This window comes from Bacillus rossius, chromosome 16 (assembly GCF_032445375.1).
Source record: "Bacillus rossius redtenbacheri isolate Brsri chromosome 16, Brsri_v3, whole genome shotgun sequence".
Classification (NCBI taxonomy): domain Eukaryota; kingdom Metazoa; phylum Arthropoda; class Insecta; order Phasmatodea; family Bacillidae; genus Bacillus; species Bacillus rossius.
In genome coordinates, this window is record NC_086343.1 from 13,468,522 (window position 1) to 13,540,610 (window position 72,089).

The window sequence follows — 72,089 nt, forward strand, 5'->3', positions numbered from 1 at the left end:
AAAAATTTAGCCCTGCATAGACGTGAAACGACTAATTCTTAGCTCCAACAGCTCTAACTGCTCAAAATGCTCAAAATGCTCCAAATGCTCCAACAACTCCAAATGCTACAAAGGCTCCAAATGCTCCAAATGCTCTAATATCTCCAACAGCTCCAAATGCTCCAAATGCTCCAATAGCTCCAAATGCTCCAAACGCTCCAAATGGTCCAAAGCCTTCAACATCTCCACAGATCCAAATGCTCCATATGCTCCAAATGCTCCAACAGCTCCAAATGCTCCTAGGCTCCAAACAGCTCCAAATGCTCCAAAAGCTCCATCTGTTCCAAATGCTCCAAAGGTTCTAAATGCTTCATATGCTACAAATACTCCATATGCTCCAAATGCTCCAACTGATTTCAATTACTTTTTTTTTATCGAACTTGACATGAATACATGCATGACTTTATTAGTATACATTTTGGATGTCAGTGGTGACTTTTTTACACCTTTAAGTTATAAGTTTTATTTAGAAATGAGCTTTCTAAAATGAAATATACATTTTGAAAATAAAAATAATAATTTTTCTTCAAGTTTATACACATGCATTTAATTGAAACCATTATTTTATGTAGCCAGCTTCCCTCAGTTCTTTAAGTATGAAGGATATTTCTTTGATGCTCGAATAGTTTCCTGCACAAATCGAACCATGTAGAAGTCTTAGCATGTCAAACATAATGTTAGGATCTTCCCATGAGGTATAATCAATCTCTTCTGCTGCGTTCATCTTCCTTGTATGTTTATAATAAAAATTATTATCCCTGGTGTCTTCTGTTTCAACACCAACAACAAGGTCAGTTTCGTCATCGAACCAGTATTTATCACAAACTTGATTAGGATAATTTATTTTATTACGTCGTTTCCATCGTTTTGATCTCAAGCCACCATCACTGTCTTCGCTCTTGACCGCTTTAGGTGCTTCAGCACAGTACTCAATCATGTCAGCATGACAAGCTTGATCAGGATAATTCATTTTATTACGTCGTTTCCATCGTTTTGGTCTCAAGCCACCATCACAGTCTTCGCTCTTGCATGATTTAGGTGCTTCAGCACAGTAGTCATTCATGTCAGCATCACAAGCTTGATCAGGATTATTTATTTTATTACGACTTTTCCACCGTTTTGGTCTCAGGCCGCCATCACAGTCTTCCATCTTGACCACTTTAGGTGCTTCAGCACAGTACTCAATCATGTCAGCCTTAGATTTGTCAGCATAGTCGTCGTTCATGTCAGCCTCAGATGTGTCACCACAATCTTCAATCATGTCTGCTTCAGATGTTTCATCACAGTCTTCGGTCTTGTCAGCTTCAGGTGGTTCTCCATCTTTCACATTTTCATGGAGACGACTAAATATTGATGTAAATATATTTTCATTTCTAATGAGGTTGCTAATTTCTTCGTTTGTTTTTAATTTTAAATTATTGTCTTGATCTATATCAGTATTTTTGGCATTAGCTTTTTACATTCTTCATAATAATTACTGTCGTCTAATATTCTGCCTTCGTTCCTCTTCCACGATGTTGGAGCACAGTCTTCGTTATCTTTATTTATCTTAGTTGTACAGTTCTTGCAATGTCTATCCAAGTAATATCTTCTACCAAAGGATTTATGACACTGGCTGCAATTAAATGGTTTTTGACAAGGACCCATATTACTCTCTCTTCTCTCATGTCGTTTAGCATTCTTTCTCAAGGTAAACACCTTGCTACAGTATCTACAGTGATGTTTTGATACAGCTACAGGCAACGAACCAGGGTACATGTTATATTCTGCGACTAATGGCAGATGCAAACTAAGAGTTTTAAATTAAAACCATTACTTAAATATAATTTTTTAAATATTTCGTCAGCGAGAGTTAAATTACCTCATGCAAAAGTACTGGTTGTAAGTAGTTATGCTTTTCAACAACAGATGACGCCACGTGTTGCTTGCAGGTAAATAATATTTATTTCTTTTATGCGGGATGCAGGATGCTCACTAACGATCGCAAAAGAAGGATGGCTTTGCTAGACTCCAAGGAGAAGGAAGTTTGTTCATACAGTTAATGTTTCTCAGATTTCTCAGGGCATATTATTATTTTACTGAATTTTTTTTTTAAATTTCACTTGATAAAATTATTGGAAGTGGTGATTTAGTAGCAGAAATTCACTAATTAAATTTAACCTTGAATAAAATGACATGTCTCATTAAGAGTAAAACTCCTTCATGGAGAGATCGGTTTCTCAGAAATAACCAGATGCACTTGGAGAAACCAAGGGAATGATCGCAAGCACACGGAAAAAAACCATCAAAATATTAACTAGAATAATTAATGAGCACACGGAGAAAACCACCACACTTTTTCTTTGATAAATTGAAAAAATTGAACAAAAATTAAAAAACATACATAAACTGATTCTGGCTTGGACTAGAACTCTATCTTTGCTCAACAATGAGAAGTTCACAAGCTAGTAGAATCAGTTTTTGTATGTTTTGTAATTTTTGTTTAATTTTTAATTTTTTTTGTGATCATTCAAACAAAATGTTTGGTGGTTTTCTCCGTGTGCTCCCGATTATCCATGTCAATATTATGATGGTTTTCTTTGTGTGCTCCTAATTATTCGTGTCAATATTTTGATAGTTTTTTTTTTCCGTGTGCTTGCGATCATTCCTGTGGTTTCTCCAAGTGCATCTGGTTATTTCTGAGAAACCATTATCTCCATGAAGGAGTTTTACTCTTAATGAGACATATCATTTTATTCAAGGTTAAATTTAATTAGTGAATTTCTGCTACTAAATCACCACTTCCAATATTTATATCAGGTGGAATTTAAAAAAAAATATTCAGTAAAATATTAATATGCCCTGAAAAATCTGAGAAACACTAACTGTATGAACATACTTCCTTCTCCTTGGAGTCTAGCAAAACCATCCTTCTTTTGCGATCGTTAGTGAGCATCCTGCATCCCGCATAAAAGAAATAAATATTATTTACCTGCAAGCAACACGTGGCGTCATCTGTTGTTGAAAAGCATAACTACTTACAACCAGTACTTTTGCATGAGGTAATTTAACTCTCGCTGACGAAATATTTAAAAAATTCTATTTAAGTAATGGTTTTAATTTAAAACTCTTAGTTTGCATCTGCCATTAGTCGCAGAATATAACATGTACCCTGGTTCGTTGCCTGTAGCTGTATCAAAACATCACTGTAGATACTGTAGCAAGGTGTTTACCTTGAGAAAGAATGCTAAACGACATGAGAGAAGAGAGGGTAATATGGGTCCTTGTCAAAAACCATTTAATTGCAGCCAGTGTCATAAATCCTTTGGAGGAAGATATTACTTGGATAGACATTGCAAGAACTGTACAACTAAGATAAATAAAGATAACGAAGACTGTGCTCCAACATCGTGGAAGAGGAACGAAGGCAGAATATTAGACGACAGTAATTATTATGAAGAATGTAAAAAGCTAATGCCAAAAATACTGATATAGATCAAGACAATAATTTAAAATTAAAAACAAACGAAGAAAGTAGCAACCTCATTAGAAATGAAAATATATTTACATTAATATTTAGTCGTCTCCATGAAAATGTGAAAGATGGAGAACCACCTGAAGCTGACAAGACCGAAGACTGTGATGAAACATCTGAAGCTGACATGATTGAAGATTGTGGTGACACATCTGAGGCTGACATGAACGATGACTATGCTGACAAATCTAAGGCTGACATGATTGAGTACTGTGCTGAAGCACCTAAAGTGGTCAAGATGAAAGACTGAAATGGCGGCCTGAGACCAAAACGGTGGAAACGTCGTAATAAAATAAATCATCCTGATCAAGCTTGTGATGCTGACATGAATGACTACTGTGCTGAAGCACCTAAATCATGCAAGAGCGAAGACTGTGATGGTGGCTTGAGACCAAAACGATGGAAACGACGTAATAAAATTAATTATCCTGATCAAGCTTGTGATGCTGACATGATTGAGTACTGTGCTGAAGCACCTAAAGCGGTCAAGAGCGAAGACAGTGATGGTGGCTTGAGATCAAAACGATGGAAACGATGTAATAAAATAAATTATCCTAATCAAGTTTGTGATAAATACTGGTTCGATGACGAAACTGACCTTGTTTTTGGTGTTGAAACAGAAGACACCAGGGATAATAATTTTTATTATAAACATACAAGGAAGATGAACGCAGCAGAAGAGATTGATTATACCTCATGGGAAGATCCTAACATTATGTTTGACATGCTAAAACTTCTACATGGTTCGATTTGTGCAGGAAACTATTCGAGCATCAAAGAAATATCCTTCATACTTAAAGAACTGAGGGAAGCTGGCTACATAAAATAATGGTTTCAATTAAATGCATGTGTATAAACTTGAAGAAAAATTATTATTTTTTTTTCAAAATGTATTTTATCATTTCTCGAAAGCTCATTTCTAAATAAATTTATAACTTAAAGGTGTAAAAAAGTCACCACTGACATCCAAAATGTATACTAATAAAGTCATGCATGTATTCATGTCAAGTTCGATAAAAATAAGTAATTGAAATCAGTTGGAGCATTTGGAGCATATGGAGTATTTGTAGCATATGGAGCATTTAGAACCTTTGGAGCATTTGGAACAGATGGAGCTTTTGGAGCATTTGGAGCTGTTTGGAGCCTAGGAGCATTTGGAGCTGTTGGAGCATTTGGTCATTTGGAGCATTTGGATCTGTGGAGATGTTGAAGGCTTTGGACCATTTGGAGCGTTTGGAGCATTTGGAGCTATTGGAGCATTTGGAGCATTTGGAGCTGTTGGAGCTATTAGAGCATTTGGAGCATTTGGAGCCTTTGTAGCATTTGGAGTTGTTGGAGCATTTGGAGCATTTTGAGCATTTTGAGCAGTTAGAGCTGTTGGAGCTAAGAATTAGTCGTTTCACGTCTATGCAGGGCTAAATTTTTATAAGATTGCTGTCTTTCGCAAGTGTCCTGTAGTAGGATAGAAATTATGTAATACATATTATGTTTGTAAAAGAACTTGCGGTGTTTTATTTCTCGAACCTGACACTTTTCTGGTATTTAAATTAATTTTTTTTTCAGCTTCGTCAATATATCGAAGCAAGTTTCGATTCAATATGTTAAATAATGTGTAATTTTTTCGGTGAATTTTGGAATATTTCCCGTACTAATAAGTCAATAAATACATATATCTAAAATGTCGGTCGTAATGGTTTAAAGGATGATAGTAATATATGATTTTAGTCTCTTTTAGGACTTTGACAATAATATTTATTATATTTATTATTTTTACATATAATTATTATTTTGCATCATCCAAGGATCGAACCAAGAACAGCAATTGATATAATAAATCATTACTTTAATGAGTGAATTTTTTGATGAATTTTGAAACTTTTTCCCGAATTTCTAGCTATATAATTACACGATTCCAAGATGGCGCCCAAATTTCAAGATGGCAGGCACTTCAGTAATAATAAATGATTACTGCACTCTAGCGGGTAAAACTTAGAAAAGTATGATGGTAATGTACTCTATAAAACGAGTACACACACAAGATGGTGTCCTCCAGCAGACGAAAACAAGATGGTGGCAATGACCTCTAGCAGGTGGTAGCTCCTGGTAGCATATACTGAACGCAAAATGGCGGATCCATGATTGTCATCAAGGTAAAAGTCAATAATCAACGACAAGGTCAAATTTCAAGGTCAATGTAAAAGTTCAATGCCAACAGTTGAGGACAAAGTTATGGTGAACAGAATATTATACTAACATGGTATCAGCACACTCTAGCAGACGAAAACAAGATGGTGGTTTCCAGCGGATGAAGACAAGATGGCGGACATGTCATCATTCCAGCTGACGATATATATACCTTGCTATTGGTGGCGGTAGATCAGTCTGTGGGTGGCTTCTGTGGAGGAAGGATCTGTAGTTTCTTTTGCTCTTACCAGTTTCGAACCAAGTACAGGAATCGAACTAATTAATCAGTATTCTAATAAGGAATTTTTTTTAAAATGAATTTTGGAATTTTTCTCGAATCTCTAGCATTAAAATTATGTATTTTCAAGATGGCGACCGTAACGTAAATTGTAACTTTTTTAATATTTTTATTATTTAATTCGATTGATTAATTTTTTAATGATTTTTAAATGTTTTCCCGATTTTCTAACATAAATATTACGGATATTCAAGATGGTGACCAGAACGATAATTGCAACAGTTATGTCTTAATACATGATGGTGGTTCTGTCTCGAACAGGTGGTGCTATTATTACTTCAAATAAAAAAAATTACAAGTTCGATTATGCATGTTATTTTTATATATACCTTATTTAATCCTCAGTCTGGTAAATTTCTCGATGGCCGTGCGGTTAAAGACGCATGTTTTCCAACCTAGAGATCAGAGCTGCAATGGTTCGAATCACAGTGCTTCCAATGTATTTTTTAAAAAAAAATTAATTTTATATGTCGATAAGGTTCATAATAGCTATGGTAGGTAAAGGAACATCGACCTTATGTGATATATCAGAGCGACGCTGGCGATCTCTATGGACAAACATCAGAAACAAAGTCAATGGTATTCAAATGGTGGCCTCCAGAAGTACAAAAAAAGATAAAGAGCGACGCTGGCGCTCTCTAGGAACAAACAGCAGAAACAAAGTCGACGGCATCCAATATGGTGGCCTCCAGTGGAACAGAAAAATTCGATATTGCGGTCATGACGAAAATTTCATCATAATGAGTGGGGCGCTCGATTTAAAAATGGCGGAACCAAGATGGCGAAATAAAAAACAGATTTAGGTCGTTGAAACCGTAGTCGTCCATTCCTAGATGTCTAAAAATTGTAACGATCGTAAACGCTGAATTTTTTTTACATAGAATGTAAAGTATTTCCCCAGTATATAACATTATTTTTTCAAACGTTTTCTTTTACTGTAAGTTCTCACATGCTCTGTGGTTTTCAAATAAAATAGTTTGACTCAAAGTTTTTTGTCCTAAAGTCATTTGTCCTAACTTGGTTTTTCATAATGTCGTTTGTCCTAAAATCATTTGTCCTAAAAGTCGTTTGTCCTAAAGTCGTTTGTCCTAAAGTCGTTTGTCCTAATGTCGTTTGTCCTAAAGTCGTTTGTCCTAATGTCGTTTGTCCTAAAGTCGTTTATCCTAATGTCGTTTGTCCTAAAGTCGTTTGTCCTAATGTCGTTTGTCCTAAAGTCGTTTGTCCTAAAACTCAGAGTAAGGATTTATCGATACTGGAACCGTCGTTTGTCCTAAAAGTCGTTTGTCCTAAAGTCGTTTGTCCTAAAGTCGTTTGTCCTAATGTCGTTTGTCCTAAAGTCGTTTGTCCTAAAACTCAGAGTAAAAATATTTTGAAGCTGTTCCGTCGTTTGTCCTAAAATTCGTTTGTCCTAAAGTCGTTTGTCCTAAAGTCGTTTGTCCTAACGTCGTTTGTCCTAAAGTCGTTTGTCCTAATTTTTAGGACAAACGAAATTAGGATAAACGCTTTAGGACAAACGATTTTAGGACAAACGACGTGTACCCGTTGTATTTTGTACTCTGTTAAAAACACGAAAAATTGGGAACCAGCCATGTCATGAATTTTGATCTTGTATAAAAAATAATACTCATTTAAATATATTTACTACTTAAAATAAGTTATTTGCACTACAAAACGTGAATATTTTGACCGTCAAAACTACAAAAAAAAAACTTTATTTTCAAAATTGGATGGATTTTAAAATTATTTTGTTTAAAAGTCTGCTCAAGACTATGGGTTCGTATAGGTCATTTTTCAGTTATTAACAGATCCTTCAAAATCTCTGTTAAATCTGCGGCAAACACACTCTTTTTCTTTCCAACTACATGGTTAACATGTAGACGAAGCAGATCGTTTAAAAAACATATTGAGCTATCCAGAACTACGAAGAATTCTTCGTTTGTATGAGGTGTATTTTCGTTGCGAAGTCCATAAATTTACTGTAATTTCTAATAGTGTACTTGTTTGCTATCACTTCTTTAGATAAAAACATATTTTGTTTATTTTTATTTTGTTTTAGTAAATAAATTTGATTTCCTGATCTCAATGTTTGTTCCGCGAACAAATAACATCAACACTTTTGCTGGGAACGTTGAACGTCCAATTAAATCCGTTTGTATTCATTAAGAAGCAATGGGCTAGTCTTTTATTAAAAAAAAAAAAAAACTAAATTACTTCTGTCAGAAGATGAAGGATGGTCTGTGGAGGGCTGCGGAGTAATTTTTTTTTTGCCCGGGGTTAATCGTACTCTCGTAAATTTTTGAAATATATTCGCGCGTTCCTCAGGACGTGTAAGCGGTGGCGATTTATTGCCTTCTACGGGCGCGTGGCGTGTGGCGAGCAGGAGAGAGATAGAGAGAGAGAGCGAGAGCGAGAGCGAGAGCGAGAGCGAGAGCGAGAGAGGCGATATTTAAATGTCGTATTTTCTCGTTCGCGGAAGGGGAGAAAAAAAATCTCGTTCCAATAACTCACGCACTTGAATACATTGATGTCGTATTTGACCCCCTTTCTCCGTCGGTAATTTTTTTTTCTGACCCCCATAATTTCTACATACATGTGTTTTATATACATACTGTATGTGTGTGTCGCATCAGAGGACGTTATACACACACACACACACACGCAGTCTCTCAGAACTCAATGTCAAGTCGAGAACAGTTGGTAGGGCCAATTAATGGCACTTCTAAATTTAAAAAAAAATTACAACTTCGTAGTTTCCGAGCAATGTGAATTTTTCCCAACGTTTTCAGATCCCCAACTAACACAAAACTATTAGTTATTGTAACTAAAAAAAATCATGTGCAATCAAAAATAACACTACTATTGATAACAACTCAAAATAAAAGTCAAACATATTATACTTTTAGGGTAAAAAAATTATTTGGAAGACTTACGAGGCAAATAAAAATTAAATCTTGTAAACTAGACCAGTCATAGTGTAAAAAAAAAATTTGCTAACCTAGCAAGTTATTTGAAAAGATGGCTATTTGAAGCAAATTATTTGCTAAGTTATCAAAGTATTTTTTTACAGTGTGAATAGTCAAACTTCAGCTGGTTAAAATAATTTATTTTTTCCCCCACAAGCATAGAATGTTTGATAGTAGGGCTATTCACGATATTTTTTTTTTTTGCCACGGTAGTAAATACTAAGTTGGGTGCAGGTTGGAGATTTTAAAATGTTTTGAAAATAAAATGACTATAACTCGAATAATAAGACACACTTTAAATTTTTTTTTAAATTCCAAAATCCGTGATTTACTGGCCTATCAGCAGTTCATCGCTTGACGTACATTTATGGGTAGGGACCTGAAAAATTCGCGGTTTCGATGACCTACAGGATAGTCTACACAGTCCTCTGTACACTGGGGCAAATGACGCCAGTTCGTTGGCTGCTGACTTGTGAGTCGCCTCAACTGGTATTGCCCGAGATTCGTCACTTCTTTGGTTGAGGGTTTCTCATTGGCCCTGAGTCGCCCAGACGAACAGTGAGCCAATAGCAAGAGCAGCTTAAAGGTATAATGTGTGTATGAATTTCAGACTATCGCGAAATGAATCTGCGAATTTTTCCGGTCTGTAGTTATGGGACACTGTATATACATATACCGTGCTCTGGCGGCAGCGTTTTGGCTAAACGTGGGAAAGCGACCGTCACGTGTTGTGTGTGTGTGTGTGCGTGCGTGTGTGTCTTTGGCAACGTGGGCGTCGACCGGGCCACGGCTAATTGAATTCTTTCCCATCCGCCGCGGCGCTCTGTAATTGCATTACAAAGTCCTCTCTTTCCGAGGGGCCTTCACCACCACCACCACCACCACCTGTCTCCCCTACTCACCCCCCCCCCCCCCCAATTCCACATCCCAACTACCCATTTCCATCACCCCCTCTCTACAACAAGCCTCTTTTTCCCAACCCTCTCCGAAATTCCCTTACCCCGACCCTACGACCGTCCCTCAAGGTCTCAATTTCTCATTTCTCTCCATCTCCATCTCTCTCCCCTCTCCACACAATTATTCCACAACCAACCCTTAAAAAAAAAACTTCCACTAACGCATATTTAAAGGACGCATACAACACTCCGGGGAGGAAAAAAAAACCTCCCTTCTCCGACGTTTGTGAACTTAATTTAGGCTACCGGACAGTACGTGGTCTTTGGAGAGCTCGTTTCAGGTAGAAGTTGATGAAGCGGCGGATATATATCTCGGGCGCCGTAATTTATCGAAGAAGCTATTAAATAAAAATATATATATATATATTAATTATTTCAGACTGACCTTCTGAAGTTTGTCAGCTTTTGAATGTTTCAATTAAATAAAATAATTTAATTGTTAAACGCACAAACCACGGGATTTTGAAATGGGAAAAATGCACACTCGCCGTTCACGGACTCCCGGAGAGAAGTTATTCGGGTATGTTAGGTTGAAATATGGGGTAGTTGTTCCATATCACGTGTCCAATTCAACCCCTTTTTGATCCCGATGGCATGATCGTATTTTGTGTTGATCCAGTGGTTTACGGTGCTCGCTGTGTTAGTTTAGTAAGTCGAAAGATCCTGCATTGTATATCCGGTTTGTATGAAAGTTTTGTAGTTAGTGTTTTCGAAATCAAATATATTAAGGCTATGGTACAGTTTCAAATCGTAAACACATTCTTATGCTTAGCTTATTTAAAAAAAAAATTACGTTTTAATATATTTTAATATGTTACTCCTGAGAGCCGGAAACAAATTCCCTCTAAGTTTTGTAGATATTTTTGAAATCAATTATATTTTGATAATTATACAGCTTTGTATCACAAGACACTTGAAATTTCCTTTCTATATTTTGATATATTATGTTACAATACAACTTGACGTGGAATAAGGAACAGTTTTCCGAACTGAAGGTCGGCATACTCCACCACTCCTCCCAAACATGCGCCCTTTAGGGTAGATTGGTAGTCGGCTTGCAGCACAGTTTATAACTTCCAGAGCAAGTAAAGCTTCGACCACCCCCCTTTGATCGGAAAGCTGTTAGAGCCTTAGCCCCCCTGCCTCACTCAGCTAACCAGACAGTTGGCTGTGTACTTAGCCCTTAGACTTTGTTAGCACTGCTGGCGCCTACCCCAGGGCTGAAATTTTATTCACAAAAGTAGACTTGTGTTGACAAACGTCAATTGAATTGCCAAAACAAAATGAACGCTGACAAAAAGTGAAGCCGAGATAAAAAAAAAAATGGTTGTCTGTAAAGTCGGTTTACGGAGGATAGTTTAACGTGACGTCATAACAAAACATTGATGAAATGATTGCATACTTTTATGAATAAAATTGAATTATTTTTATTGAATTATCACTATTTTGTATGGATACAAAGAAGGAGTGAAATGGAATCTACAATTTAATTGATAAATCTACTATTATTTGCACTCATTAGTTCAAATATGTTTATTACTTTAACGAAGAGATTATTTTAACTATAACTTTTATACATGTTTGCTATTTAACTTCTTCCAATCTGTGTTATTCTGTTAAGGATAGGACGATGATAGGAAAAGTAGTAAACGAATGGGAGTGTTTCAAGTTTAATGTGCCTCGAAAAAGTCAAATCGATGGTTGTTCCAATCGAGTGGAAGAGAGATAGATGCGGCGCAAGCGTACAATGAGCGTAACGGGAAACAGCGTAACGGGACACTTTTTCGTGCGTGCAGCCGGCGTTCGTCGATTTATTAGACGTTGCCACGTCAAAAAATATATTCCGTGTCTTGTGTAGCACGTGCCGTCTGCAGAGCGCGACTGTCACCAGGGGTCCCGTCTTGCGCGCAGATGTCTCGGCGCTCATAAAGCTGGGACGAAGGAACGCGACCGACTGCGCCGCCTTTATGGATACGGAACGCGCTCTCTTATCGCGCCGCCAGCTACAAAGAGACGCCGGGCTCGGCGGAGCGCTGGCGGAGAACCAGGCAAAGAGAGAGGGTAGAGGGACAGAGAGAACATTACACACGCAATATTCATTACCCTGGCGTTTGGCAGCGCAGGGAAAAAGTTGATGCACGCTGACAACAACGTTTTATCTTCTCCTGTTTGTATTCATGATGTATTACACAAGGAAAAAAATATTATATGGCGAAAGAAATACCTTCGAAACGATTTGACGTTGTGCCCACTTTAAAAGTGATGATATTTTCTATTCTTCACCCTGTATTCCTTTTCCCCACCTCCTCCCTACCCAATTTTTTTATAACGAGTGTTTTTTTTTTTTTTTACATTGTTTCAGACAAATATTTTGGAACGTTATTATTTATAATTTGTGGTAACTTCAAACGGATTCAATAATGCTTTCTAAAACCTGATTTTTTATACCCCTTGTAGTAATGTTAGATCTACCAAAAATTAATGACATAAAATCTGAAGATAGTATTTATAATGTTTCGGATGAATTCGAACAGATTTTACATTGTGACTATTAATAGAGTTGTTATTGATTATTCTAACATCCGACATCACTAAATTGCATGGAACATTTTTTTTTGGCGAGTGTTTATTAGAAAATCCACCAGTAATCCACCGTAATTTCTTGCGAGAGTAAATTATGTTTGGTGAGGATATGTTTTGAAATTTCTCAATTATATTTTAGGCGTGGTTGCAGTTTGACGTTAAATTGTATAAATCGGTACCCGTCCGTGTTAGATCGAGTCCCAATTTTCTCGAATATGAATCTCAAATTCCTTTTTCCTTCTTATCTGGATCTAGTTCTCAAGGAAAATATATCAAATTTTATACAAAAAAAAAATAACCGTGGGCTTAAAAAATCCAACTCTTTTAATGTTCGTTTCGCGAACTAACATTCTACTATATTTATACACACACGATAACATTCTAAATTACGGGCATTAGAATAGGTTGGAGAACAACACAAACCGACCTAGTTAACTTCAAAGTTAACAACGTTGCATTTTGTATTTTTCATTTACGACTTTTCTTCCAGAATTTTTATTCGGAACTTTTTTTTTTTACCTCGAATCTTAGGTCTTCGGTGATATTCGAAGGTTCGAGAATTCAAACGGTTTTGCGCCAGGTTAAAAAGTATATACCTATTCTCAACATTTGTAAAATAAAATAAAATGTGTTTCAAAGTTATTCCGTGAATCTAATCTTAAGGCACGGTTCTTGGCGCGATCTTTTGACGTCATTCGAGACAGCCAGTCAAGTTTACGATCCCGAAAGGAGGGGAGGGGGGGGGGGGGGGAAATAAGTTTATTTTATATGACGACAGACGCGAGCGGAACATTAGACGCGCGCTCGTCTCGAAAGATGTCCCCACAACTCCCTCCCCTTCCAACCCCCGAACTCCTCTTTTCTTAACAAACAACCCGGTTTATGGCGGCGGGGTCGTTGCGCATTTGCGCGACAGCGGAGACAGAGACCTTCCTGCATGCTCACAACAACTAGGTGCAGGGGAGGGAGGGTAAAGTTCAGCGCTGTCATGTTGCCTCCCCACCGTCGCAGGGGGAATCCGCCGTCTGTTAGGTTGGCGGCGCGCAGTTCGCCTGCCATGCGGGCAGAACGGCGATGACGGATAAAAACAACTAATATTCACTTGTCCCGAGTCAGACATCCCCCCCCCCCCCAACCGAATAACCAGCGTATGTGCATCCTGACCCTTTTTTTTTTTAATGTAAAATTTTTGTTACATTGCGTTACATAAATGAAATGCTTGGAAAAATTCGTTATTTCGTCCCCCGTCCCCCCCCTGGAGTTAAGGTTTTCGCATGTTACGTAAGATACAGAAAAATATACCGTAAATTGTTGTTAAATTATTAAATTTCTTGCAAAAATTATTTTTTTATTTTTTTCGGGAGAGTAGGTTTTTTGTACTTCTATTTGATCATAACTAAATTCAAAGAATAGTTAAATTAGTTACATAACGATTACGTAAAATTATTAAAATTGTTGCTGATTTTTTTTAGGGAAGGTAGGTTAGGCCAGAGAAATTAAAACTTTTTTAAGACTTAACAAATATGGTTATAATTTATATTTTTCCGATTTTTTAAATATTTTTCCCCTGTCGGAGCACATTAGAATGTGCTGTTAGCGCAAATTAATGATTCCTCCGTGAAAAAAGGTTACGATATAGTACAAAAATTAGTAGGAAATAAGGAATCATTATTATCATTATTTTACTAAACAAATAGATTATTTCAAGAATTTTGCAAAAAAAAATTAAAAAAGCTCTGAACTAAAACTTTTTTTAATTTCGGGAACTATTATTTTGATTTTTCTGGTTACTTTTTGCTATTGTACAAGTATATGAAAATTTATTCATATTCCAGGACTCGGACTTTTTTGAGGATTAAAACGGGAGATTTTTTTCCTCAAACCGGTAATTTTCCCCTCAAAATAGGAAAATTGTATTTTTCAGATTTTTTTTAAAACTTTCTGGCAGAATTTTTTCCCGTAAAAACTGGACATTTTGGCGAATTTTGGTGAATTTTTGGCAAATTTAATAGTAATTATTGGCAAACGTTGAAGGTCAAGTTCAAGGTATTCCAATAGGGCGGCCGACAATCCAACCCTCACTCCTGACTTCAGTAGCAAGACATACATTAATACTTTCTGGCTCTCAGACTTAATTAAAGTAATTTATATGTGGTCCTCGAAGATAGTGAAGTTGGCTTTGAGGAGGTATTCGGCAATAGCCGAGAGCTTGCATCGCCTTCTGGGAAGGAAGATGACAGGGCAGCTCCGACCTCAGCATCTGGATAGCAAAGTGGATGCAAATCACGTCTCTTGTCTGATCTTAGCCAATAGAGAGAGAGAGAGAGAGAGAGAGAGAGAGAGAGAGAGAGAGAGAGAGAGAGAGAGAGAGAGAGAGAGGCGGTGGTGCAGCATCACATGCACGCTCGCATAATGAATAAGTCATTTCGGTGGTTGCTGCTGTCTACACCGAGCTGCCCGTAAACACAGACAGCTGAGCTTTCCGAATGCGAAGCCTCGTACACTCCGTTCGAGTTTCTGCAGAGAAATTTTTAAGATCATCAGTTTCGGAACGCATCCCAGGCTGTAAAAAAAAAATATAGACGTTAAACTTGGTTATAGTTCAACCTGACCTGTTGCCGAACTTCTAGCGCAATTGTGTGCACGCGGCTTTCGGGTTTCTGGGTTCAAATCACGGTTAAATAATGGATATGAATTTGTACTAGATTAACAAAACAAAAAGTTTTTTTAATAAGTTTATTTTTTTAAATTTGTTTCATAATAATTGAATTTTTCAAAGTATACTTAACATTAGACGTGACACAAACCAGCAGCTAATGACAGGTTGTATTTTTCCCACCTATAACCCATGCTAGAAGTCACGAACCCCCATGAAAATTTGTAGTCCTTAATTTTAAGTCCGTATACAATTATTCAAGAGGTTAAGTCGTATAGTTGCTTCGCATACTTCATAAGCCTGTTTTAATTTTATGTTATTATAGCCTAACAGTTTTATTTTTAAAAATCTCAACACTCACTATACTTGCAATAAATACCAACTCAAAGACGAATTCCAGCCTTGAGTAGTGCTTTAGACAAATATTTTTTGTATGTTTTCAACTTTTTTTCCCCCCGTGATTAACCTGCAACCAAAAAGTGTCGGTAGAATTCATATTTATCCTATATACGAATTTTTTTAAATTTTATAATGTTTGTATGTCGCTCAGTTATGCGGCGCACCTCGTCAGGAGTGTATGTGTGTCAGCGAGGCGGGATGATAAGCGCGACGCTCGCTGGTGCTTCTAGCGCGGTGTCTCCTCTGGACTGGCGCGCAGTCTTCTCGTCGTCACAGGATAACTGTGGAATCTGAGCAATAACCTTAACATTACATAGCGGGGAAATTAATACAAAGATGTAATGCCAGGAGTTTCATACCTAAAAATTATTACGAAAACAAGCTTTTCAGCCACTTTCAGTATTCTAAAAACACAAGTGAAAAAACTAAATACGGAAACAGGACATCTCAACCACCCTCGCCGCATTCCTAAATGATTTTCGTAAACTGACACACTGGGATATTTCTAGCAGTTTTCCAATAGCGTTTGTGCCCGGGTATACGGGGGCAGTAGTTTCCCCGGACTTTGCGGGACCTTGGGATATTTTTACATTTTTCTGGGTTCTTCCCTCAAAAATTTGCTTTTTCATAAAAATGTTTGACACAACCTGGAAAATAAATATCGAAGGTGGTTTTGCTCGTTTATCTGAGTATGTATTGATATTATTTCTTGATAAATTATCCTCGGGTATGCTTAAGAGTAGGATAAATAGCTACTAGAAATTCCAGCTGCTTGAAGCGTAACATGTGCGCCTGATATTGTACGTTAGACCGATATTGCTCTGAGTCCCTCGAGATAGGCGACACTTCTCAGTCCCACGATAAGGACCGAAAGGGGTCGGGTGGCACTGCGAGGCAGTCGGATTTAGTTTTCCTTGCTGTCGCTGTGTTAGCTTGGGATAATTATATGAATGGATGTTCATTTATAAATAGCGAAAACAAACACACGTTTTGTAAAAGGTAATGCTCGTGGTAAATTGCATTTGTCTGTGCGAAGAAAACGGCATAGAGGTAAAAATCTAGCAAATTGGAGATAAAATAAAAACATATGTTTTTTTACCTTGATTTAATGTTAAAGAAAAGCACAAAGACTGAAGAAAGTACGCCAATTGCAGAAACTACATCTGAGAGTGCTAAAAGCAAGAATAAATTACGTTATGAATAGGTAGTTTATATTGTGTATTTTATTTTGTAATAAAGGAAAAACATTTTTAATTCAGTATCTACTATTCATGAAATATACATGTGTTATATATGTGATACATTATATATAAAATACATTTTAGTGTTAAATGGGATACAAACAAGAGATACTTTTATATGCTACGTAATGAAACAACGTGATAGCTTTGAAAACTTGTAATATTTTTATGTATATTATCAATTTGTATGTTACCGCGAGGTAAACTATTGTAACTAATGTATTTTGTTTACAAATCAGCTTTACAGTTTTGTGTAATTATTCGTATTTTGTGCTGTGCTTATAGTGTTGGAACTGCAAAATCTGTAAAACTTATCCCCCAATAAATGCCTGGCAAAGTAATATCCCACGGTATATTTAGTTCATTTAATTTTTATACAACTATTATCATTTGGTTGAAAATAAGATGTATGCCAAGTAACCTAAAAGTAAATAAAAATTATTAATTGTATATCCACAATCCAGTTAAATATTTGTGAATAAATGGTACTATAAAATATATATGTGCAAAGAATACTCTAAGAGTAATGTAAATGAGGTGGACGCGAATGCGATGACAAGAGAAATGCAGAGTAACCCGACAAGACATGTGTTATCGAAAACCAGACTTTCCTCTACACCCCTTCCCCACATTCCTAAACAAGGTGAAGATAACAGCCGGAACCCAACCACACTAATGGCGAGGATTATCTACAGCGCTCGGGTATTGCTGAAGGGATGGAATAAAAGTATTCTATCTCCAAACAGTGAAGTGGCAAATTTTCGGCTCAAACATGAATGTGCAGTGACTTACGCGTGTGCAAGTAATTCGCAGTTGTATGAAGATAATTGTTTCCAAAAATCATATACTTTAAAAGAATGTTACATGTAAATCGTTCAGTTTTTACGTTTTTGTTATTCCGATTACTTTATTTTCTGCAAGTTGTCAAATTTGCGCTAGTATAAACCTTTTTACTAATTAATTTTGCTTATTAATAACAACATTAACCGCATTCTGACAACTGGGATCAGTCATTATACCTTTCCTCAATGATGTGTAAAAATCTCATTCATCTGCATTAACTGGTTTGACCTCTACTTGCCGTCGCATTGACCACTAAAACAGCTCTAAATGTAGCCCTTTATCGCCCTCTTAAGAACGAAATTTAGTTGTAATCACATCAATATACGTGGAAATAAAATCTTTTAAGGATTTTCTAATAAGAAATCATGAATCGAAATATGTGTTGACAAGCACATTAAGTAGCAAACTAATTAAACACGTGTGTGCTTGAAACTTCTTATGATATTATTAGTTATAGTAAACATAATTCTATTTAGCTGAAGTCGCAGATCAAAATAATTTTCATGCAAGTATGCGAGCGCTAAATTATGCTATTGCGGAAGTATAAAAGTTGAAGGTACGCAAGTAAGCAAATGTGCAAGTATGCAAGGGTTCGAAATGTACAAGTATGAAAGTGTGTAAGTATGCTGCATTAAATCTACCTATCCCCTTTCGTCTCCTCCTTTATCGGTTCCCCCACCACGTACTGAACTATTCCCCTCATGCGATCGGAATATTCGTAACGTTCGAAAATTGTAGGCCCCTCATCAAAAATGTTTCACTAAAAAAATTCATTTTCTTTTTTCCCATTAATGTCCACAATTTTAAAAAGAATAATGGACAAAAATAAAAGCATTAAAAATCACCGGCAAGGGGTCCCGGGGGACTGCCCGATTGGTCCGAGGCCCTGAAGCCGCCCCTGAGGACCTTAAGGACCACGAACCACGTGGACGCACGACTCAGTGTTCTTAAATATGAACCATACTGGTGTGTCGGGATTAAACCCACGACCTTCGCCACATGAGCGTGACTCGTTCGCGATTTCGGCCACCGTTTGAATCTGCCATTTTTATCAATTCGACCCCTAAAGCAGTTAAATATGGGGTACATTCGATTTAATAGTAATTTATCGTATATCCAAGCAAATTAAGCTGGAGGTAATCAACTGAGCAATAATTACGTACATAATGATTCGATAGAATTTTTTTTTACCTGTAACATTTTGCTATATTTGACCGCAAAAAGGTGTGTGTAAAGACGGTCAGTTTTGTTTTATAATAAAAGTCTTATTTTTAAGCTTATCAAGAGGGATTTAAGTTACGTTGTATGATTTATAAACATGTTAATTCCACCTATTACCTTTTTACTACTTAAGGGTAGGAGGATTTTTACATTAATATATTTATATATAACTGCATATGAACTATATTGTAAAGTTCTATAAACTGTTTAGTTATATCTAAAATATTTAATGATAAGGGTGCTCTATTACTAATAAAAAAATTAATGAAAAAAAAACGGCACAGCTTGAATGGGTTGTGAAAACTTACATGGCAGACGGTTTTTTTTTTTTTGGCTGCTATTAATGTAACTAATTGTTACGTATTTTATTTTTCTATGAATTATGTTTGGCAGTGGAGAATTTCAATTGGTTAAGCGTGAACCACTTTTTTTTATTAAATTCTTATTCAAGAATATTGTAAGAATAAGCAATAAGGAAAAGTTGCTTAGCTACAAAAATTTTAAAATTTAAAAATTATTTAAATCATACAGTTATTTAAATATTATTCTCCTCACCTGATCAGCAAGTATTTGAAGTGTTGGACTTTTTGGTGCATTTTTTCTTGGTGGTTATGTTTTGTTAAAATTTTCTCTAGAGATGACGTAACAGTTTTAGTTAAAAATTTTATGATATAGTGAACAGTACATACGAAGATTAATATATCTAATCAATCAAATGGAAGTCAGTCATAGATGAAACTGATGTAAACTTGAAGTTAAAGAAACTTAAAGAAAGAATAAAATGGTAAACGCAGTATATAGGTCTGAGCATGGTTTTAGGTGTTTGCGTTTACTAATAAATAGAGACCTGCAAAATTCGCTTATTCATTTCGTGATATGCTACAATTCAAATAATTATACCTTAGCGCTGCTTCTACCACTGGTTCACTGTTAATCTGGAGGACTGAGGGCCAATTAGAGACCCTCACTCATAGAAGTGTCGAATCACAGACACTCAGTCGAGACGACACACAAGTCAGCAGCCAATGAACAGGTGGCATTTGCCCGAGTGTGTAGAGTGTAGTTGAGTCTATCCTGGAGGTCATTGAATCCGCGAATTTTGCAGGTCTCTACTAATAAATTTAAAGCTTTGGCAAGAGCGAGTTGGCTTAGTTAGAATAAATATGACTATAAATTATAACGGCAGCACTTGTTTCGTTATGATTAAATGCGTGCAATCAATCTACGGTTAGTTTTTTAAAATTAATTCTTAACTCTAATTCTCTTCCTTATTTATGTATTTATATTTAATGTTACAGTTTTCAAAACAAAGTTTTTTTGCTCAAAACGTTAAGAGTGAATGATGATTACTGTATGTGTAAGGCGATACCATGACGACTTCGACTCAATTAAAGAGTCGAGAGCATAGTTTACAAATAGATGTTCCTGAAAGGAACGAGTAAAGATTTTAGTATCCAATTAAAACTTCTCAGCTTAAACTTTAATTCGTAGCTACTCCGGAAACAATAATTTGGAGAGTTCTGTGAGTACGCCCAATAAATGTAAAACTATGTGCGGTACCTTCTTAGTAGGTTTAGAAATAGCGTAAAATACTTGAAATCGGGAAAGCGATCATAAATGCTGAGTATAGTAAACGTCAAATAAAATAATAATGTTGGAAATAAATCATTTGTGAACAGTTAAGCAATTAAATTGAAGAAAACCTTGCTTAAAAGGACGGTATCTAATTTTTTGTTTTTAATTTTTATGTTCCTGCACTTGATATAATTTGTTCATAATGATACGTTTTTTAATTATTCATTAAAAATTTTTATGATTCAAAAATTCATGGCAACGCTAATCATTTTGAATTATGAATGAAAACTAGAATCTTCAGATGAATTTAGATATCTTTAGCTCAGCTAAATGTACTTATATTTTGTATCGTTCAACCACATTTGATGTAAACAGAATAATGTTAGAGATATAATACAGATTTTGTTTAAAAAAAACTGATTTTATAGACTTTCTCATAATTTTATTTATTATTTATATTAATTTATTTTACATTTTATTTTACATTTTATTTTATAAGATTATAATTAAATTAATAATATCTTTATTACATAATTTATGTTCATATTAATCATTTATAATTTAATTTGTGGAATTAAATCTCTTAGATCCTGGCTCACTAAACTGCTAGTGTACTTGGCGATACATACAGCTCATTCACTCTGACGCAATGTTTCTATGCGCTTGACAAATTATCAGATTAAAAACGTAATAAAAACTGGTATGAAATGAACATGTTCATGTTCTAAAACGCAAACAGGTTGGTAAAACTCAAGAAATGTAGTTGCCCGACTGAACGTCTCATAAAAGATTGCTATATTTTAGGTTGGTGGCCAGTATATGTTTTCCTTCTCGCTGTTTGCTGCAGTGTTTAACGCCTTGCTCGCCGTATGCTTACAAACCACTAGGCCTACCATAACTGCCATATTTTGGCATATGGTCTAAGGATAATTAAATAATTTCATAAGCAGGATTTAAATATCATCCCTTGAACAAGAGTAATATATTCATTGATTCATTCGCATTCAAACGTCAGGAATAAATTTAAAGGTTGATGTTAGAGTAACTTACTGAATTACACAATATTATTAAGTGTAATAAAATTCCCTAGGTCTAAACTAGATTACCTAAAAATTGGCTTTGTTTCATTAAGTTTTTCCAGCTGCTACCTTGAGGATTGCGGCTGCATTTTCAACGGAAACGTAAATTTGACGTGACTTAGAAACTTTTATTTTAGCCTGTCAAATTTTATGATCACGGAAGTCTGTGAACTTTGGCTTTATTCGCGTGGACAGTACTTTTACTGACTTCTGCACACAAACTGTGCCAAACAGTAACCACGCGTTCTTGTTATCGGAGCTAGAAACCCCAAGTTACTAAAACCATGTAATTCTACTGGTGGGCGTAAGTACAACTTCTGCGCTTGGATGATACATCTTCTACGTCCACTCAAGAGGTGGTGTAAAAAGTTCAGATTGTGGGCGGGAATCATGAATGTGAATACCGGGTATTTTTAATGTTACATGTTGACTTATGTTGTGCAAAAAGAAATTTTATTTGCAAATAACTACGATAAAATTGTTATATGGAATAACTTTATGTTATTACAATTTATCAAATTTAACAAAAAACAAAGCAATAAAACAATTTTTTTCACATTGAAAAAAAGTTCTAGTAAGGTTTTTGAATACACGTGTTCAGATATAAATTTTTTTCTACTTTTTATTTTTCAAAATCCCTCTCCCCTACTCCAACTTTACCTTTCTGAAAATAATTATTGTATCCGCCACTGATACTCGCCATTGTATGACCAAAATTTAGCCCGATGTACCCAGTCCTAAATATTTGTCGGTTGACCCATTTTTACATAACACCGTCCAACTATACACTGCTCTACGAGGTAATTTTTTTTTTCTTCATATTTCTGTTTTAAGTCCGCCCTTTTTTGCTGTGTTAACATCTTAGCTCTCGGTATACGGCATTTGGTAGGAGTGATTTCGTAAATTGAACGGAAGTCACATGGAACGAAAATGTGTAACCACGGTACTGCCATCTGTGGCGAATAGCGTGAAACAAAATTCACAAAGCCAAAGGGAAACTTTATAGTATTAAATTTTTAATGAATTTTAACAAAATGGGCAGTATTGTAATACGATTCCTTGTGGAAAATCGGATTCAAAGTCGAGGGTTTTTTTTCAAGTCTTTTTCGCTTTTATCGGAGCAGTTTTATTATATAGTTTCAAATTTCGCTCTGCCAATCCAATGATTCGATAGTATACGTAGCAGATCCGACAGCGAATTCTAGCGGCGGGTGCGGAAACTACGTGTGAGTCGGGTACATAAATGTAGTTGAAAACACAATTCGCATATATTCATCACTCTCGGCGTTGTTTTTAAATTTCGAGTCCCGAGTTTCGTATTATAAAGTGTGTTTGCAACATGAGAACACATATTTTAATTTTTTTTTTTTTTCGTTACCGAGGTAAGATGTCACACGTATCTGGCAAGTATTAAAAACAACTCGCTCGCATATTTGACGTGACAACGTCTAATAAATCGATGAACGCCGGCTGCACGCACGAAAAAGTGTCCCGTTACGCACATTGTTCCGTTACGCTGTGTCCCTTTACGCTCATTGTACGCTTGCGCCGCATCTATCTCTCTTCCACTCGATTGGCCTATGCGTCCGAGGAGAAGAAAGACAGCGGCAGCACACAACTTACATCTACACGTGAACTGTTTCGTCGACTGTTTTTTATAAAGTGAAGTGAAAAAAGTTAATGTGGTTTTCATTGCTTATTACAACAAGAATTTCGGCCATAAAGGTTCATTATTCTTGCATTTTAAAAATCTGATTACTAGTATAATTTCAAGTATTTATTCATTTATTATTAAAATAAAAATGATTCAATTTTATTCATAAAAGTATGCAATCATTTCATCAATGATTTGTTATGACGTCACGTTAAACTTTCGTCCGTAAACCGACTTTACAGACAACAGTTTTTTTTTATTATTATCATCATCTCATGGCGTACGAAACAATGATTTCTAAGAACGGCCTGAGAGAGCGGATAACGTCGACGCCCGCTTGAGTCGCATGTCCCGTAATCGAGAGGCCTGTCAGCGGCAGGTTTGCCAACTTGCTCTTTTTTTTTCCTTCTCTCCTACTCTCTTTTTCCCCCCATAAAGGAAGATATCCCCGTGAGTGATGCGCGGGACCTTACAGACGTTATCCTCCGCGATCCACGTCCTTATCAACAGGGTTGCCGAACTTAACCTCTTGTCATAACCAGATAAGATGATTCATCACGAAAAAAAAATTTAAGATCGTACTTTTTTTGACAAACACTGTTGCTAGTTACACTGCGTCCTGTGTGTCATGGAAAAAAAAAAAACTTCAAAAACACACAAAATGTTAATATACGCGAAAAATTTCCAGTTTTTTTTTTTAATTTGACGATATACCTACACGCGCGTATCCTTTCAAAACAAATTATTCAGTTCATCTGCCTTCCAACATTGTTTTGTGTACTAACAGAACGATATTCAAGTGAATAGCCATAGTAAAACTTCCTCTCCTAGTTTACTCCCCCCCCCCCCCCCCCAAAAAAAAATGCAGCGCCCGGAGCACGAGCACCATCTACCCCCCCCCCCCCCCCAATATTTTCGTCTCTGGATGAGGATGGTGTCGGTCTCTCCAAGAGCGGCTCCAGAAAGGGGGGGGGGGCGGTGGGGGCGATAGCCCCTCCCGAGACCAATTTTATTGATTAGTGTATATTTATGTTTACTTAAATGTTTAATTTCGTATGTTAAACTTTTATCTCATCAAAAGTTGCATGGAGCTACTAAGGTTCTGTATTTGAAACCTGTAATTTGTAAATAATATTCCAAGGCCAATATCTGACCACTTTCATTTTTTTTGCAACTACCACCTTTCTTTGTGCGATAGCCCCTCCCGAAAAGTCATCCTGATGCCGCCATTGTGTCTCTCCAGCCATCACCGTGGAGATAATCGACCACAGTAGGGAGAGATGGGTGGTTCTGGAACAAAGTGGCCTTGGGTAGAAAGGGGGATAATCAGGGGTAGTAGCTGTGAAGTAAACGCCCCAGTGAGCTGAGATCAAGGCCAATCAAGCAGCAGGTGTTCGAAATTACTCGGTAGAAGAAGGATGTGTCTTTCTCTTTTAAGTTGTCGGCGGCCGTACTGGATTTTTTTATCGGGAGTGTACGCAGAATTTCCTTTCTGGGAAAGAGTGTGATAAGGGGATAAAACCACTATGCCCGCTATTTTCTTTCAAATTCGTTCCATTTGTTTATAGCAATAATATAAGTATGTATATATATTATTTAGGATTTCGAGGGTATAGATGTATCCCACATTCCCCCCCCCCCCTTTTTGTGTACGTTTGTGTTTGTGATGTATGCTAATCACGTTGACTAAATATTCTTTTACGTCAGCCTCTTCCATCATTTTTTACTTAAGTTATTCAATTAATTTATTGTATTTTTTTATGGAGACACACTTAAAAACTCGCACGGACAGTCTTTTGAAGTTCTCCCCCCCCCCCTCCCCCCTCCTCTAGTAGCGTGGCGAAATGCGCGAAGAAATGCACCAAGGTGCACAAGCGCACGCGCGTGTGTGGAAATATCGTTCCGTTTCTCCCTCTCGATAGCGAGACTCTGCAGATACAGACAAGATTTTATGGTTTAATTTTAAGGCCGATTTCTTTTTTTTTTTTTTAAACAGGAGATTTCGGCGTTATTGTTTTATTTCATGACGTCTGTTCATTCATAATATTGACCACATATGACTCATAAATGTTTTATGATTCTTATTTCGCCGAAACAGTGTCATCTTGACTGATAGATGATACACTCGGAACAATAAAAATAAACCAACATGTACTTGTTTCAAAAAATGTACCAACCTCATAATGTAAAAATTAAGTTATTAAAAACACTTGTAAAATCATAAAAGAGTATTTTTTTTACAATCTAGAGAGAATTAGAGAGATATAAAGATATGTTTTGTATATGTTCCTACTTCAAACAAATTTAAAAAAAAAAATTGATTGAGGCATTGCAACGCTGATGGGCATTGTTAGTTGAGAATAAAACTTGAAATATTAGAACGTTGTTTTTTTAAAAAATATTTTTTTTATTTAGGTTTTACGTCTTATTCGAATCCAGGTCATATTAAACGGTAAGACAAGATTATAGAGAACAGGAATATTGGGGAAGAGATAGACCATGGGTTCGTAGAAAGAGACCATCCCAAAATTTTCCTGCAGGTGATTTCGGGAAACAAATAGGAAACCGTCATCAATGCGGTTGAACAGGAATTCAAACCCGGGTCCTCTGGAATGCGAGTCCACTACCTTACCACTTTTTATTTATTTATTTATTTTTAATTTAAAAGGTGAGCGGCACACTAGCAAGTTTGACAGTTAACAGTGAGCCAACAATCCACTATTTGTTACATACAATCCCGAGTTGTATAGTTGTGGAAGTTGTAGTTGATGGTGTGTGGGCAGGCGCCAAAGAAACGTTCAGGACAACACAAACCACATCCATGTCTTGCCCAGGATTCGAACCCAGATTCCCCGCACAGAAACCTGGTGCGTGGCATACTGCGCTACGGAGGCCCAATGTCCGCTTGCGCCATCGAAAATCGATGTGCAAGTCAGGTGTGGTGAAAGAAAGTGAGTTCAGTTCAGCTTGCAGGCAACTGTTGGGAAATTTTCGCACGCACGGGACTTCGCCTAACCAAGGCGTTATTATTTTTAAAGTTTCGCGGCTCAAATCGTCTTGACATTTGAACACTAAAAGAACCCTCATAAGACTCTGTCTCACATGATAGATCTTTGAATGGTTTTTGCATTGGGGAAGATGGAATTAAAACATTTTGACGTGACAACGTCTAATAAATCGATGAACGCCGGCTGCACGCAAGAAAAAGTGTCCCGTAACGCACATTGTCCCGTTACGATATGTCCCATTACGCTCATTGTACGCTTGCGCCGCATCTATCTCTCTTCCACTCGATTGGAACAACCATCGATTTGACTTTTTCGAGGCACATTAAACTTGAAACACTCCCATTCGTTTCATACTTTTTCCTATCATCGTCCTATCCTTAACAGAATAACACAAGACTGGAAGAAGTTAAATAGCAAACATGTATAAATGTTATATTTAAAATAATCTCTTCTTTAAAGTAATAAACATATTTGAATTAATGAGTGCAAATAAAAGTAAATTTATCAATTAAATTGTAAATTTCATTTCACTCCTTCTTTGCATCCTTACAAAAGTGATAATTCAATAAAAATGATTCAATTTATTCATAAAAGTATGCAATCATTTCATCAATGTTTTGTTATGACGTTGTCACGTTAAACTATCGTCCGTAAACCGACTTTACAGACAACCTTTTTTTTTTTTTTTTTTTTTTTTTTTTTTTTAAAGTTTCGCGGCTCAAATCGTCTTGACATTCAAACACTAAAAGAATCCTCATAAGACTCTGTCTCACATGATATATCTTTGAATGGTTTTTGCATTGGGGAAGATGGAATTAAAACATTTTTTATGTACATAACGCCACTGCTGGTTTTCTCCGTACACAGCTAATTTTGTTTTGTTTTAAAATGGACCAAAAATATTCATGTAAAATTACGGATATTTTTAAATCTGTACATTTACATTAAAACAACTGTATCACTACAAAATAGTGTACGCAGTAATACTGGATTCGGATTCTTACCCGGGCATTTGTGATTTGTGTTGTCCCATTACCTCCAATAGTTAAAAGTTATTTGTAAACCGTTCACTGAATGTCTTTACAGTATTAACTGCGCACATAAAAAGCACGATACGATAAAATTAAGTCCAATTGTTGGATATTATATTATCTTTTCATTGTTTAAAAAATTATGTTTTAATGAAACATGAATTAAAATAAAAAATTATAAGCCAATTTTTGTAGGAAATGCTCTGTTGTGTTTCAAAAAACGTATTTCATATATGCAAAAATAACCATAGCCATGTGTTGAACAAAGTGTCAATATATTTTTATAGTATTACAACTTATTATCCAAAAAATATCTTCTTTAAAAGTACAGATAACTATTTTCTCTGTACCTCATAGATAAACCACGATAATTTACAAGAAAGATAAATGACTGACTGATGCATACCGGGTACATACCGGGTATTATTACGTTATTTGAATGATTCTTTGCATTGGAGAAGATTAATTAAAAACGTTGTCTATTCTTGTGATTTCTCTATAATATACAGTGAAAACACGCATTTGTGTATGTCTGCATTAATTTTTTCAACTTATGTTTACTAATTTAAGTATTCTGGGTTTAAAAAAGAGCACGCAAGTATTTTTAATTAATTACTATCACTTGCGCGGAGTTTTGCAACTCGCAAAAAACGTTAAGTCGATACCTGATGGAAAAAAAATGCTACGGGAAAAAGAGCCCTTGGGGCAAAGTAATGCCACATAAATGAAATGATCACGTTTTCCGTGAAAAAAAGCTGGGTCTCACATAACAAGTAGATTTTTCTGTATTTTTTCTGTAGTTATTTTAAAGGCTCTTTTTTTTTTTTTTAATTTTAACTCCATGCCTCATTTGTGTGTGTTTTTCTGCTTCATATATTTTGAACAGATATTCACTCAGTGTAAATACCATGGGTTTGCAGGAAATCTCAAACATTTGCGCACCTTTTGATGTGTAACATCTCATCTCTCGGTATACAGCGATCGGTAGGAGTAAATATCGCGGATGGAACGGAAGTCACGTGGAACGGAAATGTGTAACAACGGATGCCAGAATCTGTATCGGATGGAGCGAACCAAAAAAAAAAAAAAATTCACAAAAACCAAAGGTGGAATTTTTTGTAACTATAAACTTATTAAATGAGTGTTTAGTCAGGTTCAAAGAACAGGTTTTTAGTGTTCTTTCGAAGTATTTCTTTGCGTACATTTATCATTATTTTGAATAATTATACGTTAGATTTCGTGTCCTAGGCCCCGAGTTTCGTATCGTTAAGTGTCTTTGCAAACATTAGAACATAGTGAACTTGCTCGTTGCCGAGATTCGAGATGTTACACATCTCTGGCGTGGACTGAAAGACACGCCTAGGGGCCATTGCATATTCCGCGGGAAGATTCCGAGATTAGTTATTAAGTTAAAACACCGTGACATCGTCTGTGTTTCGTGATTGGGCTGAATTTCTTTCAGGCGCATGTCAATCAATTGTCACGACACCAATCATAGTTAAGTTAGTGGGTAAGTTAAACGCGTCCTGAGTGGCCCGGTCGAACAAGGCTACGACTTCTCTCGCAGACGGCCCGCCAATCAGATAAGAAGAAACCGCTGATGCGGGTGTACCTTGTTGCAGTCTAACGGGCGTTCAGATTCATTCGCAAAAAAATGCCTAGCCCTAGACATGTCCGTTGAATGATGTGGGAAGAACAACCAGATTCATGGGACGTGTGTTGAGTTGAACTCTGATGAATGGCCGTTACTACACTCTAAAAAAAATTTGTACTTTTACAAGGGAAATTCTTGGAAACCCTGTTGCCAAGGACATTTCTTGCAAAACTACAAGGCAGAGCCTTGCAAAATCGCACATGGTACAAAGCTCTGCCTTGTAGTTTTACAAGTAATATCCTTGGCAACAGGGTTTCCAAGGATTTTCCTTGTAAAATATACAAAAATTTCTTTCAGTGTACTGGCTCGCCGTAGGAAAGGTTTTGATGGAGATTAAAAACTGACGAAAACTAGCTTCTACTGCGCAGCTTAGGTTTCTCCCCCTTCCTTCTTTGCGACAGAGAGGGGAGTGGCGGAAATTCTCTGTCGTAAAAGAAGGGAAAGGGGGAACCTATAAGCTGCACAGTAGAAGCTAGTTTTCGTCAGTTTTTAATCTCCATAAAAAAAAAAAAACCTTTCCTACGGTGAGCTAGTAAGTACGAGAGTAAATGACCTTGGCGTGTGTTGGGAGAGAAGCACTTGGACTCACCGGCCATCAGGCAGCACAGCAGGGCGGCGAGGCCCGCCCCGCGCATCGCTATGCTTCTTCTCTGCAAGAGGCGCCGGTCACGTGGTGCCCCTCCCCCACCCCCACCCCCTTACCCCTCCCTCCCTTCCCCCCGCGGATCCTCGGCGCGAGGACACGTGGTCCCGCCCGCCTCGCACACGCACATTTTATTTATTTATTTTTATTTTTTTTCTCAATAAATCAACTCCCGAGAGAAATTACTCGCGTTTAAACTTCGGGTTGGTAGACGTGGGTTAAACGTTCCGGAAAAAAAAATTTCGAATCACTTAAAGATCGGGATAATTTTTTTTTAAACAAAAAATCTGTCGAGGGATTTATGAACGTGTTCGAAAAAAAAAAAAAGACTCTATCCCGCGAGGAATTTTGCTATCGATAGGAAAAAAAAAATTTCCCCCGGGTATTTCATTTGAAGCCGCCGTCGTCGTCGCCTGTGGTTGTTTCGCCGGAGTGTTCGGCGGCTGTGCGGTCTCTCCGGGAAGTACGCCGCTGCCGCCTGCACCGCTCCGCCGGGCGTAACTGCCGGTCCGGGGTTGAGCGGCGTCGTGGGTCGCCACGGAGAAGGGGTGGGGGGGTGGGGGGAAGACGGCCAACCCCGCGTCTGCGCATGCGCCCGTTTCGAATTATACCCCCGCCCGCCCGTCGTTCCGGGCACGAGGGTGTCAGGTCTGCGGGGAGCTGAATGCGCTCTGCTTAGCAACCGGACAGACGAACAAGGCTGTATCCGAATACTGGCCTAATGGATCCCTTAGCTAAGGGATCCACTAAAAGTGCATCGTAGTGGACGCGGCCATCTTTGTGTTGAATCCGAATTCTCACAAGGGATGCCGATGCATCCCTTCACGCATCCACTAATTCGAGATTTCTAGGGATGCGACACTCGCATCCACTAACGCGTCCCTACATCCATTAGCTTCGGAATCGGGTTTTATTTTGTTTGTGTATAATATTACTTCAGATTTTCAGCATAATATTTGTTTAAAACATTATAAGCGAAAGTGATAACTTAAACAGAGACAAATGAAGACGTTAATAAATATAATAAAAATACGAATTTAAACTTAAGGATAATTCAAAACTCAAAAGTATTTTTAAAGTTTACAATTCATAAAATGTATTTTATTTGGATCGCTAACATGTATAACATACATGTTACATAATTTTTTAATTGGTAGGTATTTATTATTTACGTTTTGCTGAATATTCGTAGATATCCCTACACAAAAAGGCTGCGTGAACATTAGTACGACTGACAGTTAACAGGTGGTGCTAGCAGTAAAAGTATTCGGATACTATCCATCCATTAGAAATGCTAACTCTACATTGTGGCTGCATTTGCTAAGGGATGTAGGGATGTGTGTGCTAAGGACGCATCCCTATGTATTCGGATACAGCCCAAGTCTAACTCTCGAGACATCATTGTGTAAAAAAAATTGGTTAGTTTAACGTGACAACGTCATAACAAAACATTGATGAAATGATTGCATACTTTTATGAATAAAATTGAATATATTTTATTGAATTATCACTATTTTGTATGGATACAAAGAATGAGTGAAATTAAATCTACAATTTAATTGATATATTTACTTTTATTTGCGCTCATTAATTCAAATATATTTATTACTTTAAAGAACAGATTATTTTAACTATAACTTTTATACATGTTTGCTATTTAACTTCTTACAATCTGTGTTATTCTGTTAAGGATAGGACGATGATAGGAAAAGTAGGAAACGAATGGGAGTGTTTCAAGTTTAATGTGCCTCGAAAAAGTCAAATCGATGGTTGTTCCAATCGAGTGGAAGAGATATAGATGCGGCGCAAGCGTACAATGAGCGTAACGGGACACAGCGCAACGGGACAATGTGCCTTATGGGACACTTTTTCGTGCGTGCAGCCGGCGTTCATCGATTTATTAGACGTTGTCACGTCAAAAAAATAAAATATATATATGTGAGCTAGTCTTTCAGTTCTCGCCAGAGATGTGTAACATCTCCAGCCTCGGTAACAAGCAAATTTACGTGTTCTCAAGTTAATAATTCGAAACTCGGGCCTAGGACACGAAATTTAACGTTATAATTATTCTCGAAAATAATGCGCAGGCGAAGGATGCCACCCGCAACACCGTATTGGTCGGCGGGAAGCCTATATCTTCCACCGCAGGCAACGCCCGGCGTGCACCGGGTTATGTGAATCTTTAAGGGGCCCCGACTAGTCAACGATGTGTGTCTGTTGAGGCGGGAGTATAAGTGCGACGCTCGCTGGTGCTTCTAGCGCGGTGTCGCCTCTAGGAGCAAGGCTGTGGACTGGCGCACAGTCTTCTCAACGTGCATAGGACAACTATGAATTCTGAGCGGTAACTACAACATTATATGACGGAGAAATAAAGGTATAGGTGTCATGCAATGCTCTTTGGATGCTTCCAAAAATCTTTACAGGGCTTTTCATGCCTGAAAATGATTCTGAAAACAAAAGTTTGTTATTTCAACAATAATAAAAATACAGTTTAAAAACGAAATCTGCAAACAAATCCTCGGATATCTTTAGCAGTTTTTTAATTGTGTGGTTTGTTTTGAAGCTCTGCACACTGTGTGTGTACCCAGGTAGGTGGGCCCCCTTAAAGATCGATTATTCGGGTAGAGTAAATGAGATAGCAACTACGGAAAGTGAACTCTCTTGACTACTCTACTATCTTATACATGGTAGAGCAGCTGTTCACACACAGAACTTTAAAATGGGATAGTTTAGTACCGATGTGGTTTCCAGCATGCAACGTGCAATCGTTTTCTATGTCGTGCTCTAAGAAAATGTTTGAAAAATTGTGCAAAAGTATTTTTGCCTGCTCGATGTCCCTGTTTGTGTCATTCACACTGTTCCACACACACACTTGTTTTCGTGGTGCAACTCTACAAATATAGCAGTTTCTGCTTCTGACCACCACGTGTTTATGAACCAGCTCGCCATCAATCTGAGCTTCATCAATCTGAGGTTCTTACATTATTTTAAGCATTTTCATGCAGAGCACTCTATTGTAACAGTATTGGAACATATTATATTACTCAAAAGTTACACTACTTGTATTACTAACCATAGTCAAGAGCATTAAATGCTATGAGTAATGTAGTAGTTCCTATCAGATACAAAAAAAAATTCAAACTCAGAATTTATACTAAATGTTTATTTGTGTGTAACAAATAACATACAGGATACAAATACAAACAACATCAAAACAGCATGTATATATGCAACACTAATACATTTTTTACATCTATTCTATTAGACATCTTAATTTTTTTATACCTTAAGTAGTACCTACATAATTAATATTACAAAAATCAAAGTTAAAAAAAAATTACAAAACAATTTATGCTACACAAGAACTGGCTGACAAAGGAAAAAACTAAAACATTTCATCAGAATCTGAGAGTGTGAAGTCTTGATTCTGAGAACAGCTGCAAAAAAAAAAAAATAATATTATCAAAGACTCTTTAATATTTACTTAGATATTAAATTTTAAACACTTAAAAGTTTTTTTTGTTGTAAAATATGAATTAATAGTTTTTTCTCTTATACAATACAGCATAAATATTAAAAAAAAATAAAAAATAAAAAAATAAGCAGAAAATAAAAATGAGGAGGAATTAATTACATAAATAAAATAACTAACAACAATAAGTTTTGAAGAAATGGTGAGCACTACAACCTTAAAACAGTTAAATAAGATGTGTAGTGCATTCCAGTTTATACACCCACTTTGGAAATCTTACGTAAAAATATTCTTTCAATCTAGAAGAGGTTAAAATGTGAAAAAACTTTTGTAATATGGATCAGTGAAAACAAATTTAAGTAACTGTTTACATCAAAATTTAAGCAGATGTCAGCAAAGACAAGTTTATTCCTGGATGATCATGTATCTGAAATGCATTGTATCTATTCTACTAAGAAATCAAGCAAAACAGAAGTAAAGTTTTTTGGTAGCATAATGCAACCAAAATTGTTGTCTTAAACTAGAAACTTTCAGCCTGTGCAATTCTAAAATCAACTGCACTCACTTATAATCATCTCCAGATTCTGACAGTTAACTGAACTGCTATAATTTGACTGTAATTTTTAAATAAGTGTGGTTAAAATTATAGAGCCAAATTTTAATAGGCTATGTTGAAATTAAAATGTGCAAATACTGACATAAAAACTGAGCTGAACAAAGGAATACAGCAGCTAAAAAAATTACTGAACCACTGACATAAATTTTCTGAACCCATCAATTTTAACGACTTACCCCTCTCATCAATAATAAAGAGAGACAAGGTTTTATGGTTTTATTTATACACAAATTTCATTTTTAAACATAAGATTTTCATATTGTGGTTTTTGTTTTTATAACAAATTTGACTACGAAATGTTTTTCAATACGTCACCAAAATAGCGTAACTTTGACTTGATAAATGATGCATTTTCAAAATAATTGTGATAAGCATATCTGGGAGAGAGTTAGTTATTCAGAACAATAAAATTTGGCAATAACGTGTGTATGTTTGAGAAAAGTACCAAACCGTTAGTAATGTAAAAAAAAATGGGTAATAAAGGATTAAAGATTTAAAAAAAAATTACTTTTTTTCCTGTTTATTTGGTCCATGCATTTAGATACAATATGTATTCATGCTAAAATTGTTGAATTTAATACATTAAAAAATTATATACTTGTGATATCAACTAAGTTTGGTTAAAATGATGATTAATATATGGAAGATTTCATTTACAATTTGGTGTTACAGTAGAACCCTGTTATAATGTTCCTGGATATAGTTTTCCTGCTTATAATGTCATATTTTTAAAGTCCCAATATTTCCCCCATAAGGACAATGTATTTATTTCCTGCATATAACGTTCATAAATAGTGTAATTTCCTGCTTATAATGTTTTCTTTCTAACATTCAATAAATGGGGAAAAAATGTTTTGAAACCAAATTATTCCAACACTTACTATAAAAAGTTTCCTTTATGTATGTTTATGTTTACAATCACTGCCATACAATACATGAAGTTTGTTAAAATACAATTTTATGCAATATACTGAAGGTACACAATGTTCATAGTTACGTGTCAGTTGGCACCCTTAGTCAACTCTTCTCTTCCTTGCCATTCCAGTGGGTATTCACGTATTCAGATGCACGTACATAGTCCTACGATATTTAAGTTGCCAACCATTGAGCGAGGGCATAACTAAAAGTGTTTTCTATTGCTTACAAATTATTTTTTTTTTCATTCATACGTAGGAATCCCAAAATTAAACATTTTCAGGTGGCGAAGGAGTAGACATTCTCACTCTTAATGTTGTCATCATGAATCGTGAGACAATTTTACAAACTATGTGGCAGTGTATCTTTAAAACAAAAAAAATTTAACCAGGGAAGACGAAGTTGGATAATTGTTGGCTTGTTTCAGAAAATTCATGTATCTAGAGTATACTATCTTTGGTTTTAACATTAAAGTTGTTTACATAGCTTGGTGAGTCCATTGGTACAAAGCTCGAACATTGTTAAGTGCTAAATGAGATTTCCTGGTTATAATGTTTTCCTGCTTATAATGTTTTTTTCTTGTGCTCCCTTGAAAAATATTATAACAGGGTTCTACTGTATAAGGTGCACTACCTTGCATTTCAGTGTTATTTCGGCTTTACAACTACTCGCCACGAAACCTTGTCGCTTGTAATAAAATCTGACAGCGCACCACCCAAGAAGATAGCTGCAGGGACTTGAAAATTTTAAGGCCTTAAATATGGTGCAAGGGAAACTTACCTCTGTTCAAGACCTACGCATTCAATAAGGGTCTTAAACCCACAACAGTCCTGCAAGTGATTGCTGTCTGTATTGGTGACGTGGCTGGCAACAGCGAGTCGCCATTTGAGACTGCAAGTGAGAAAAAAAAAAAAACATTAACAGACACACGATTACAATTACCGTTACTCCAGGACCGGGACAGCCGGAAGGCCCCGTGGCTAGCAGTCAGTTGTATAAGGTTACAGCGGCAAATGAACTACACTTGCAGTAATGACCAAATATGTACGAAATGCATATAAAGTTTATTTGCACAGAATTCTAAGAAATGTGCTCTGAGGTCCCATGCCTATACCAGATATTTTTTTTTTTTTTTTTTTTTTTTTTCCAGTCCCATAAAGCAAGAAACCCTACACAATAGAGGTTAGCTGTTGGCCACTTCCACAAATAAAATAATTGCAAAATTTTCAACAAAAAAATTTAAGTTTAAATAATTGTGAAAATTGTATTATTGCACAAATACCTACTTCATCTAACTCTATTCTAATACATATTTTTAAGACCCTTCAGAATCAAAAACTCTACAAAGTAATTCAAAATACAGTTTTGCCTAATTCCTATCCAATCATTTAAACTAACAAAAAAAAATTCTCAAATATATTCTGCTACTCAATTAGAGGAGAGTTTTTTTTTTACAGCATATCTTGAAGTGATGTATATTTTAAGTAAAATGCTGCAAGAAAAATATGTACTGATGATACAGTAGAAAGCTGCAGGATAAATTTAATACACCATACTGGTACATACCAGTTCATAAGGAATAGTGCAGTAGATAAAAAAAATTTACAAATGAAAACATAGAATTTATATAACTTTATTCCATATTATATTAGTTTTATGTGTGTGTGCGTGTGCGCGTGTGTGCGTGCATGTGCGTGTGTGTGTTTGTGTAAGAAAACCATCTGCTCGGAATTGCTTTAAATAACTATTAAACTATGATGATGGTTGAGTACTGACTGTATCCACGTGTCACCTCAACAGGATTGAAATCCCATTCCCAGAACACTAAATTCATAAAAACTCAAACCCACATACAATCAAACACTCACTTTTCTTGGTTCTGCAGGTATATTGTATGTTTCTTGGACATTTTAATGGGTTGCCATTTCCTCACTGGGAATTTATTTGCGCACATTATTCCTGTTACCGCCACACCAACGCCCAGTTCTTGAAGCACTTCTTGGTCCTGAAAAAGTACAGTACACGACAGGAGTTAATTTAACGTTGGATACAGCAACTTCAATTTCTCATTATTCCTTTTTTCAAGCTGTGGAAACTGCTATGTAGATGTAGACAGGGGCGTAGCCAGGGGGGGGTTTTAGGGGTTCAAACCCCCCCCTTAGCACCAAATCTTTAATTAATTTCTTATTCATCACTCAAACAAATTTCATATTAAATTAATAAAAACAAATTTACCGTTACAATATTTAAATTTAAGTACCGAAAACTGCTAAAATAGCACTATTTTACACCTTAAATTCCATTTTACACCTTAAATTCCAAATTTTCCCGGGGGAGGACCCCCGGACCCCCCGCTTTAATACGGGGGGGGGGGGGGGGGGGGTGAGGCCATGCTTCTTAACACCCCCCATACACAAATCCTGGCTACGCCACTGGATGTAGAGGATGGTTAAATGTTACTGAGACTGAGAATTTCATTTGTTTGTTTAATGTCATCTTTAGTATTTTGTGTGCGTGCTATGCATGGAATCAGAACTTATCAGGAGACAGCATGCTATGACGTAGTTGAAGTCACTTTTTCTTTACCTTGCCATTGCAGTATTGCAACAATCATTACATTGCGGAAATAGTGCTCAACTAAATCTAATGATGGTTATTTTTATTTTTATTTATTTATTTATAAATTGTGACATGCACACCAACACTCTGAGAAGAGATTACAGGGGTGTGCACGGTACAAAAAACAAACACAATACACAAGAGACACAACAGACAAAGGACACAAAACAAAAAAATTAATAAACAAAAAAAAATCACAAATTCTTAAATACAGAAAATTAGTGAATTTAGAATACACAGTTAATTGAATTGACTGCAAGTGCTACTAAAATAATTTACTAATTGGTTAAGCTTGTTACTGTTGGGTCTAATCTATTATAATTGCTTATTAATCTAAAAATAATATCATTTTTTCTCTTGATTGCACAGAAAGTAGATGTAAGTCGACTATCAAAGTATTGTTACGAAAGCGAGAGACCAGACCGATATGCCCGGTTTGGAGCAGACTGGTGGCAGCCCTGTACGATCACGTGCGGCCTGCTGACGTAAGGCATGCCACGCGTGCCTGACCGCATTACAAGGGTCTAAACAGTTCATTTAGATGTACCTTACTATATCTTGAATTTTTTTTTTTTTTTTTCAGAAAATTTAAAATGTTCCAAAATTCCAGGTTTTTCTAGTTTTTCCTTGATGCTGGACACCATGTTATCATTACCACCTACTAGGGATGATAAGTTTTCCAGAAAAGTGTTTTTGGGAAAATATTTTGGTGATTTACCAAAAATATTTTTCTGCATGAACTTGCCCAAAAAAAAATACATTTTTTTTATTCAAACAGAACCAAATAAAATATACATATGGTCTCTGCCTACAACATAAAGACTCATTTAACATTTGAGAGTTGGATAGTACCCTCTACCAATTTATAGAACAAAAAATTGTTGTTTAAACAGTACCTATCAATCTGCAGAAAATAAATAATTATATAAAATAAATCCACCTCTCTTAAATTATTTAAATCTAAGTTGGTAATAGAAAAAAGAAAAAAATTCTTCAGAAAAACATGTTGTTACGTATTCTTTTCCTTGGAAAATTTTCCTAATCACATTGTAAAAAGTCACAATCATTGCTCAGCTAAGACAACTGTTCCTTGCACACACAGAAAAACATAAATCATCTTGAATGTTGCATGTAGTATGGTGTAAAGATCTGTCTATGACCGTTAAATGACTCGAAATGTCAATTGTGATTTTCAAATAAGAGTTAGAATTTAATTTTGAAATTTTTTTCTTTTTCCGACGAAAGTACAGTTGATGAGCTGCCGAACGGCGCGACCTCTCAGCACAGCACTCACAAAGAGACTGACAAGACTACGCGTAAACACCCCGAAGGGAAGCGGCATATGCATGGCCTAACCAATCAATCACAATACAACTGTGTACAAACAAACATCAGTACATAAATTTCCTAACCCTGGAAACAAAGCTTCCCTGCAAACAATGAAACATGGAAAGAAAAAAAAACATTCTTTCTGATTGGCTGGTGCAGACACGTAAGAATTTTACCATCTCCCGTGCGAGCGTACCTCTACGATTTTCCCATCCTAGAAAAAGACACACAGAAAATGCCAGAAAGCCTCGGTATTGAAAAAAAAGTCCGGTAACTTGGCGTCATCGAGTCGTGCACCTGCCCCAGTGGCGTAGCTAAGGTGACTGGCGCCCCCTCTTGGATTAAAACACAGAAGGGGGGGGGGGGGAGGGGGGTTCAGTAATCAGTAATCGCGAAACCATCGCGGCAGCGCCCCCCCCCCCCCCCCCCTGCTCCAGCGCCCCTGGCGGGGACCTGCCACCCGCCTGCTACGCCACTGACCTGCCCATCACCCTTCCCTGTACAAACACGATAAAAAATGTTTCAGAATCCTAATTATAGCTTCCAAATAAACCTTAATATAAAATACAGGCATAAACACAATACATACTGAAATATCAATGCATAAAATATTGAAATAGACATTCACACGTACTAACCTAGCAAACAAAAGTGAAAAAACCAGTAAAAAAAATATATTAAAATGGCTTTTCTGGGGAAAAAAAAATTAATTACCTACAAGAATATTATGAATAATAAAATGCTAGTACGAAAAACTAGGTCACTATTAATTTGACCAACTGATTCATCTGAATAAGAAAATATAATATTTATTCCTCTGAAAAAATACTACTACAAGCTGAGGAGGGCAGTGGCGTAGCCAGGATTTGTGTATGGGGGGTGTTAAGAAGTATGCCATGCCCCTCCCCCCCCCCCTGTATTAAAGCGGGGGGTCTGGGGGTCCTCCCCCGGGAAAATTTGGATTTTAAGGTGTAAAGTAGTGCTATTTTAGCAGTTTTCGGTTTTTAAATTTAAATATTGTAATGGTAAAATTTTTATTAATTTTAATATGAAATTCGTTTGAGTGATGAATAAGAAATTAATTAAAGATTTGGTGCTATGGGGGGGGGGGGGGGTTGAACCCCTAACCCCCTCCCCCCTGGCTACGCCCCTGGAGGAGGGTAGGGTCCTGCAATGCTACATCTTCCACGCAAGGTAACCCCTGAACTCGACGCAGCCCAGACGCGACGCCGCGACACTCACGGGCAGGGAGGCGAGCAGAATGTCGGCGTCACTGATGCGCTCCGAGGCGGCCTCGACGTCCGACAGCCTCGAGAACATGTGCACGTAGTTCTCCTGCAGCAGGTCCACGAACCTGCCGGCCTCGCAAGCGAACTGCTCCGCTATTTTGTACGGGTCATGCTCGAACTCACCGGTTGTCGAGTCACCTGCACACGAAAGAACTAAACCTTGTTTTAGTGTTTCAGATTTAATTCTCAACTTCACGTGCAAAGTTGAGTTAACTGCATTTTCATGCCATCACTTTCCATCCGGGATTTTTTTTTCTCTCTACTGTATAAGCATTGCATTATGAATCGTAAACTTGTCTACAGATACCTAACAAATCAGTTTCAGGACTCTGACAAACCTTTTACAATTTTTCTTTTATCACAGTATCATTTTATAATATGTACATAATAAGCAAAATTAAACATAATATGATAGAGGTGGATCTCCTATTGGCAGAAACTTACTGATTTTTATATTGTTATACGCTAAAACATTTTCAGAGATAATTTTCACATAATTTTTTAGTGGATAGTCTACAACTGTTTATATGTATATTTAACGTATTGCTATAAACTAAGCGGGGCATCAAAGAACAAAGCGCAAGGGACTTGATGTTTCGTGGCTTCAATACTATTAATGTTAATAATGTTGAGACATTTTTGTGATTTTATGACCAGTCCTTAAGTTTGGTTACTTTTCATTGCTTCTTTGTGGCTCTCGAGACTTGTAGACAACATGGTTCAATAGGAAATTTTGTCACCAAATATATACAAGCAGCGATCTGCTATTTGTTAAAAGTCAGGCAAATAATATTCATAGTTAAGGTTTTTGCCTGTCATTGTGTCATGGTCACTCACATAAAAAAAATTCCTTTTCGGTGCATCCACAACTGGGTGACACACAAAACCATAGCTTCTGTAATTAAATTTTCAAAATATTTCTTAATAAAAATCTGAAATTAGTAAAAAACAAAAAAAAAAATTACAATATTGGAGTGAAAATGAGCCTTCAAGGAGGGATTAGACCACATCTGCTTTGATCTTCCAGATATTCAGCCAGAGCTTGTAGCGTCACTTAAGTAGAGTAGACTTCTGATAGTTTGACATTCAACGGTCCGGAATGCTCGATGGTACAGCACCAGCGAGGAATGTACGGACTTAAGCCAACTAAGAGGGCTTAAGCTAAAACATATGACTTTTATCCCAAGTCAAAAATACTTTTACAGTATGCACGTTAGTGGTAGTCGGAAGCCTCTGTGTGGTTCCGAATCTCTTGGAAGAGTACATACGACCCTTTAAAACGTGCAATAAAAATTAGATTATGGGCCTGTGTTTGTGTTGAAATGTTTAGCCTTATGAGTTTGCTAAAGAATATTTGCTGCCTAACACCATCTTACAGATGTATGTATTTGTTCTACAATATGGCGTTTAGCGATTGCAGGAGATACTGCCCGATAATCCAGCACCTGCAAAGTCCCAAACGTACTGGATTATCGGAAGTCTACTCTATCGTACTTTCTGGTTGGACAAAGCACAGAACCAAGCACTAGAAGTAATATCTTTCAGGTGGTTGAAGACTGGAGCATGTAATTACTATAGACTAACGAAAGCTTTGGAATATCTAATCAAAGACATGCGTGTCAAGCCAGACATTTGGATTAATAGACAAAAATTAAACTATACCAAAAAATTAAAAAAACGTCCAAGGCGCTCTTGGAGGTTCTGGGAGTACTTACGGTTAGCATAAACCACACGGCCGACATTTCTCAGAGACCCAAGAAAAATATCTGAGCCTTCGAACCCCTCCAATGAATGCTGCTTTTTCGACGCCTGTTTTTGCCTGCCTAATCTCTTCGTTTCCTTGACACATTTAACTGAAAAAGATAAATAAACAATTAAATGAGTATGTACAATGTTAATGAGTTGACCTTGTACGTGTGCATGCAACTGGTTAGCATCATCACTGATAAAAGCCATTCCCGTGTAAAAAAATTATGGAAAATATGTATGCTATAGGATAATGTGTAGAAGTCCAAACATAGAAGAGTACAAATTGAGTATAGAAAATTTTGCACCATGTTCTTATAATCATTTTTTTTTGTTTATACTTAGATATTGGGTGTTTCCAATTACCTTCTTAAAGAACCCTCTAGCCTATGGATCCTTGAAAAATTCATCCTGGAGGATCTCACACAATTTAGTTGACCTAAAAAGTGGAAAATAAATCCTTACAGAATCACCAATACCGTATTTTGTGAAAGGACGAGTCACTCACAAAAATACATTTCAAAGAATTTCGGCCAAATTTGTTGACCTAAAAAATAGCAAAAAAAAACAAACCTTATGCCTGTTTCCTAAGGATTGACTGTATTTGTGATTCTCAATGCAGTCTTTAGAGACAGGACAAGTCACTCACAATGTAACGTTGCAAGATCCCTGCCCTCCTAGCTAAATATTTTTCTTTTAAACTATTTTCATGCATGTAAACATGTCTTAAAAAGTCTTGCTAAGAATATTTTTACAGTTTTTATGTATTTTAGGGTGGATATTTGCACGTGCTACGTGTTTTAAGAATTTACGATGTATTTTTACAGACATTTTAAATCATTATTATTTTTTATGTAATTATTCACAAATAAGCCGTTGTACTGGATTTTTGCCTGTTTTGGCCTACTTTTTCAGGTTTTTCTAAATAAGTTTATTTTTGTAAAGTAATTTGTATTGTGATTGCTGTTACATAAGGTTCTAGAACAATGGATTTGGTGCGGGACGTATTAGAGAGAGGCATAAGAGGCCTGTAAGTGCGAGTGAGAACGAAACAGTGATTTCCCCGTAACGGAGACAAAAGCTGGGATTCCCCACTGGTCGTGGGAACTAAGTGATAACTACTGTCTCACGATGTGGGAGAGAGAGAGAATGTAAAGTCCCTGGCTCTGTGTGTAGAAAACTGTTTTCAAGGTGTGTCGTGTATTCCTATTGGTTTGTGATGTGTAGTGTGAATGAAGCGGGTGTGTGATTTGGTCGGTGAGGTCATGTGACTTGTCCTCCCTGCGTGAAAGACACAGTGCCATGATCTCATCAGTCGTCTGTCAATCGCTGCACCAGGAGGGCGCGTTCGGTGGCTTCTCATAAATTATGTAGCAATTGTGGAAGAGAAAATTTAACGTCGGTAGCTCGAGCCATGCCATTTAATCATTTGTTGTTTTGAAACTTTTTGGACATTTTTTTTTATTGAAATTGCGGTTACCGACGTCGGCATTTTGGCTCATGGTGAAATTCATTTTCGTTGGGTGCTGCCATGTTTGAGGCCGCACTGATTTCGTGTACTTACAGTAAAATGTTACTGAAGGACTTAACCTAAGCTATTTTTCGTTAATTCTCATCGCCCAAGCTGCGAGCAATTTCGACAGGCGGATGTAGGAGTGAAATGAGAGTGAAAAAGATTTTGAAAGTGATTGAATTTGTCAGTACAGCATTCTACTTTGAAAAATAAAACAAAAACTACAATTGGCGATTTGCAGCGTGGTGTGAACAAACTACTAGTTTACAAAACACCAAACTATTCACACCAAGCTACAAACGGCGCTCGACAGGTCCCTACAACTCCAAAATATCAGTATTGTACTGTATAATTTCACCCTTTCTATTAAGGGTACCTAGCAGAGCGTGTCTTGTAAAAACAACATATAAGATTAATATAAATTGGAAGAATAAGAATAATAGGTACGTTTAATCTAATTTTGTTCTTTGTAATAATTTTTTCCATAAACGTTCACAAAATACATGCAAAATACAAAATGAGATTATGCCGGCCCACAAGGACACAAAAAGAGGACAATAATTCAGATAATTTATTCACCAACATATGCTCCATTAAGGTCGAAGCCAAAGTTCATTTAGTATGTAACAAATTCGTGATGCAACCTCAATTCTCATGAGCTTAAACGGTCATACATTTTACACAACTATTTTCGTTAAATAAGTTAAATAACATGTTTTTGAATAAATACAAAGAACGTGTGCGTTGCCCAATAATGAATACTACCTCTAAAATGATACAAGCTACGTGCATATAAAGCACCCATACATGATACCGGAATTTAGGTTTACTTTAGAAATTATACGAGCCTCTAACAAAATATAGTACATAGAGTACCAATGTGCTCCGCGCGGAGCTACAACAAGCAAGTTACAAAAGAAAATATTTAAAAACAATAAAAGAATCGTAGCATGTAGATTAGATATCAAGGCCGGCATGGCTATTTTCAGGTTCCTACGAACCACGAGCTCTCCATACGTAACAAGTGCACGGCCCGAGGGAGGACTTACCCTAGACGTGGCGAGAAACAAATAGGAAAGACAAAAGCATAGCAAAGTCACTCAGGCAGGCAACTCGTGACACCGGCACTTATGGTGCTTAAAAAAATAAGGGACAACGACATCAGGAGACAATAGGCATGAACGGACGGCAATGCAAACCGCGGCATGAAAAGAGGAACAAGAACCTGGAATGGGCGAACCATCGAGGTCCCAGCAGCCATTCAAAGACAAACCTGCATGATGGCAAGCAATTACCTTACTTTAAACGCTGGGATCCTCGGAGCAAACTGTAGCTACTTTACCACACGGCCATCTCGTGCGAGCAAAAAACATTTCGATGAAAATAAGCCACAGCAGTCTCTCCCTCAGCGCCGTCACTGCCTAACAAACTGACTGATCACATGCTTATTACAGCTTAAAGTATGGTAAGCTAAAGAGGCCGAGGCACAGCCGACGGCTGCTTATAAAGCCTCGCATAGAGCGCGCTGCGGTCGGAGAGCTTCGGCGGGGAAGCTAATAAGAGAAGGAGGGGGGAAACAAACTCACAGGTAAAGGAGGAGAGAGGAGAGAGGGGTGGGAAGGCTGTGACGTAGCGACATATGAGGCGGCGGGCCGCTTGAGATTAACATCTTTTTATTTTTGTATATAACGAATCGTCATAACATCCTTATATGCCTTATATTCATCTTTTTAGCCTTATGGTATAACCTTTAAAAGAAATGTGAGGATAGTTCTTAGTTGAAAACAACGGTAATGATAAACTCTGAGTGGACAAAAGAGGCAGGCAGTGCAGTATAACAACTGGCAACCAACGCCCACAGCTGGAATCCACCTGAAAAATCTAAACACAAGCAACTTGATTGGTCTGGATTACAGAATATGCCAAACCATAGGATACTGCATTAAAAAACTTTTCATTGTACTTACTAATTTATTATACCTAAATAACCATGGCTATTTCAGTTACATTACCCTACTTAAGTTATACTCAAAATATTTTTTTTTGTCAACTTAAGTTATTTGGAAAGTCATTCCACAGTTTGCTGCCTGAGTACATAAAGGATTGTTTTTGTGAAATGTTCTTCTATGCACTTGAAACGCCCCTCGTGCCCAATTTTTATATTATTTTACATTAATCAAAAAGTCCTTGGAAACTGCTGGGCAAAATATTTAGAAAATTTTAAGTTAATTACCAGAGGGGGCACGAGACGGTGAACAAGACAAAATTTACACTCCCTGCACACTAGTAACTTGGGAGTTCGTGGATCGTTACAATGAAGAAGGTATTTGATAAATAAATACACAACATCGGTAGCTCATGAGCCAGATTGAGAGTGCTTGGTGAAATGGCAGAGATAAGGTATCAGTTGTAAGAGCTTAGTGAATTATTAGTATTTAGGCTTCTTATGAATTTAAATTTTTACTCCATGCCTTGCAGCTGACATTATTTGAGTGTTAGATGAACTAGTTAGCTGTAGTATGATAAAAAAATTTGGCTTGTGCAGATTGGTATAGTCAAGTAGCCATGTAATGTACACAAAATGCTATAATATTTATAAAACTACTTTTGAAAGAATTTCTAGCAATTACGTTTCCGTATTGTTGTTTTATCAAGTCAACATTAACTCTTGAATATATAAATGTCTTGAAATAACATAAAATCGAGCAATAGCCTACCTAAGAAAACCATTCGTAATAATTTGTTTAGTTTGCACAAAACGATAATGACTTGCCTACAGGTGTTGCATACGAACTCCCAACTCATTCCACAGGCAGATGACAGAGAAAATTCTATGACATAAAGAAAGGTTGTTTCTACAGATTACGTTACTGCATCAAGCGTATGTTACCTACCGAGAAATGTTCAATATGTTTGAAAATGTTATTGCTTTCAAAAGTGCACAGGAATTTCATTGTGTCTTGACAGTTGTATCCAGAGTACAGGCCTCACATGAGATCATGGGAAAAAGCAAGAAGAGATGGGTATGGCCATGTGCAGAGAATGGGGGAAAGAGAGGGCTTACTAGGAAAATTATGGAGTTGAAGTACACAGTAAGAATGTCACGAGAAATAGTTAAAGGAGTGTGGGAGAGAGGAGAAGAGTGGAACAGAGTGAAGGAGGAGGAATGGTGGAGGGTCAGAGAAAGATGAGGGCATTTTACTTTGCTGACCCGGCAGCATGCTGAAAGCAGTTGAGGATGATGATGATGATGGTGATGTTGATGATGGTAATGACATGCATCAACTCTACTTCCATTTTTGACTGTGACGGTGTGCTGTAAAGAAGGTGCACCTACCCCCAGTTAAAGCACACTGCAGCATAAGCACAGCGTTCCTGACATCCCCCCTCGCTACGTCACATATGTCCTTGAGACTCTTCTGGTCCAGCGGAAACCTGGCCAAGCTCACGATGCGCTTCACTGCCTTCTGCATCCCGGTCGTCGACACCGGGTTGAAACTGGAATGGGAAGAACATCTCAATTCTGCAGCCTCTCGTAAAAAGAACACTGGAAATCAAAGACCATTAATAGAGACCTGCAAAATTCCTGGATTCATTAGGTGATAGGCTAGATTTCAAACACATATACCTCTAAGATAATTTTGCTATTGGCTTACTGTTCATCTGGACGAATCTCAACCAGTTATAAACCCTCAACCAAAGAAGGATAGAATCACAGACAAACCAGCTGAGACGACTTACAAGTCCGCAGCCAATGAACTTGTGTTATTTTCCCGAGTGTACAGGGGTATGTGCAGTTTATCCTGAAAGCCATCAAAACCACAAATTTTGCAGGTCTCTAACCAGAAAAAATTAGAATAATAAAAATATGTACATAAATTTAATATATATACCAGTGCGCTGCAGGAGTAGTTTTAAGTAGTTTTAAGAACAAAAACAATACTTGTGTATATATATATATATATATATATATATATATATATATATATATATATATATATATATATATATATATATATATTATATACACACACATATATATACATAGTACCTAGTTATATATAATCATGCTAATTATAATATTTTTACGGGACATGTTAAAGTGTATTATATTCTTCATAACCAAACATATGTAACAAGAGACAAATTCTATAATGTTGTAAGGGACATTGAGCTGATGCTCCAACAAACTTATAATTCTATGGTTTTTAAAAAATTTTCCTTAAATGAAACAATAATTGTAACTGTAAATAATCTGAGTGTATATGTAACTGAAATGAAAAATATGTAATTATCTGGAAAAAGAGCACTAAGTGCTGGTATGTCAATGCAACTGTCTTTGTAAATAACTTGAAAAGACAAAGTAAAGAGACTTTGAAATTGAATTGATTAAACCATTAACTATGAATAGGAGCGTACGCAGGTTTTAATATCAGGGAGGTAAGAGGGGATAGAATTTCTTTGCCCGCTATTTGCTTTCAAATTCTTTCTTTCAGTTGCTGGGATTTTTTAGAATTTCGGGGGAAAGGGTTACCCATTTCCCTGACTAGAAAAGAATATAGAATATAAATTTTTTTTTTTTAAAACATCGACTTCAAACTAATTAGGTTTTTTTTCAAAACGGACAAAACTTACCATTCAATTTTAACTCAACCACACAGACCATGCTTTAAAATTAATGCAAAAAACTAAAGATGGGTTGGTAGGATCCTCAAAACCCTCAAGTACAATTGAATCTCTGGTGTTTGAAAGAGTTGATGTTCGAGGAAAAATATTTGTAGAAAAAATGGAGGAAATATAATAAGTCAACCCTGCAATAAACTAGATTATTTTTGTGTCATTTTTTATCATATTCTATTACCATTCCCCAAGATATTGTATTTTTAATATATAATTATGTAAATAAAATTACAATATGTATTAATTTGGTAAACTTGGTAAATGAAAAAATCATTTAAATGATTTAATATTTTAACATCATACTTGATATTTTCTATTATAACTAGTACATTATTTTATTTTTGCCTTTCAAAACTAAATTTAAATTCAAGGGGTCAATTTGAGTACTTTTTCCCATTTGAATTTGCGATACGGATTCTAAAAAAATTGGATTTCACACTTCACTAGCCAACCCCCTACTCTGATTTGCAAAACAAAACGAGGATTAAAAATACTTTTACAACAAAAAGATTTTATACAATTATCATATGTTTTGAACTGGTTTCATCCAGACACACTTGCTCACCTGGTCATTGTATTTGCTGAATACTTTTCAAGTGTTTATGTGTCCTCTAATGTCAATTACCAATTTCCCACCTTAAATTCATTCCTTGATACAATATCTGTTCCCTCTGTTTCTGACAGCCTTGTGCTTTGGGGCATAAGGGCTCTAAAACCCTCAATGTCTACAGGACCCGACGGGATTCCTAATTTTATTCTGAAAGGCTGTTCAAATTTATAAGTACCCCTATTAAAACATTTATTTAATACTAGTTTAAGAACCCAAGTTTTTCCAAATAAATGGAAAATTGCAAAAGTCATTCCAATTCATAAAAACGGAAGCAAATTAAAATGGTTAACTATAGACCAATATCACTATTAAATGGTCTCTCTAAAATTTTTGAAAAATAGTTTTTAAAATCACTAATTTCCAACTAAAAAATCGTTTATCTAGTAATCAACATGGCTTTAGATCAGGAATGATCACAGCCACCAATCTAATTACTTTCCTCAATTCTATTTTTAATGAAGTCATTAGCAGGGGTCAGGTAGATGCCTGCTATTTTTATCTTGCTAAAGCTTTCGATACTGTAAATCATTCATTACTATTAGGCAAGTTACATAATTTCGATCTTAGTGACAATTATGTTAATTGGTTTTCTAGCTACCTTAAAAATCGAACTTTTTTTTGTATCTATCAACAACTCCAATTCTTCAAACTTTATAGCTAGTTCTGGAGTTCCTCAAGGTGGTACCTTATCTCCTTTACTTTTTAACATATTTATTGATGATATTACTCAAATTCTGAATCATTCTTCTGGCACTCTATTCGCAGATGATCTAAAAATAAGTAGAAAAATTTTCTCTTTTAATGACTGTTTATTATTACAAACTGACATTAATGAAATTAATAACTGGTGTAAAGCAAATTTTGTGACCCTCAACAAAAGCAAAACAAAAATAATCCTTTACTAGAAAATACCTTCCTATCAAATATGATTATAAATTAGGCAACACCTTAATTCAGAAATCCTCTTCTCTCAAAGATTTAGGTATCATTCTAGATTATAAATTGTTCTTTCACCAACATGTTCAACATTTAATTTCTAGTTCCCGAAGAACATTAGCTTTAATTAAATATGTCACATGTTATGCTACAAAAACTGATTCTATCCTCTCACTTTATTTAGCAATAATTAGGTCAAAACTAGAATACTGCTCAGTAATTTGGAACGTCAATATGTGCGATAATATGAAAATCGAAAATATACAGAATAAATTAATAAATATTATTAATCAAAAACATCTTCCTCTACCCAATCTGATATCTCTCTCAAGTCGAAGAGAATTACTTGACTCTATTTTCATTAAAAACTGTTATACTAACAAATTGAACTGTAAATATATACTTGACAACACCGGTTTAAGAGTACCTCCTTTTAACAGTCGTTTAACTTCCACTTTATGTACAGTTAATAGAAATAATGATCTTATCTTTAGGCTAATAAACAATTTTAATAAATTTGATAAAGACTTCAATTATTTTCCTTAGTTCTAAATTATCATGTGTGTTTTAGTTCCGTATTGTCTAAATTGTAACGTTTTAATTTTGTTTTATTGTCTTCATTATGTGTGTTTTGTTTTTATATGTATTATATTGTATTGTTTTTTGTTTTTCATTTATGTTAACTATTGTGAGTGCATTTTTGTCTAATTGTGTGCCAACCATTAAAGGCTTTGTCCTGTTAGTTGGCATGTTACAATTACAAATAAATAAATAAATAAATAAATAAATTAGTTTTCTACTGCAGTCCTTAAGAGTCCATTAAAATTTACTCCCTTGTATACCTCACGCATAGGCCTTTATAGAAAAGTATGATCTTAACTTCAAAAATTACTCAAATGTATGGTATTACATTTGACCTAATGTATTGATAAATTATAAAAGTTACAAATGCCACACCTAACTATATAACCATAATTTCAAAGGATTATTTTTTTTGTACTTAATATGAACTGAAATTTTAAAAAAATGTAAAAAAAAAAAGCAGTCACATATTGTTTTTTTTTCTATTTATGAACTGAAACCTAAAACTGGCTTCAGGCTGATAGTTTCTTATGCATTACTACGTAATTGAAAGTTATGCATCTACTGAAGTTCAGAAACACTTACAGAACAATAAACTACTAACATGCAACATTGCAAAAATCATTTTAAAGAAAAAATAGAGTAGTCCAGCAAAATTACAATTAAAAATTTTTAGCACACGCTACCTTATTTTTGTAACCATGCACAGCTCAGAGAAGAGTTGTGGGAACAGAATGTTCGACAGATATGTTCCCGACGAGGTGACTCCATCAGTCAAAATGAAAACCAATGGCACACGGCAAGATAGACAATACTCGCTAGAAAAAAATATATATATTATATCACTTTAATCTAACACAACTTCACAAGTGTAAGCATAAAAATTTTTCCAGTTAAATAATTTATTTACAAGAAACTATATAACAGTTTCAAGGGGACCACATGGTCATGTGTGTCCTTATGTTTGTGAGGTATGATAAATGCGATGCTCACTGGTGCTTCTAGTGCAGATTCGCTTCTAAGAGCAAGGCTGTGACTGGCACGCATGCATAGAACAACATTGACATTCTATGGCGGAGAAACGAAGACCAAGGTGTAATGAATGTCCCTAGAGTGCTTTGAAGAATCTCTACTGTATGTTTCATGCCTAAAGAAATATTCTTAAACAAAGTGATTTGGGCATTGAACATTGAACATCCAGTACAGATTTTTGTAAGCACTCAAGCAACTTGTATTGTACCTTTATCTCATTTCTCCACTATAAAATGTATTGGTTACCACTCAAATCTCACAGTTCTCCTATGCATACGCCAGTTCACAGCCTAGCGCTTAAAAGCAGATCCGCACTAGAACACTAGAAGCACAAGTGTTTTATAGCCATTCCAAAAAAACAAGTGTTTTAGCTCTTTCCACTCTTCTAGAAATATGGTTTAAAAACTAAAAATGGAAACAGAACCGCTCATCGCCCTCAGCGTATTCTTAATCGCTTTTCATAAACAGACACCACTCGGATATCTTGAGTAGCTAACAAATTAGGAGTTCTGACACATTAAAAAAAGTATTTTTTTTTTTCAATGCATAAGACCTTTTTTTAGTGCTAAGAATGCCCAGTCACTTTTTTTCTTCTCTATTACTTCTACTATGCGAGTCTGTACTCACAGGGCTAAAGGATTTTAGCCAATTGAAGTCATAGAACACACACACAATTTGGTCCACTGTCGTTAAAATTATAGCAGGGTAGCTCATGTGTAGTTTCAGTTTGAAGTCAGTAAAGCATTTCACAAAAAAATGTGAACATAGCAGCTGTACAAACACAGCTTGATAGCCTGAATTAAATTCAATGCAATAAACTCTGACAATAATTGGTCTATGAAGATAATATAAAACAATTTTACATGCTGGAAAAATTTTCAAGCAGAAAACCAATTTTCAGGATCTTATTTTATTTTTAATTTTTTAATAATTATGTAGACAAATAAAATCGTAATATCACAGTGTTAAGTCTCACAGAAGAAAACAGAATGGCCGCACATCAGTTCAGTGCCTTGCCTATAAGAGTGATGGGACACTTAAAACATGTGCCAGTACAGTCCTTATAGCTTCACTTCTCCTGGCCTTTAAATGCTCAAATAGTGTAATGATAACTATAATATTATGTGGTGTAGTAAAATGATAGGGGGAACAAGTGATATGTGAAAATACATGTATTAACTAGTGGTTCCATTTCCCATGTGAGAAAAAGACGATTGTGCTACTGGGCTAGGCCGGTCAGATTACAGAAAATCAGGCCCCCCCCCCCCCCCCCAAAAAAAACAATAATAATAATAATTCTTGAAATTATACAGTTCTGCAACATAGCTAAAAGTATGCAGACATCTATATGCACATTACCCAATTTGTAATGAAAATGTCTTTGTTGAACTATAAAACTTCAGTTCGTTGAACTGTGTTGATTATATTATTCATGAACGAGCATTCTGCATTAACAATGTTTGTATCAACAAAATTACTAAGTTGCAACGAGATCATGGTCTTATTTTTTAAAATTAGGATTTCTGGAGGTATCTTTCCCACCCATCATAGCAGCAGAACTTAAAATCACCCACCACAAAATGTCGTGAAATTTTTCGCAAGCAGACGTGAAAACGTTTGGAACATCCTGGACCAAAATCAATTTTTTCTTGTCTTCGGGGTCCAACAGTCCTGCCATTCTGCCTGTCTCCATGAGGTACTTCTTGAATCCTTCGGCCTGAGTCAGTCTCACGGGCATGTCTGAACCTGCACAAGTCACACACTCTGTGCAAGTTGAAGGAAAAAATAAATATAAAATCAAAACATTCTGATTTTTCCTCACACAAAAGAAACAATACTGTGCAAATACTTAATATGAAATAACTTTTAAAAATTAATACACAATAAAATGTAAATAAAATTTCCCTGTTACAGCATAAAATTGCTTTGTCAAAAAAATTATAAGCCTTTGTACCTTATTGCTCATGGTCTACCTGTATGCATACTTTTTATATTAATAGGCATGTGGCATGCAACAAACTAAAGTTACTTAAGTACTTTTTATTTTATGTGTAACACCGTAACTCTCTGTATATGGCATTTGGTGGGAGTAATTTTGTGAATGCTACGGAAGTCAAGGAACGGAAATGTGTAATAACCATGTTGCTGCCATCTGTAGTGGATAGCGTGAACCAAAGGTCACAAAGCCAAAGTGAAACTTTATACTTTAACTACCTCGTAAACCCAGACCCCTTTAACTCGGACGCCCAGTTTTAGGAAAAAAATGTTGTTAGTAAATGTAAGACTTGTTTTACAGACGATAAATCGCTATTCTCAGTGGGTACGTTACTGGAATCCACTCGCTAGCAAGCGAGATCATTGCGCTCACCTGCCTACTGTTGCTCCGCAACAAACAGGTGATCCAACCCTCTCCTTCCCATCACCGCACCTCACACTTGACACTGACCTAGACACAACATTCCTCAGTAGCACTGCAATCTCAGTAGTGTTCCCATGTCGTCCTTGTATCGTTGCGCTGTTTCATCAGCGCGTTGTTCGCGATGGCGACGATGGAAAAAAGTTGGAAGAACTGATAAGGGAGAACCGTTAAAGAACTTTGCTGCTGAGTTTGGAGTAGGAACATAAATTGACTTGGTTTATTCCAAGGATCATTCCGAAACATCGCCAAAAAAGCTTCTAGTGCTGAAGAGGATGAGATATCAAGCTGCTCATAAGCGATGCACAAAACTGAGGCAGAAAAAGCTCACTGCCTTTTCTACTACTAAATAGTTTGTACCTTTATTGTGTACAGTGTAAATATATAATACGTGTTTTTAGGTGAAAGTGTGCCAATAATAATTTTTTTTTACTCCATTAGAAATATTTTTGGTAAGTACACACATTCTTTTTTATCATTTTCCCCTCGTTATCTGAAGCCAGTTGATCCGGGTTAACAAAGTTCTACTGTAGTATTAACTGTTTAATGAATTTAAAAATTTTGTTTTGTAAAATTCCCTGTTGAATATCAGGTATCAGGTCCAAAGCCGGGGTTTGATATTTTTTCAAATCTTTTTTGCTGTTGATGGAGCAATTTCATTATATAGTTTTAAATTTAGCTCTGCAAATTGAATGACTCAATAATCGACATAGCTACTCTGGCAGCGAATACTAGCGGCGGGTGAGGAAACTATGTGCGATTCGTGTCCAGAAATGTAGTTGAACACAATTTGCATATATTTATCATGCTCAGCATTATTTTAAAGTATTCTATGTTGAATTTTGTGTCCAAAGTTTTGTATTATTAGTGTAGTTGCAGCTTGAAAACGCATGAATTTGCTTGCTACAGAGGTTAGATGTTACACATCACTGGCGAATACTAAATGACTAGCTTACATTTTGTTATTAAAAGATAGCCCTGACCAGTTTTACTTCTGTGCAGCTCCTGGAGTGAACTGACAATAAGGTTGTATTTTAAGATCATACTACCACAATTCTAATTGGCTACTATGGGCATTCACGTGACTTATGAGTTTTGGCCATGTTAAGCAAGAGATAGGAAGGCGTTGGACACCAGCAAGAAACTACCTTCAATATGACCACTGTGCACATGTGCATTTTGCAGTTTTCACAAACCTATGTAGCCGTTTGACACTCAACTTGCATTTCCAAATCCACAGGTAACAATCCTGGTTTTGATGTTCCATGGTTTCTCTGAAATCACTTGCAGGCAAGCGCTGGGATAGTTACTTTCTACGGGCCATTGTCGAGTCCTTCCAGCTATATCCTTCGCCAGTGTTGCCAAGTGTTACCGTCTCAGGGTGTCCACACATAAGTAATAGTGATTAAATTTCCCTGACTTTCCTCACTTTTCATATGACCAAAATTTCAAATTTCAGTTTTTTTTTTAAATAAATATACCTATTCTGCAATTTTCTTAAAGAAACAAAGACAATACAGCCTTCACCATTCCCACAGCTGACATACAATTATATAATAAAAATTAAAATTCAAACAGAACCTTGCATGTCATTTTATAGTGTATATGAATATGCACTAAAACATCAGTCAGGTTGAAATTATTATCACTGATTTAATTTTCATGACGTTTCTAGGATTTCAAGTGAATTCAATTATTTCTCTGACTTTCGATAACGTGGATATCCTTAATTTATAATGACCTCACTGTCCACAAGACATTACGTTCCATTAAACCATAACTGAATTATACAAGCCTGAAAAAATTCAGACAATGGTTTTAAAGCCTGCATATTTATCAATTATGTACCATAGTAACTCTCTTAGGGAATCACAAATATTTGCATGGTGCCAAATTAATACACTTCCTCTTTAAAAAAAAAAAGACAACATGTATAATAGCTTAATTTTTTCTTTTAGGTACCGCATGAAGCTACTAATGACCACAGAAATCTGTATGATCAGTTCGTAAACAGTCAGTCACCTTCTTCGTCTGTGTAAGTGACTGGGTTGATCCATTCCTTAACGAGAACGTTCATGCTGTCTGCAAGGCACTGCAAAGTGACTGTCTTGCCACAGCCCGCAGGACCCGTGATGAGCAACACCATCGGCTGCAATAAAAAAAAACACATAGCTGCTGCTATCGAACCCACCACCCTCACTAAATGAGCGCAACGATTTAGCGATAACAGCCACCAAGAACTCTGCAGCCTCCCAAAGAATTACAAGTCGGTTAGGTAATTCTACAGAAGAGCGGCTTCTGGGAAATAAGGCCAATAATAAATAAATTGAAAGATTGGTTAGGTTATGTCTGATACATTAATTCCATATTATGTATAAATTACATAATTACATATTAACTATATATTATTAGTATAGCTAACCTAAACTAACCAAACTTTTTACTTAAGTTATTATTCACCTTAATTACCAGAAGTCACCCTTCTGTGGCGTTACAGCTAGTCGTTTTACATATTCCTCTTCCTTCCTCCTCGCCATTCCATTGTTGGGCTTAAAAGTTTGAACATCACGAACAAATGAACTGTGAGCAGCTATGAGAATATTTCAACCCTTGCCCAAAGTTGTCATATTGCTACTGTATTTGTAGTATCGGTTTTATTATTGATACTTCTGGAGTAGAATAATTTTCTGTAAAAATTATTCTAACTGCATTTATCTACTTCCTTAACATTTTTTCCAATCATTCTCTTTAAGGGTGTTATGACATTTCAAGTAGTTTACCATTAGTTTATTGTTTAACCAATTTGTTATGTTAATTTAAGTTCATTACATAAAACATAATATCATGAGATCAGTTGGTTAAGTTTGGTCAGCTAAATTAAAAATTCTGTGATAGGCCTACAGTATAAATGGTTTTAACGTTAGGTTCACTAGATTAAAAATATTATAAAATAAAAGTGGATGGTTGGTTTGGTCTAGTACGCTACATTTAAAAATCTGTAAAATGGTGTGAAAGGTTGGTTAAATTAGGTGCGCTACTTTACAACTGCTGTTAACCTAATCATCCAAACTCTTCACACGAGTTAACAGAATTTTCAAAGTAGTTAACCTAACCCTATTTAGACAGATTTGACGGTATTTACACTATAGCTAACCTAAAAAAAACTAACAAGTTAAAACGGTAAACTATTTTAGCATCTCAAAGCCCTATTACAGAATTTTTGGAAACATGTCAGGAAGTTAAAACAATCCATTTTAAAAATCTTTTTATATAAAAGTGACTTTGCTCCAGAGTTTCAAAGGGTTCTCATTTTAATGCATATGCAAATAGCAAGCTGGCTTGGCTCTCCTATTAATTAGGAATTGTATCGAGCGCTCAATTTAAACTAATTTGCTTGCAGCATTGAGCAGTTCAATGAACTTACAAAATCAGAAGCATTGTTTACAGCTTTATTGAGCCACTCTGACAGCTCCTCTATTTTCTTCTTGTGCACAGCTAGGTCCGTTACAGTTGCTGGTGCATACGCGTCCAGCCAACTGACAGTTCTTTGAGGTGACTCGGTCTGTGGATTACATGACGAGAAGAAACTATTTGCAATCATTTTTTTGTATAACTCTAGTCCAAACTAGTCTTCATGACGAGTTTTGACAACCGGCTTCATGTTATTGTTTATGTGTAAAACTTATACAACCATAGAAACATAGAGCATATAAGAGATACGTTACTCTCACTATACAAAAAGTTCTTGACTCGATGAGCAGAGCATAGAGATAATATGAGTTAAAATAGAGATACAGACTTCGATCAGATATATATGCTCAAAGTGATACAGAGGCCCTGTCTGAATAATTCTGCTGGAGGAATGACGTCAGTCCGAAAGAAAATTCCTTAAACCCTATTCTTGAACACTCACTAGAGGAATTAGGTATCGTAATTACGTCACAAACTGTCGGAATTTTTCCTCTACCTACTTTGCTAGCAGAATCTCAATTTATCTGGAGAGTTGGGATCTTTGTAACTTCGATTTGTTGATAGTTTATGCTGCATTGGGGTTTCAAAATAATTTAAAATTATGTGAATGGTGGGTTATGTCAAGTTAACCACATTTAAAATCAAATGGAAGAATTGTTAGGTTATGTTAGCTACTGACGACAACTGTCAGTACTCCCTCGGCTCACAGGCTGTTATGTCCCATTGCCATTCCTCCCAGAGCATGTGCAGGTGTACATGACCCGAACGAGTGCAACTGATGCCTCGAGGCCAGAAACCAACTTGGGAAGTCTCGAGTACTAGTGCATGTAAACCCCAGGCTAGTTAGCATCAGGATAAAAATCACCATTACATTAGATGAGGTAGGCAGAATAACATCACTCTATTTAAAAACTGTAAAGTAGCAAAGACAGTTTAGTTAGTTTAGGTAAGTTCCATTTTAAACATGGTAAATTTATGTAAATGGTTTGTTTGGTTTGTTTGGTGACACTAGGGGCCATTTTACATAACAATGAAGGAATATAACCTCAAAAAAATAATTTTCTGAATTTTATCATACTAAAGAATATCTGCACATATTTTTTTTTAATTCAGGAAGAATCACAAAGCATCATTTTTTATCGTGAATGTCAATATAATTTCCCATTGTTCGGGTATAGCTTTAAAACTATTTTTTAGGTGTTACTTAACACCTAGCTACCTTGTGGAAAAGGAGGGGGAGGGTTGTCGACCTGCTGCCTTCTGCTGCTGAAATTATGATCGAGGTGACGTTTGCCATAGGCACCAGCTAGCTGTTATTCCTGTGTACTATTTCACAGACCGTTGGAGACTACTTTTTCAGGGTGTGATATCACCGCATGACTAGTGGGCAGCAGGCGTTTGCCCAACAGAAATACTCCCGGTGTTGTAGCCACCAGGGATGCTGTGCTAAATGCTGGCCTAGTCCATTACGAAATCAGATGCTTGGCATAATGGTAAAGATGACTTTATTGAACAGAGGCACTCTTAGGCCTACTGCGCTGTTCATTGCATGATACACAGAGTTATATGTTAATCAGTGAATGTTTATTTACAGTCTCTCTAGCCTTCGTCTACAAATTGATAGGACAGGCACGCTCGGCATTCTGCATTGACTTGAAACATAAATGTCCAAGCACATGGTGCTCCTTCACAACACTACACATAACTAACAAGACAATTAAAACAGACACTATGAGTTACATGTAGAACATCCCCCCCCCCAACGCGCAATAGCCATGCTACATATGACGCCAACCATTAGTGCTCCTCGAATCCGCACAGACAGCTATGGTGCATCACCGCCTCGCTCTGAGCGTATGCGATGTGAACACGCCTGGGTGCAGGGTGATGCAACGCTTCGAACATAAGCTGCCCCACCTAATCGACTGTCGCCATGCGATAGTCGACCATAGGGGTACTGTGAGGTGACCTGATTATCTGGACTTTGTTATTAACTTTCAGCGCTCTTAAAACAATCTTAACTGAGTAATGGCTATGATTAAATGTTATTTGTAATTCTGGACTTTAGCGAGATCAGGCGACGTACATGGCCCGGGATTACTTTTGCACACGACAAGTTTTCGCGGGTGTGAGGCTGGGGAGTCGTGCGAACGTTACAGCCATCGCCATTTGATCATCGCCCTCCAAGGAGACGAGTCGCGAGTCGCCCGCGGAGCCTCTCGACCTCCGCCCTTGCCATCTCTACCGAAATTGTGTGAGTTTTAAACCCGTCAGCTCCAAGCCTCACGGACAGTCTGGCTAGTCGAGCTGAGTTCACCCCTTACTTAATTCGTGATCATCACCGGAACTCCCAGTGTTACTTAAATACTGTTTAAGGTTAGTGGAGTGTGAAGTGTGCACGGATCATTAGGGTAGCGCGGCACAAGCGCATCAGAAACGTGGCCTGTAGAGTGAAGCTCCCAGTAAGTGGGCCATGCACGACGCAGCGCATGTATAGCGTGCCTTATAATAAAACTTTAAATTGAGCCTCCGCTTATCTTTTACAACGCCCGTAGCATAGCATCCCTGGTGGCTAAAACAGCCGGGGGTAACTCTGACGGAACGACGCTTATTGCCTGACGGCCATGTGGCGACGTCACACCCTGAGTCAAGAGTCTCGGCTACGCACTAGCATGTAGTTAATATTGCTAGTTGGCGCCCAAAAGCAACTCCACACCCTTAACATCACCCCGGCAGAAGGCATAAGGCGTAAAATGGCGCCCATCGTGGGGCAACATAACAACGCGCAAAGGCCATCCGAATCGCAGAAAATCCTGCAGAGTTACGCGTAGGAACAGCACAAAGGGGAGAGAAACCGCGCGCAGACGTGCAGGCACCGCGGAACGGGACATGCCGGGGTAATCAGGCCACACCACCCCCCCTCCCGCCCTCAGATCGTTCGCTCACTCCCACCCGCATTCCACGGTTCCATACCACCCCCCTTCCATGTGCAGATCGTTCGCTCACCCTCTCCCGCCAAACCCCTTGTGGGAGAGTGGACTGCCCCGACCGATCGCACGCCGAGGACAAACGAGGGCGCCCAAAGATCACAGAGACGCCAGAGTACGTTACCAGCCGCGGCCGCATAAACAACCGCAAGGCGCATGCGTCCGAGCAAGATCGCTCGGTCGTAAGCGCAAGAGGGCGCACCCCCATATTTGTCCACGCCCGCCACCGATGCTTCAACACAATGCTCGGGTCGGACAGTCGCAGATCGCCCATGGACAAGAGGCTGGACATAGCCATCACCATGGAGAGCTATTGCGCCGGGTGCGGCAAGCCGCACACCACCAGTCACAGCACCGGTGAGTACCCCCACCTGTACTGCACCTGCGAAACGGTACGCGTCAAGATGGAAGGGCAGCCTAGAACCCAAGTGGGTCCCCAGTGCACCGCTGTCCACTGTCCTGGTTACCGAGGCGAGATAGCGAAATGCCAGCAGTGCGGAACAATTAAACACCGCGCATGCGCAGATGCGCTGGAATTCGTAAATTTCCGGGACAGACTTTTTCTGTGTGGGGGGTGGTAGCGACGCGCACGAGGGCACCCAGGGGTCAGCCAGCTACCACGTCCCGCTCCCCCACCGAGCCTATTACCCTCCCGGAGTTAGCGGGCCTCAGCCACGAGTATCAGAGCGTGTTTTAGCGAGCATGTGAGGCGAGGCTCGTGCGGAACCAGATACCGCGGGAAGAGCGGGCGGAATGCGTGAGCGCACAGCTGCGCGGGGAGGCGCGAGAGTGGTGGGCCCAGGCGGGCAGCTATGACTCAGACTGGGAGGACATCACCCGCCAGCTGGAGGTCTTCACCCACCAGCTGGAGGTGCGCTTCAATGACACCCGAGCCCTGAACACATGTCGGAGTGAGATGTTCAGCCGTTGCCAAGGGGAAGGGGAGGCGGTGGAGACGTTTGTTTATAACAAGCTCAGACTATACCGCCGCCTAACACCCGGGGGACAAACTAGCGACATACTTCCCTTCATAGTGGAGCTAGTGTCCCCCGAACTTCGCCTATTCTTGCGCGAAGCAGTGACTCGCGGGCTGGAGGTTTTTCTCGCACGAGCACGAGCTGTAGAGAATGACCTCAAATCAGCTCGCAATGCCAAGGGCATCGCGATGCCTCGGTCAGCCCCGTCCACCATGAGGACAAACGTGCCGTACACGGACCCGCCGTCGCCGAGGGCAACTACCGGCCCACCGACCCGTCCAAGATGGGGGAGAGGATGCCCCTACCGGGCCCTCCTCACTGTGGCACGGTACAAATGCGTCGCGATGACCACCGCGGGGGAACACAGGGCGCCCAGGACAGCCAGCCACCCCGCTGCCGCTACTGCGCGACAGAGCAGTACCACTGGCACACGGTGTGCCCGACCTGCGAGGCAGTCTGGCGAACGCGAGGGGGCGAGGTGAAGCTCCCGGGAAACTTCGTCTAGGGGGCGGTGACGCAGCTGGCCACCACCCCCTAATTAGCCGCCAAGCTCCGCCGAGAGATCCAACCCGGCGCCGCGGAACCACCAAGCCGGCGCACCGCCCACCTATCACAGCTGGGGGGGCTGTCTACCCTGTTCGCGATGTTCGCGGCCAGGCCCAGGTTGCTGGTGAGCGTAGCCACCCACCTGTTGTAGGCGCCGCCCCCGCAAGCTACTGCAGGGGCCACCCAGCCGTCACCCTACCCAAATGTTGCTGGTGGGGGCTGCTCGCCTCACCCGTTCGCAGTCTGCCCCAGGTCGCCGACGACCGTCACCGCCCACCTGGGGTTGGCGCCGCCCCCTAATGCTGCTGAGGGGGCCATGCAGCTGCTGCCTCAACCACCTGGCGCGGGTGGGTATGGCTCGCCTCTCCCGTTCACGGCCTGTCCCAGGTCGCCGACGACCGTCACCGCTCACCTGGTGTCGGCGCCGCCCACTCACGCTGCTGCGGGGCCCGCCTCACCCGTTCGCAGTCGATTCCAAGTCGCCGGCGAGCGACACCGCACACCTGGCGTTGGCACCGCTCCCGCATGCTACTGCAGGGGCCACCCAGCCGTCGACCTACCCACTTGGTGTTGGTGGGGGCGGCTCACCTCACCCGTTCGCGGCCTGCCCCAGGTCGCCGTCGAGCGACGCCGCATACCTGGTGTAGGCGCCGCCCCCACATGCTGCTGCGGGGGCCACGCAGCTGCCAGCTCACCCACCTGGCGCGGAAGGGAGCGGCCCGCCTCACCCGTTCGCAGTCGATTCCAAGTCGCCGGCGAGCGACGCCGCACACCTGGCATCGGCACCGCCCCCGCAGAGGCCTCGCAGCTGCAGTCTCACCCATCTGGCATGGGTGGGAGCGGCCCGCCTAACCAGTTCGCGGCCTGCCCCAGGTCGCCTTAGAGCGACGCCGGCCACCTGGCGTTGGCGCCGCCCCCCCACGCTACTTCAGGGGCCATCCAGCCATCGACCTACCCACTTGGTTGGTTCGCGACTTGCCCCAGGTCGTCGGCGAGCGGATGCCGCCCACCTGGCGTCGGCGCCGCCCCCGCACGCTGCTGCGATAGCCACGCAGCTGCCATCTCACCCACCTGGCGCGAATGGGGGCGGCCCACCTCACCCATTCGAGGCCGGCCCCAAGTCAACGGCGAGCGATGCCGCCTACCTGGTGTCGGCACTGCCCCCGAACGCTGCTGCGGAGGCCTGCAGCTGCCGTCTCACCCATCTGGCGTGGGTGGTGGCGGCTCGCCTCACCTGTTTGCGGCTTCCCATAGGTCGCCGGGGAGCGACCGTCGCCCACCTGGCGATGGCGCCGCCCCCGCACGCTGCTGCAGAGGCCACCCAGGGGTGTCGGCCCAGGCTTAGCCGAGTGGAGCCCGAGGCTGTTGCGCTGATCCGCATCCCAGTGGAGCTGAACGGCCAGCCCATCACCGCACTGGTGGAAACCGCGGCCACGCATACCTACGTCGCTTCCCACCTCATCCCTGAGGCGGACCTGGTGCGGGAGGTCGACATTGTCCAGCTGGCCACGACTGGGGCCAGCACTTTCATGACGGGGCGTGCCCATGTAAGGGTCAGCATAAGGGATTTTGTGAGTAGCACCAGTGCCCTAGTGGTGCACGACCTCCGCGACGACCTGATCCTGGGGCTGCCCTGGTTGGAGCAGGAGGACGCCACGGTCGAGTTCCGGGGGAAGCGGGTCCATGTAGGGACCAGGGGCCGACAGACAGTATATGGACTCAACTATAGGACCCCGCCAATGCGGGGCGAGCCCTTCCACCTGGTGGACCTCCGCCATGGTGTTCCCCCTGTATATGTGCACATGTTTGAAGCGTTCTTGGGGCAGCAGCTCCAGGTGTTTGCTGCCGCGGACCTACTGCGCCGCACCACTATCACAGAACATTGCATACTAACCATGCCACACCGGCCCCCTTTCGAGAAGCCATTTGGGTTTGGACCTCGCGAGCGGCTCGCTATCAGGGATCTAATCACAGAGATGTTAGAGGATGGCATCATCGAGCCAACAGAATCCCTTTACAACTGCTGGATCGTCATGGCTAGCAAAAAGGACGGATCTCTCCGTTTTTGCATTAACTTCAAGCCCGTCAACGACATCACCATCCCAGCACCACTACTCCTCATTAACATCACTGAGGCACTCACCGGACTGGGGGACGCCCGCATCTTTTCGTCTCTCGACCTCAAGTCGGGGTACTGGCAAGTCCCAGTATGTCCCAAGGACCGCCCCAAGACAGCGTTCACGGCCCCCGATGGGCGGCGCTTCCAGTTCTGTGCGATGCCGTTCGGGCTGATGGACGCCCCCGCGACGTTCCGGACCATGATGGCCCGCATCCTGGACGGGTACATCGGCGAGTTTGCCACCGCGTACCTGGATGACGTGATCATCTGGTCACGGACGTGGGAGGACCATGCCCACCATCTCGCGCTGGTCCTCGAACGGCTCGCCACACACGGACTCACGTGCTCGCCACCCAAGTGTCACATCGGTGCCACTGAGCTGGAATTCTTGGGGCATGTTGTCAGCGCTGAGGGATGCCGGCCCATTCCCGCCCAGCTGGACCTCATCGACAGCAAACAGGCACCCCGCACCAGAAAGCAGCTCCAGAAACTGATGGGGCTGCTCAACTGGTTGCGGTCGTTCATACCCCATTTCGCCACTATCACAGCACCCATGACCGACCTCCTATCGCCCAAGTCAAAGTTCCGGTGGACGACCGCCGCCGAGCAGGCCCTGACCGCGGTCAAGCAGCGATTCAGAGAGTGCCACACCCTATCGCGCCTGGACCCAGAGAACCCATCTTCGTCCAGACGGACGCCAGCCAAGAGGGCATGGGGGCGGTGCTCTACCAGGAAGGGGGAGACGGGGAGCGGCGATTGGCCGAGAATACCAGCACCAAGTTCGGCCCCTCAGAACGCCGCTATCATGGAAACGAGCAGGAGTGCCTTGCGGTGGTGTGGGCCCTAGGGCGCTATCGGCACCACCTCGAGGGGAGGCCGTTCACCCTGCGCACTGATAGCCAGTGTCTGCGGTGGCTGGACTACGCCCTAGGGCGGAAGTCAAAATTTACCCGCTGGGCGCTCATGCTCCAGGGCTTCGCATTCCATGTAGAACACGTCCCTGGGCGGGAGAACCAGCTGGCAGACGAGCTGTCCCGTCACCCTGACCCCACTACTGTCTTCCAGGACCCCCAGGGCTGGGAGAAACTCCTGCCACCACCTCACCTGCCAATCAGTGGCACCATGGCACCTGCGCCAGCGGCCCTCTACGCCATCCAGCAGGCAAACCCTGCCACCCAGGCAGACACTCCAGCCACCCTACTCGCCCTAATGGAGCATGTGAGGCAGGCCCAGGTCGACGACCCTGACACGCAGTGCGACCTGGCCACGTGTGGGGAAGGGATTCAGCCCCATCAGCGTAGTCTGGATGGGGTTTTGCAGAATCGGGCCCCAGGTGATATGGACAGCTGGCAGATCGATGTGCCCCTTGCTGCGAGGCAATGGGTCTTTCAATTTTTTCATGACCATGATCTGGCTGGCCACCCAGGGGCTGAACATACCCAACATGCACTCCAAAAGCTGTTCCACTGGTCAGGGATAGCACGGGATGTCCGCATGCACGTGTGCAGCTGCCAACAATGTCAGCAACGCAAGGCACGCTGTGCGGATGGGGTAAAACAGCAGCGCCCCCGACAACCGGAGGAGCCCTTACATACTGTGGCCCTCAACGTCATGGGGCCCTACCCCCGCACGACCCAGGGAAAGCGCTTTCTCATTGTGACCACCGACATATTGACGCAATGGTCAAAGTCGTTCGCCGTGTCCAACGCACACACAGGGACGATAGTGGCCCTCATGAACAGCGTGGTGTTCCCCTGCTATGGGTACCCAAAGACGCTACTCACAGACAACGGTACCCAGTTCACAGGGAGACGTTGGGCGGCAGACTGCCGACGCTGGGGAGTTGAGCATCACACTACCCCGACGTACCACCCGAGGGCGAACCCGACGGAGCGACGCAACCAGGACATCAAAGTTCAGTTGCGCCTCCACCTGGGGGATGATCACTCGAAATGGGACGTACACCTGCCCAAGTTGCTCTACTGCCTGCGCCGGTGAGTCAATGCCGTTACCGGACATTCCCCCGCGGAACTGCTCCACGGTCAGAACCTTGCCCTACCGGGCGAGCTGCGGGTCGCCGAGGCAGCAGGGGTAGTCACCCGCCCACCAGCCATTGACCTAAGGGAAGAGGCACGACGGCACCAGGCCCAGTTTCTGGCCACCCGAACCCCACAGTCAGCCACTCCCCCAACACCACTGGAGCCAGGGCAGATGGTCTTTGCCTGGTGGCACCACCTGTCGTCCGGCGGGAAGAACTACTGCGCAGGGCTGAGCCCCAAGTGGGCGGCCCCCCTGGAGGTCTTGCGACGCCTAGGCCCCACCACATACCTCATCAGACTCCCAAATGGTAGGGCCACAAAACTCCACAGAGACGACCTGCATCTCGTTTCCACCGCCGAGGATCCCTCTGAGGTTAGGGAGTGCCCAAGGGCCTCCACCCCAAGCGCACCAGCCTCACGTACCACGTCACCAGTCGGCCAGTCACCCTACCACCAACCCACCACCATGGACACCACATCGCCGACATCACCACCCCCGTCACCAGCTCCCCATCCTATGCCACCAGCCACGCCACCAGCCACACCACCACCCACCACCTCACCTGCCGACACGCAGGACGTGTGCTGGCCCACCATCATAGCTGACGCACCATCACCGATGTCACCGTTCGCATCACCAGTCACACGCCCCACATCACCCACCATGTCACCTGTCACGACTTCCCGCCATCTTAGCCGAAGTGCGAGGAGCGAGCTAAGGGGACTTGGGTGGCTGATTGACAGGTTGGACCCAGGGGGCGAATGCCCCAGTGGGCCAACTACCACGACCACTCAGCCATGCCCTGAGAAATTTTACCCCCCGACCAGCCAGAGGTCAGGCAGTCCCACCGAGCGCGCAGGGCACCGACAAGAGGATGCTGCACGGGCAGCAGCCAAGAGGTACCCATTGCTCCTCCCGGCAGGGGGGAGGGTGGTGACCAGACAGCCCCCTGAGTGGGAGGGGGGACGTTAGTGCCGAGGGACCACGACAGTCCACCCGAGTCCGCCAAAATCCGGGGCACCTTAGGGAGTTCATTTGGCACCCACTACGACCACCAGTAGACCGGAAAATACACCCCGACGTACCCCGCCTCAGTGTCATGTCTCTGCTTTCCACGTTCACCCATAACCCAGCAGCCCCGGGACCAATCCCCCAAGGCAGTGTCGGCCTCAGTGCAACGAGGCAATGCGTGTGATCGGGGCGTCGATGACCATAGCGGCCTCACGAAAAGAGGGGCATTTGACGCCAACCATTAGTGCTCCTCGAATCCGCACAGACCGCTATGGCGCATCGCCGCCTCGCCCCGAGCGTGTGTGACGTGAACGCATCTGGGTGCAGGGTGATGCAACGCCTCGAACATAAGCTCCCCGCCTAATCGATTGTCGCCCGCGCGATAGTCGACCACAGGGGTACTGTGAGGTGACCTGATTATCTGGACTTTGTAAATACCTTTCAGTGCTCTTAACACAATCTTAACTGAGTAATGGCTATGATTAAATGTTATTTGTAATTCTGGACTTTAGCGCGATCAGGCGACGTACATGGCCCGGGATTACTTTTGCACACGACACGTTTTCGCGGTAGCGAGGCTGGGGAGTCGTGCGGACGTCACAGCCATTGCCATTTGATCACCGCCTTCCAAGGAGACGAGTCGCGAGTCGCCCGCGGAGCCTCTCGACCTCCGCCCTTGCCATCTCTACCGGAATTGCGTGAGTTTTAAACCCGTCAGCTCCAAGCCTCACGGACAGTCCGGCTAGTCGACCCGAGTTCACCCCTTACTTAGTTCGTGCTCATCACCGGAACTCCCAGTGTTACTTAAATACTGTTTAAGGTTAGTGGAGTGTGAAGTGTGCATGGAACATTAGGGTAGCGCGGCACAAGCGCATCAGAAACGTGGCCTGTAGAGTGAAGCTCCCAGTAAGCGGGCCATGCACGATGCAGCGCATGTATAGCGTGCCTTATAATAAAACTTTAAATTGAGCCTCCGCATATCTTTTACAACGCCCTTAGCATAGCATCCCTGGTGGCTAAAACAGGCGGGGGTAACTCTGACGGAACGACCCTTACTGCCTGCCGGCCACATAGCGACGTCACGCCCTGAGTCAAGAGTCTCGGCTACGCACTAGCACGTAGTTAATATTGCTAGTTGGCGCCCAAAAGCAACTCCACCCCTTAACATCACCCCGGCAGAAGGCATAAGGCGTCACAACAAATACAAAAACCTTGAACAGTAATAACATACGAAATGACCACTTGAGAGGAGGGCTACTAGTACCTATTACATATTAGGTAGAAATATTGCAGTGGTTTAACACCGTACTCTAAGAGGGGAGACTATGAAAGCAGAGATGAAGGAAATTGGAAGGTAACTGGGAAGAAAAACAACGGAGGCAAGGTATGAGTACATGGAAAGGCTAATGGAAGAAGGGAGGAAAGGAAATTGGGTGGACATTTACAGATCTGTACGAAGAATGAAGGGTGAGGAGGGAATAGTGTTGCTGTGGGGAACAGAGGAGCAGGAATGTGTGTGGGGGGGGGGGGGGGGGGAGGGCGGAGAAGGCAAATTATCTACTGGAGCAAATCCTATCTGTATTTGTAAGCGGAGAGTTATGGAAGTGGAAAATAAGCTACGAATGTTTTAGGGGAGGGGGAAGGACTTGAAATATGGATGGAAGAGGTACAAGAGGAGGTAATGAGTTAATGGGAAGAAGGCAGCTAGGCCAGACAGGATAGGGAACAGCCACCTTAAGTTAAGGGGATATTCAAGCAACTCTTGGGAGAAGGAATGTTGCCAAAGCACTGGAATGAAACTGGGGTGGTATCGATTTACAAAGGATGAAGTGATCTGTCAAATGACAGGTTGGTCATGCTGACATCCAGTGCAGGGAAAGTAATGGAGAGTTTGGTGGGCAGGTGTGTGGTGAGATAATGGAAGACTTAGGGTGGGTGGACGATAGGCATCATAGTTTACAAAACATTTAAAAATCTCCCTATTTTTATTAGCGTACCGGTACTTCAGTAGTAGTACAGATCTTATTTTCGAATAGTCATAATAGTTCAAATTTCAATTAAGCATCTACCTATTGCCAGTAAGTTTCATGTTTAGGTTATGTGATATTATCGGGCCAGTGATTTTAAATATTGTGACGTTGTACCGACCGAAGGCCATTAGCCCGGCCTCAGCCCGCAGTACTGGCTCCTGCTGGCAGAACGCACCCCTCGCCCAGACTCCACCCAAATGAGACGAGCGGCATAACCTTGGCGCATGGAGGGAGTGTCCCCCCCCCCCCCCTCCAACCATTGAGGCAGTTCTGATCAGCTCGTGGCCCGGAGCGGATGTGCGCGTACTGTGGGGAGCCTTCAAGTTTTGTCTCTGATTCCTCACGACTGGTAACTATAGTAATCACCAAATACCTTTTTTAACGCAACTCCCCACGCGACTCCGGATAGGTTTTTTTTTCCACGGTGCAGGGATTAACCCCGCTGTCACTACTTTCCAAGTCAAGCCACCGAGTCTAGGGGACACGCTGGGGCCGATCGACCCACTCATGGTTAGACGACAGAGCTAGCCTGGCACCCTCCCGGAAAACACCCCAATTTTCACGTACAGTTCCTTAGACTCGCCGCGGGAATCGCACCCGAAACCCCGGCTGATGGCAATTTGTGTTAGGTATTTGAATAGTAATATTCATGATTATAAAAAGGTCACATTAAAATTAGGCGTATATTGAATTTCGATAAATGGAAAACACATCGGTAACATTATAAAGAAAGACTGCCATTTATTATATTTCCTAAATGATGCATTGAAATCTTACGTGTTATATTGTCTATTTAAGTAATAATAGGGTGATACCACGTAAAATCCTTTGCTACGAAAATTTATTTAAAAATACAGTTAATATGACTTCAGTCTGCTTGGCTAGACCTACGTCAATAATAAACTGTTAAAATAATTTTCCGTGTACCTACAGGGTCAAGTAAAAGTTATCAATTTTCATTGCTAAATCGTAAACTAACCTTAAGTGGTTGCACAGTTACAATTATCGAATAACCGTAACTGTTCATATTACAATTATGCATCGGTTGTCAAGTTGTGATGTAAAGTTTTTTAAATTAATAATAAAAATAGATAACATCATAAGGTAGTCAGAGAAATATGTATATTACAAAAAATTTAAATTGCCTTTATGAAAATTGACATTTACTTTCACCGGGCATCAACTACAATACGTGGTGTAAATTAAAAATAATGTATTGGTGTGATACTTGATGGACTAATTAAGAAAAGATTCTATCAATGTGTCGAGAGTCATGGTTCTTGGTAAGCAGGCTGGTGGCAAATCTCATCCCCAGCCGACCAGGTTACTAAGCTACTGCCTGCTGTCTGAGAAGCGGAGCGGAGCTATATATCTTTGATGGATATAGCTGTTTGCTCAGAATCGTCTTGTATGTTTTCGAGTTTCGCGCGCGCTCGCACTTGCACGATGGTATCGCGTTACAAAAACTCACGAAATATGCTTTTTAGCAAAGTTCCTAAGAAATTGTAATGTAATTGTAATTAATTTGTTTGTATAGACAATTTAATTAATATATTTGTTTTAGTAATACCATTTATAATTTTATGGTAAATTACACCATTACTCTATGCTTGTCCATAGCATATGGGTGGAAATTTTAATGTTTTGCTCCATAGACAAAACATTTTTTGTAATTAAATATTTTATGTTTAAAACAAACGAAGTCCGATGTAAAAAAAACTAACGGTTTATTAAGAATGATTTAGCTGGCAATGAAAAAAAATTGACATGAACCAGACTGAAAAGGACTGTCAATTTATAATTGTTTATATAATTATTCTTTTGAGTCCTAATACGAAACTTTAAAAGACTATCTACGAATATCAAGAGTTATATTGAAGAGTATGCAAGTATTTTGAATTACTGCAAACTTTCAGATTATTGATCGCTTCTAGTGATATTGGACTTGTGCATGTTGTTTCGTTGGTGGAATCATCGTATGAAATACTCGGACTACTACAATTTTGAAGGTATTTTTCGTTGTGTATGTGCGAGAGCGAATGGAACCTGAAAAAATACAAGCCAATTACGAGGAAATAGTTATGTTTATCGATTGGATGAGGGAAAATGAGCGATAAGCGGGAAGAGACCCCCTGCCAACTGCATATGATTGTCAAGTAGATGTTGGTCAGTGTTGAAGGCGATATCCTGCGCTTCCCAACGCTTGCAGTCACACATACACACACAAACATGAAGTACAAGCATTTTGGAAAGAAAAGAATGGCGATAAAGTGTTGTAGTTGTCCGACTCGTCGCAGCGAGCGCCACTGCCTCGCACTCCTGCAAGCCCTGCCATCTCGTGACTGTTAGGCCAACTACTTGAATAGCGCCCCAAAATCACGAAAGTACTTCTCCATTAGGAAGCGAATCCTATATGCTGAAACTTTGTAAGTCTAGAGTCTATCGTGTTAACACGGAGATATTCGGCGATATAAAACAGTTTCTACGATAATTACGGTCCAGCTATTCCCGATGCAACGTGGTGTTAGAGTTCCCGTGGCGGATGGCAGAGGGGAGAGTGTGGAGGATCTTGAAGAGTTGGGTCGCGGCGCCTTCAGCACAGTGCACCTGGTGCGGAATGTCGGTGGCGAGGACGACGGGCGCAGCTACGCCGTAAAGGTGCTGCGGAAGGGGCCGCATCACCAGACCCAGGAGGCGCTGTCCAGGTCCTTCCTGAAGGAGCGACGAGTGCTGGAGGCTTCCTCCTGCACCTGCACTACGCCGGCCAGGCGGAGGAGGCGGCGTTCTTCGTGGTCGACCACGCGGCGGGAGGCGACCTCACCGCCGTGCTGGAGGACCTGGGGTTCCTGCCGGAATACCAGGCCCGTCTGGTGCTGGCCCAGCTGTTCATGGCCCTGAACACCCTCCACTCGCTCGGCGTGATGCACCACGACGTGAAGGCTGACAACGTGCTGGTTGACGGCGAGGGCAACGTGGTGCTGGCGGACTACAGGCTGTGCTCCTGAGCAAGACGCACCACCAGCGCCTCGGAGGGCCGACAGCAGACCTGGTGGAGGTGGTGGCGCACTCTTTCTTCCGGGGCCTTGACTGCACCGATCTGCCACCCCCCCTTCGCGAGGAGAGAAGGGCTGGAGTTGTCCACAACAAGCTCCGAGGACGAGGATGCCTTAGAGGACGGCGTGGTGGCAGAGCTAAAAGGATATCTCTCGGGGTTTGACCTCGCTCCGTCTGACGACCAGCAGTCTTCCTCCAGTCTGGTGTCCTCGGCCTGTGTGGTGTCCTTCAGTCTGGTGTCCTCGTGTGGTGTCCTTCAGTCTGGTGTCCTTGTGAGGTGTCCTCCAGTCTAGTGTCCTCGTGTGGTGTCCTTCAGTCTGGTGTCCTCGGCCAGTGTGGTGTCCTCCAGTCTAGTGTCCTCGTGTGGTGTCCTTCAGTCTGGTGTCCTCGTGAGGTGTCCTCCAGTCTAGTGTCCTCGTGTGGTGTCCTCCAGTCTGGTGTCCTCGGCCATTGTGGTGTCCTCCAGTCTAGTGTCCTCGTGTGGTGTCCTTCAGTCTGGTGTCCTCGTGTGGTGTCCTCCAGTCTGGTGTCCTCGGCCAGTGTGGTGTCCTCCAGTCT

The 72,089-nt window shown here is 40.0% G+C and overlaps 1 protein-coding gene across 1 annotated transcript; it reads right to left on the minus strand.

Annotated features, from left to right (window-relative positions):
• Positions 1 to 32,683: 32,683 nt before the first annotated feature.
• On the minus strand, positions 32,684 to 57,043 carry LOC134539972 (cell cycle checkpoint protein RAD17). Its single transcript, XM_063382370.1, has 10 exons — positions 56,721 to 57,043; positions 55,319 to 55,445; positions 52,455 to 52,626; positions 50,535 to 50,666; positions 46,378 to 46,538; positions 41,497 to 41,634; positions 39,735 to 39,919; positions 36,413 to 36,549; positions 35,325 to 35,435; positions 32,684 to 32,978 (listed from the first exon to the last, which is right to left on the minus strand). Exons 1-10 carry the CDS (start codon positions 56,895 to 56,897, stop codon positions 32,927 to 32,929), a joined length of 1,392 nt encoding a protein of 463 aa, XP_063238440.1. The 5' UTR covers positions 56,898 to 57,043; the 3' UTR covers positions 32,684 to 32,926.
• Between the last annotated feature and the right edge of the window lie 15,046 nt (positions 57,044 to 72,089).

Coding starts and splice junctions, on each gene's coding strand:
- LOC134539972 (XM_063382370.1), bottom strand. CDS start 56,897: ATGATTGCAAATAGTTTCTTCTCGTCATGTAATCCACAGACCGAGTCA. Junction 39,920..41,496: donor CCGTGTGGTTTATGCTAACC/GTAAGTACTCCC, acceptor TTTCGTGTGCAG/GTGACTCGACAACCGGTGAG. Junction 35,436..36,412: donor TACCTGCAGAACCAAGAAAA/GTGAGTGTTTGA, acceptor TCTCACTTGCAG/TCTCAAATGGCGACTCGCTG.